The following is a 72,089-nucleotide window of genomic DNA, read 5'->3' on the forward strand; positions in this document are numbered from 1 at the left end:
GCTCAGGTGTACTGGCACCACAATAATAAACTTCACTATTCCTCAGTCAGGTGGCATCACTCCAAATCAATGAAGTAATGGTGTAAAGGGACCTTCAGTAAATATATTCTCAGGCCCAATGGCAGAGGCTTCAGGACCTGAACTCAGGTTTCACCCTTCTTCTCCCTGATGAATAGCAACAGCCAAGAAACCTTGTTCTCCTCCTGAAGGACAAAGTCTCGCTGCCTGCCTATGTGCATTATTCGCAAGTATGTTGTACCTTTCGTAGCCCTAAGGAAATACTAGATATACATTCCTGAGCTTTCCTTCCTGCCCCTTCAGTAATCCTTGTACCCAGGTGTTTTTTTCATGATATTTAATTTACCATTTGACCGAAAGACAAGCTTAAATTCAAATTAAATGTTAAACGCTTGCAAACAAAGTATACATAACTGAGGTTATGGAGCGAACTCACTCTTGCCTTAGTTTTGCTGAGGATTGTTCTAAATGTTATTACTACAAGTAGGAATCTCTGAATCTATTTTCCCAAGAGTAGCAGCAGCCAAAGCTCCATGAGAACCCACGGTGAAGGACTCAATGCTCCCAGCTCACATATTAATTTCCCTCCTGTTTTCATCATAGAAACATTGACCATTAGTCCAAAGCTAATGTGAAGGTCAGACTGCCAAGCTTTGTCTTTGCAGATGCGAGTAACAAGATATGCTTGGAAAGAATACCATGGTAGATACCACGGAAAGACAGTTTATCATGGCGTGTCTATGAACTCTAAGTTATCTCAGTCCTGATTGTGTGAAATTAGTCACAAATTCTTCTCTAAAAGTAGAGTTTCAACGTGACGGAGCAAGGTATGTCTCCAAAGTTGTGACCGTTAGCAAGAGCAAATTATCAGGAGACTGAATACATGATTGGAGAAAAGATTAATTATTTCAGTTATGATTGAGGAACTATTTTAATTTCATTTTAAATTTTAATTATTCTTTTAATATATAACTACAATGTAAAATAAAAAAAATAAACAGCAGAAAACCAGCAAACAAGATATTTTGAAAATGAAATCTCTATTTCACATAGGAAGTCAGTTGAAATCACGAGGTGATTTGAAGTTGTCAACATTCATGACCTCAGAAATGTTTATTTTTCGATTGATCAATACGCATTCTAAAATATGCTTATTTGTCAAACTGACATTCCAAAAGAAACATGTGATAGCACAGTCCTTTATAAAAGAGAACCTGGCATGTTCACCTTTACTTTATCCCCATCATGAGGGGCTTGATATTAGCCCTGGTTTTAACCTTGGTGGGTAAGTAACTTATCTGCTTTGAAGAATTTAAAATAATAGAATCAGGAAAAGGTTTCAGAATCTAAATACAGTTCGCTTATAAACATGAGCTTCAACATTTTATAGAAAAAATTATTTAATGACAATTTTTTTGTTGTTTAGGGGAAAAGGGCTTTTGGCTATGTACTGAACTAGAAGTAAAGTTAATTAGAAAGAGTTATGCCATATGTACAAGATGAGATATAGCTTTTCATACCAAAATACATTAACATTTGTTTGCTTTTTTTTTTTTTTTTTTTTTTGCTTTGTCATTTCATTACTCTTTTTTTTTCCTTCTCTTTCAGGGAGCCAGCATCTTAATTACCGTAAGTAATTTTCCTATCAGCTAATATAATTATAACGAGTGAAATTCAAAATAGAATCTGAAAAGTATATCAATGTTTAATATAATTTTACAACAGCTAATTTTGTTCAGGTGCAATACAAAAATTAACAAATTCAACTTTTTTTGTTACATACATTCTAATACAGGTACTTTAATATGTTCTGTACAGTCTGTACAATGTTTTATGGGAACCATTTCTTTGCAGAACCTGATTTCAGTGAAAACAAGGTTTATACATTTGATTATGAAAGCACGCTTCTCAGTGGACTTCCAGAGAAAGGACTTAAAAGAGCCGGAATAAGAATAAAAAGTAAAGTGGAAATTAGTGGTATTGGGCCAAAACTTTGTCTTATTAGGGTAAGAAAATGTATTCAGTTTGAAAGGTAAAATTCTCTTCATACTTAACTTCTTTTTTAAGCTTTTGGGAATAATTAAGTTTCATCATGTGTTGTGCTTACTCAGGGAGAATGTAACTAACACTACTGTTTTTTATGCAGCACCCTAAATTCTATTTGCACTTTGCCAGATAATTCTCAGCTCAAGCCAGCCTTGGGCTTGAAGGATTTCTTCTGCTTTGTGGTCAGGGAGACAATGGAATGTAATTTGAAATGCACAATAATTTATTACTGGATCAATCCAATTGTTCCAAACTGTACAACCTAGGATTATTTAATCAACTGATTTCGTAACCAGCAAATGAAATGCAATAAAATGTGCAACAGTAGCTGGCTGTGATTCAATATTTAGCATAATTAATGTCATCTGGTGGCTTCTTTTTCTGCAGAGTCCCAAATGACATTCTTTGTCATCCTCAATTGTATATTTTTACTGCATGCTGAGTAATTACTAAGAGTTCTGATTATGTGGAAAACACTTTCGGCTTTAACAGAAGCTTATACATGCTTCTAATGAATGTGTTGAAACGCACCCCTCAATTGCTTTACACAAACTCCACTTAGTCTTCTGTATATATGGAAGAAAAATGATCTTTTTAAAAGCTTTTATTTCACAAATTGAAAACTGCAGATTAAAAAGACTGGTGACTGTCTGATAAATGCTTGTAAATGCTGTAGCCTCCCAGCCCGAATGAGCCTTCTGTTACTAGGTATTTTTCTAAGTTCAAATTATAATAGATCCAGACAGGAAATACTGCTTTTCCATGACCTTTGCAAATGGCTGGACTTTTTTTTGCAAAAAACAAGGAAATAAGACCCACACGTCTGCACTGGTGAGTAGAAGGCTTCCCTGGCAGAGAGGAGGCGGAAACAGTCTTGTCTTCGCCCCACAACCTCCCCCATTCCTGCTCAAACAGCTCTCAGTGTGCCAGTGTGAGTCTTCGTCTAAAATTGACTACTGTTCCCTAAAACCTTCCAACCCCGTTTCACCTGCTCTCATGCATTTGAGGAAAAGTTTCATTTTCAAAATTAAGTACAGAAAGAATTTCAGGCAAGAAAAATGAGAGAAAATAATAATAAAAAATCATAATATTTGGGGGCAAGTTCTAAGCAAAAGGTAACGATACATTTATTCCCTTCTGCTCTGGGTAAAGTTTATTTTGCTGCTGTTATATTTAAATTAGGCAGTTTGGAGGGATTGTTCAGGGAATTATCTTTCTTCTGTAGCCTACTAGTTCGCATTCAGCCCAAGCAAATAGCTGTGTTCCCTGGGCGGTTTCCAGCTGACAATTTTTTCATCGCAAACCCACAAGTAAGAATTGCCAGCTGTGTTCAAAACCCAGCACACAGCCAAAGTCCTGCCTGGGCCCTGAGGGCTGGGGAAAACTACCTCATCCTGACCCTGCAGAGCAGTCCCAAACCTGCCCATATGCGATATGCCAGAAGCATGTCCAAGAGGCAGCATGAGGGATTTGCTCTCTTAACAGCCTCCTCTGTAAGCTTCAGTTACTGGGGTTGGCAGTGATCTCCATCAACACAAATAAATATGAAAGTGCAGTCTCCAGCGATTTGCTGTATGAGGTTTTAGTTTGTGTGGCTTTCTGAGACATTAATCCGCATCTTGCATCCCATCGCCAGCCTGAGGTGTCGGAGAAAAGTCTCTTTAAATTGTCAAAACATATAGAAGGGAAGGGTCCTCTGAGAAACTAAGCTAAACATGCCCTGTTCCCATGGGGTAGAAACCATCCGAGTTATGCAGAGTTTAGCACAACTTTCTACTTGCTTGGATGTGGCCCAGGTTGAGGCTGGAGTGCGAAGCGCAGAGTGGGGCTGGGGGCAGCGCCCAAGCCTTCAGCTCCGCAGCAAAATGTGGTGGGAAGGACAATATTTCTAATCCGCTCTCCACTGCTCAAACTAATTATGACTCTCCGGCTGGCCCAGCAGCCACGTTGTTATTAGTTTCTGACTGCTGTCTGTGCTCTGCGGCCCCAGCGAGGGAGACAACAGAGTTCACAACAGGAGTTAACGATGCTTTATGCAACATTAACTTTCTCTGGCAATTTCCTGCAGATCTTCCATACTACGTTTGTGTAGCAACCTGCTTCATGCGGCTCTTCTCTGGCTCATTTCTCCATACAAGTCAACCTTTGGCAATACAGATTATTTACAAAACAGAACAAAGGGCAGTGACTGTGGAAATATCAGCATCATTTGCATTACTCTCTTTCCTTTTCTATATGGAAATATGTTTATCAATACTAGCTATGTTAAACGACAACTTTAAAGTTTTCCCTTTGTAAAGGCTTTTTGTTATTTAAACATGTATTTTTGATGTGAGTAAAGCTCTAGATCAAACTCATTTTCACCGGGGACCACATCAGCCTCACGGTAGCCTTCAAAGGGCTTAACGTAATTTTAGGACTGTATAAATGCAGGGGTAGTTACATTTGGCCCTTTGAAGGCAACTATGAGGCTGATGTGGCCTGTGGTGAAAATGAGTTTGACACCCCTGCTCTAGATGCTTAGATGCATTGAAAAAAAGTTACCTGAAAAAATAAAAGAGGAATTATAACCCTTCTTTGTTCTAGATTCACTCTATCGAAGCAGCGGAGTATAATGGTGTCTGGCCTACAAGCTCATTCTCTCGATCACTCAAACTGACTCAGGTACTAACTGGGCAACTGAGTAATCCCATCAAGTTTGAGTACAGCAATGGCCATGTTGGAAACCTTATGGCTCCTGAGTCTGTCTCGGATGACAGTCTGAACATCTACAGAGGGATTCTGAATGTGCTGGAGCTAAGTATAAAGAAGATGCAGCATTCATACAGCTTGCAGGAGGTGAGCTTTTTTGTTTTGGCCATCGTGGTCACTTTGTAAATAAATAAGCCTTCTCTTCAGATTCTTCTACTGTATTTTCTGAATTTTTTCTTGACATAGACTTCACTAAAAAGGAACACTTAAGCTTGGGAAATCATTATTAAGTTGTTCTCATGGGACAACATTTGATGGAGCTGTAGCTAAACAGGACAATAGAACAGCAGGTTTTTAATCTGGCTGATCAAAATATTTCAGAAAATGCATTTGCAGGATTAGACCCTTAGAAAATCTGGCTTGTGATTCTAGAGAAAGTAAACTCCTGTGAAAGCTGGAGCCTACATAAAATTTGAATACTCTATTAAAAAAGCTTAAACATACAGCACAAGATTAAAGGTAAAATAACAGTAATTTGACTTTTTTTTACCAACCATTTATACTTTAATCTCTTTTAACTCCTCTTCTAGGAGAAAAACCGTATATATGCCATGACATTACTGTAATAGCTTTGACAGTTGCAGTTGATGCTCTATTGGAATTTCCACTGTTTTTCAGGTTTTAATATCTTAGTCAAGGTAAATCATCTGATATTACTATTCACCACAGAAATTGCAATGTGTTTAGTTTTTGCAAAACCATATTTACATTGATTAGACTGCATTTGATTCAGAGACCAGCAAAAACTTTGAAATTATTATACTTTCATATTATTTTATTGAAAATGCAGACCAGAGTAACTTTAATTTAAAAAAAAAAATATTTTTATGTAAGTAGAGCTGTTTCTGGGAAAGGAATTACAGGATTTAATATTTTCACACTGTTTGTTGCACATAAAAACCTGGGTGGTGGTGTCACATATTCTGCAGCTCTATTTTCTCATATCTTGTTTTACATCTTCTTTCTAATTCAGTTAGCAATATGTCCTACTCTCACTGCTGAGCAACATAAGTGACTTCACCTCCTAGAATAATTTCCTAGATTTCTTTGCTTTTCTCAGACAACAGCTGATTAATGACAATCTCAAGTCACTCTGTAAAGGAATATAAACATGACTAGTCCCCAAATCTGAGCTGCAGGGAGGTTTAAAGGACTAACCTGGGAAAGTCTACATCATATGATGCAGGGTGTCGGGTAAGGGTGTCTGACCCAGCCATGGACTGCACACAGCTGGGAAGTCCAGCTAGGCAGGAGGCTACTTCATCCCACCGAGCCCAGTGGGCTGGACATTCCCATCAAAAGTCTAAATATGTCCACCACACCCTGCAGTCTGCGGAGGAGTCCCACACCTGTGTTTGCAGAGTATGAGGCTTTCAGAAAGCTTGAGCAATTCCTTTTTCTAGCCATTACCACAGTGTCTTCAGGAACACTGTTAAGCTAAAGATGAAGTGGGTATGTCTTGCCTCCCAACCACCACATGACCATTTTGCTGTTCTGACATAGCCCAGAGCTGCTCTCTGGAGTGGCTATGCTATCAATAACAATAATAAAATCATGAAAATAACCCTTCCTCCTAAAATGCAATCAAATATTTTCCTCTCCAAAAATCTCCTCACTGACTGAGGAGATTTAAGAGCTCTTATAAATATATATGCTTGAAATATTATTGAAGATCTGAGCTAAAACTGCAAACTCAAGAAAACCCACAATCAAAACTCTGCTATCCTGATATTCTTTTTAATTATTGCTATTCACATTGTGACAGATCATCTGATACTGCAAGGCCTGTTCTGTAGGCATTTATAAGCTGTCTATAAAAGCAAATTTTAAGGGCAGAATGTCACCTCCTACCTTAAAATACTTCTCCTGATCAAATTATTTTGGCACTTTTTATTACTATTCCTCAAATCATATTTCATAATCGACAGCTCTAACTGGGAATTGTTACTCACCTTTTCTGAGGCTCCAAATATTATCTCAGTGAAACTCTTGAGAATTCTAGTTCTCTCAGTGAGACACTGATTTGCCTTTCTGAAAACCTCTACATTTAAAAAGTGATGAAAGTAACAGTCAACCCATTTATTTTTTTTTTCCTGGAGATTATCATAAATTAAAAATAATTTCTATCAGGAATTTTGAATTAAAGAATTAAAGTGGAAAGCTTATGTGGGGAACTGGTGAAACTTTGTGTAAGGGTGAACTTCTGTGATCACATTCTCATTTTTGACAGGCTGGGATCGGAGGTATTTGTAACACAACATATGCAATCCAGGAAAACAGGAGAGCAAACTTAGTCTATGTGACCAAATCCAAGGACCTGAACAGTTGTGAAGAGAAAGTTCAAATGGTAACAGGTTCAGCATACACTCAACCATGCCAGATCTGCCAGCAAGTAAGTTGGAGTGATATTATGTATACATATTTTATATTCATATACAAGGAGTCATTTGGCATCCACGTTACCTATTGCTTTGTTACATTTTAAATGAGAGAAAAGTTGGATCTTCTGTAACTAGTTATCAGCATTCTCCTTCTGTATGAAAATCAGATCCACAGAGTCACAGAGGTCTGTGTTGCAGACTCTCATGTGCTGCAGACACACTCCAACTAGCTTAAACTAGTTGGCTTGGAAACTATTAATTATCAACATGAGTTAATTTACCTACTCTATTGAGGAAAAAGATAATCACAATGTCCAGTTACTGCAATTTGAGGTAGGTACTGCTGCATCTTATTATAATCCTGTCTTTGAAATAAGAAATCGTGTGGCTTATACTGCTGCTCTCCTCAGAAAAATATATCTCCTTCTCGAGGGAATAACCAATTACTTATATTTGGGAAAGGGAAAAAACAGCTAACACTTCTTAGCAGTAAAAGTAGCGGAGCCAGGCAGCATGCATGACCTCTCCTGTGGAAGTGTGCACACAGAATTCACATAAAGTGCTCATATGGACAATGAACAAAACAGCTTTGGAAAATAAGTGGGTTGAATTCGGTGATGTAATAGTTTCTAGTCACAAAATTTAGAAGTTCAATGACTTTCTGTTTCCTTTCTTGCTTTGCTTTTCTGTATCACACAGAGAAACAAGAACGCCCAGGCAACTGCTACTTACAGTTACAAAATTAAATATGCACGTGATGAAGCTGTAATTACACAAGCTCATGTTGAGGAAATCCACCAGTTTGCACCCTTCCATGAGATAAGAGGAGGAAATGCAATCGTAGAAGCAAGGTAGTGTACATATGCCTTTAATTCAGCAACTAACTCAGCATCTCAGTAATCTGGTCAAACTTCATAACTGAAAGAAATCCTTTACTTCCACAGCCTATTGTTTGCCAGTATTTAATTACACAAAATCCCAAACAGTTCATAAAAACAACCTTCACTGTTAGTTGTAAATCTGAAACATGCACATCACTATCCAAATTTTGTTAGCTCAACTTGGCAGGGTTTGACTATTATATTTCTCAGGGATATTTGATTTATGTTATAAAAGCCAAAACAAATGTAATTCCATCTGAAAAAATGTAAACTAATATATCTGCAGTACAATACTTTGAAAGACAGTTACTCACTGAGAGAGAGTTCCCTGGAAAATAATAATGCAGTAAGAAACCCTGGAGACTAGTTCACACGAAACCTAGATAGGACTTTGGATTCTGATACACTTCCTAAGTACAGTGGGCTGCTTGCACATCTCTCATCCAAACAGTTTCTTGGTAGGAAATTGGGTTTTATTGCAAAAAGATTGGGCTCAAAGCATATAAAATGTGTTTGTTTTTCCCCAGAAAATTTTGCATATTTCTTAAACAAGTTTGGGGCAAAATGAGAATATGGTTGTGTAAGAAATGAAATCCCTGCTTATTTTTAGCTCAAGCCCCCAAACCTTCAGTGACTGAAATTTTTTTTATATGCTTCAGAATCACCTATTGAAAAATTTTCAGTTACCTGCTTTAGTGACAGACTCTATAGACAGGGGTGCCCTACTGAAGAGAGAGGCTTTCTGCATAAATGCCATTGTACAGAAGATATACCTGAGTCCCACTCCAGCTGCTGTAATCTCGCATTGCTCCATTACCTTCTGCAAGAATCTATTGGTATAATACACAGTTTTGGAAACTGCAACATCAGAAAGTTCATGTCAATAAATCACTGATTAACTTCATTAATATGATGAACATGTTCAGTCTGTATAAAAAAAAAAAAAAATATTAAAGGTGAAAGTGGCTTTACTATCTCATGCAACCAAGGTGTTGTGAGTGACCATTAGTCTGAAGCCAATGGAATTTTCTGATTTAACCTCTCTTCTTGCAAGCATGAGTAAGCTGTCTTCCTTACTGTTCTTCCTCAGGTATTGTGCTCCCAGTGCCTTTACTTTTCCCCATTTTCTCTTGCATTGCCCAGCAGATGGGGTCAAATATAAGACAGCTGATAAGATCTCAATATGTCACCCAAGTCTTCAGAAGTTATTTCTACAATGCACTTTCTGTGAGAAAAGAAGGGAAAAAAAAATTAACATCAAGGATTTAAAATATTTGGAGCTGAGTTTTCAGACCTGTTCAGCATAAGCCTCTTGCAGCACCTTTCAAATCCAAGAGAGGTTTTACTATTGTTTTGCCATTTTAATCCTATCTTTAGTATTCATTTGCTCTTCTCTTCAGAGTATAACATTTTCCCATCTATTCTAGCCAGATATATCTCTTCCCAGAATGATGGAGATGAAGACATAATAGATTCATCGTGTTCTGGAAGGGGGAGTTAAATCTGTCCACGTGTACCTGATGTTATACTTTCTGACCCAAATGCCCTTTCAATAATATTGTATAAAATTTCAAGAGCGAAAAAAATCTCTTGCTGATTCTGTAGCGATTTCTATTCAGCTTCCAGTGACATGTCTGCAAAGCAGTTACATGCTGTTTTCCACAGCAGTTCTCTGCAATCCATATGGAAGGAGTGGATAGAAATGATACAGAAGATCATCATAGAGATTCCAAAATAAACACATCAATTTTCTACAGAGATTTCAGGATACTGTGCAGTACAACAATATTGCTTTTGTAATGTTTTTAGTTGTTCAGTACAAATGCCTAATTTTATTATAGTGTCCTAAACAGACCTATTTTAAACATAATTGATGGAACAGGATGAAAATGTAACAAAGATAGAAAATATTTACAAAGAGAGTCTCTCTTTGGAATTATTCTTAGTAACAAGGATGAAGGTTTGGTACTCCTTGAAAAGTTTCAAAAAACTTGAGTATTTTTCCAAAGACTAATCCTGAATTTATCTGGCCCTTTTTGTTTGGGAAATACAATTTGAAACTTCATGAGGATCTTTTATCTCTGCACTACCCAGGACATTCATCTTGCCGGGCAAAATGGGGAAAGCATTGTAATAGAGCAAGTAAAAAGATTGTAGCATTTCCTATTGTATCTAACAATTTTCAATTCCTTTTGAAGCTTCCAGGAGGCACAGACGTGTAAGAGCTTTTATGAACTTCTTAAAAGTTTTAAATTAAGTGATAAATTCTGAAAAAAAGTTTCCCATTGGTTATTTTTCTCTAATCCTTAAATTACTCCTTAAGACACAACACACAGTTCCTTTGATCTTCGGGCCACAGCCTCTCACCTCCCACTTCTTCCCTCAATTCTCAAGCCATGCTATTCCCAAAGGAAAGCACAGGCTGGCTCTGATCTGAGCCTTGCTGTGTAAGCACACATCTTCTCACAGTACAGTTCTGAGCATCATGTCCAAATGTATCTCATTGCAAACACCTTTGTCCCTCAATAACAAAACCCTTTGGAAACAATTGAAGTCACATTGTGATGGAGGGAGGCAGAAACACTGCTCTCTGTTCGGTTTGTACCCTGCATCTTGTGATGTTATCTTCCTGGATTCCTCCATTCCAGGCAGAAACTTGCTTTGACTGATGTGCAAAAGGACATGGCAGAGGTCCCACCAAAAGAATTCCAGAATCGTGGGTCACTTCAGTACCAGTTTGGCAGTGAATTGCTTCAGCTTCCTGTCCACTTATTCAGAATAAAAAATGTGGAAAGCCAGGTAAACCAGCCACTGGACAGACTTGGAGGCTGGAATTCATTGCGTGTGGAAAAATAATGTGTGTGAGCTTTGTACATTCTAATCTTCCTGTAGATAGAGGAAAGCCTGCAAGACCTAGTAGAGACCTCAACTGAACAGCTCCCCAGTGATGCACCAGCAAAAGTCCTCAAGCTTTTGCACCTCTTCCGTGCAGCAAATGAGGAGAATTATGAGTCAGTGTGGAAGCAGTTCTCCAGTCGGCCAGTGTACAGGTACAAGCAATACAAGTGGTGATTCTTCTGCTGATAAACTCTGTTGGAGACCATCTGGAATGACTATGTTCAAATGCGTATCTGGAAAATGGTCTTTGCCTTTCCCATTACAGGCGCTACATTTTGGATATCATTCCTGCAGTTGCCAGTCACCGTGCACTCAGGTTCCTGAGACATAAAATGGAAAGACAAGAAATCACCAACTGGGAAGCGGCTCAGACGGTGCTGGTGGCTCTGCACTCAAGCACACCAACTCGGGACGTGATGGAGCAAGCAACGGTAGGATTCTGTAAACACTCTAAAATTGCTCTTTACTAATTTTAACATCTGTCATATTTATTCCTTTGACAAGATTGCAAAGGCTTTGAAAATGCAAAGGTTTTATATCCCCTAGTGAGGCTGAAAAGAGTTTATTTCCTGACTGTCTTAAGGAGAGGAGAATGCAAATCAAAAGGGCAAAAATGAATACAGAATGAAACAGGAAAGACTAAACTACCTCTCAGTGACAGAGGTTATTGCCGCAAACAGTGGTTTCTAGTCTCCCTTTGTCTAAATGTACTTTACAGTTACATCAGATTAGATCTCTGAGTGTCTACAAAGACTAGGCAGTAAGAAATACATATTTGTTATATCCTGTGTTCGTGACCTAGCAGGATGGATATAAATCAGAGCAAATCTATCAAAATCAAGGGAATTATGTCAGTGTGGAGCCCACGCAGGAGAAGGTCTGCTGGTTTTTCAGTTTTTTTCCTCTTCTGCAGGGTCTAATTCAAGCCTCAGATGCAGGAACTGCCTACCCTAGGTAGAGACCACAAATGTCAGACTAGAGTTTTGCCCTTTCTAAAAGCCGTGACAGTCCAGCTGTTACTGTTCAGCAATGCTCTGCTTCCCACTCAAGGAAGCAGTGGGCTGGTGCCTCCTCTCAGCTCCTACATTTATACAAAATATTCCTCTCTGCCCAAAGTACTAAGGTCTTTTCACAATGTACCTCGAGTTTTTGTACCTATAGGTGAGGGAATTATAAAACAATGACGAATGTTTCTTGACTAAAGTGTGTTTTTCCATTCCATAACTGGGTGATTTCCTCCCTTTGGATTATAGACGATGCCAAACTTAAATCTGAAACACTATAAAAGCAACAGATCTGCCTTCCAGATGTTACCTGGAATTACTTTAAGGTTGCATTGTCAAATACAGTCATATCCACTGATTAACTATAGATCTATGGATACAAAAATATCAAAAGCCTGGTTTTGCCTTGCATTTGGCAGAAACATATTTTTTAATGTTGTTGCTCTTCATTAATGGTGGTTATGAATAACTGCTTTCTTCCCAGCTCATCGTGAAAAAACATTGCCCACGTTCAAGTTCCATACTTGGGAAGGTTTGCCACCTCAGCTACGCGTCACTGTGCCACAAACAGTGCTCTTCATCAGACTCCTGCTCTGAATGTCTCCAGGTAACCACATTGTTATTTATTGTTTAAAAGAAAAATTAAGCCTTGAGTTCTTTCCTCATTATTCAGAAACCTGTATTTCACTTCACTACAGTGTTTCCTTTGGGGAAAGGAACCCCAGTTGGTTAAATATAGCGTTTTTCTCTTTAGATTAATGCACAAAAGAGAATGAGAGGAAGAAGAATATAATTCATAGCACTTTCTATCTGAGTATCTCTGAGTGTTTTATTGCCAATTATTAATGAAGCCGCAAGGCACTACTCTGAAACACTTTAAATATAGATACTTATATACAGTTATAAATAAACTAAGTGACACAAAAGCCCAGGTTTTTGCCCAAAGTCATGTAGTCCAACCATTTCTCAGCTAGAAGCAGAGCCCAGTCATCTACATAGACTATTAGCTCTTAATAATGGTAATATCCTTCCTGTTTTGCATTGCTTTTAATCAGCAGGCCTGAAAACTAAATAGGCGGTAAATAACATTTCCCCATTCTACAGGTGTATGTCATGATTTATAGAGGTTGACCACTCAGCCAGTAATAGAGGGAAAGAGAAATAGATGTTTTCAGTCTTTGACACTGGTCAGTCCACCATCCCCAGTAAAAGCAGAATGTTCCCAATACATTGTGTACCTGCTGTAGTTGTTTTCCTGTAGTACATGGGCATGGCCAACATTCCTACATTGTGTCTCCTGTATTATAATCACCACCAATGTGCTTAAGCTCGTTAAATCTGAGAAGGCCAGTGCCAGGGAATGGGAATTCTTTCCCAAAGCAAATGATTGTATTGGCTTATTCAATACATTTCAAATATCCATTCATTCAATTAGCAATATCAAATGGACTGTTTTTACAACATCAATGGATCTCAAATGTGGTATTTTAAAGCATGGGAACTTTATTGAAAATATTCTATAACATCTCAGGGTTTCTTTTTCAGAACCATTATGTAGCATTGAAAGCATTTTTCCATCAGGATTTAGTTCTCATAGTCAGCCTTCAGACCACTATTTCTAATCTTGCTACGTAAATGTTAAGTGTGATCCAGTTGCTTATGATGAAGGCTGTAAAATGACCTGATGATTGCATTGCCAGCTGTTAATCCACACTGAAAGGAGGCTGACACAGCTGAAGTTAAGGGCACCCCCACTAGTCATAGAATTGTAGAATCACAGAATAGTTTGGGTTGGAAGGGACCTTCAAAGGTCACCTAGTCCAACTCCCCTGCAATGCGCAGGGACATTACAGTCATATCTTAAGGAATCTTATTTAAGGGTCTGAAGAATTTAGCAGTATCTGCATTTTCGCCCCGTCTTCAAATATTAGACAGAGATACTCAGATAGCATTATTGCAGGGTTCTCAGCTCACCCTGAAAGGCAATGGAAACTAGCTCCTAGCCATTACTTTTTCCTTTAGAAATCTTACTTGATAACTTTAAGGCATAGCGCTGAGGAAGCTGTTCATTGCAGCTTTCTTGGCTATGCTTGTTCTATGAATAAAATGTCCTATTCATGAGGTCAAAAATAATTTGAAAATATTTAAAATAAGTGATTTGAACAAACTGAAATTATCAAAGTCAAGCTTCAGAATAGGTTGGGGGATGGCATAGAGATAAGAGCTGGAATTGAACTCAACAGAAGATTTGTTTTCTATTTTCAGCTACTTCATGGCTTTGCAGGAGAGGCATTGAGCAAGTCTAACACAGAAGAAATTTGCCTGGCTTTGAAAGCTCTTGGGAATGTAGGACATCCAGCCAGCATCAAGCACATCAAGAAATGTTTGCCAGGATACACAGCCAGTGCCTCAGATCTGCCACTCAATGTCCAAGCAACTGCTGTAATGGCCCTGAAAAACATAGGCATGAAAGACCCCAAAACGGTAAGGAAACAAAGCTGCCTCCTTTGCACTGATGATAACCCAACACAAGTCTGCTAATCGATGATGCATGATGAGGGGGAAGCATACCTTTATTTTTTTTTTTTTATTTTCAAATATAGCCGTAATATGGTTTGGTTTGGTTTTTAAATACTTAACCGTTCCTTAGTTGGCATGTCTTATTCCTTTTGACATTAATCTCTAGTATTTCCAACTGCAACAAAAATCCCATTAAAAGGATGCAGTCATTACCCTGTTGTTGTAAACAAATCAGTATTTCCTTTGCAAACATTTATTTTCCAAGGACATTAGACAGAAAGCTAAATTATTGACCAAAATGTGTTTAGTGCTACTTCAGCTTTGGTATGTGAGAGAACCAGAAAACAAGGTTTTTAGAGAATTGACATTTAATACTGAGTGTCACATCTAATCGTAATTCAGGACCAGATCTTATTGTAGAAAGATACTAGAGGTTTGCATCCTAATTACAAATTTACAGACATTGTGTGGGTTTAAGTCATAAACAGAACATTTACTAAATGTAACTTTTGCCCCTGAACAAGATAATTATTAAATATCACACACAATGGTTACACAGGCATACTCTCATCCACCGCAGACATCACTTTACAATCATTTTCACCTTAAAGCAATCTGCTTCTAAAAGGAAACCTTGCATTTTCAAGATTTTTTTTTTTTCCTGATGTGGATATTTTTGTTTTATATAAGACTTAATATAAAAAGTAGAATAAAAGCTTTCATTAACTGTTTTTCTACTAATCTGTATCAGTTTTTCTGTTACACTCATTTTTTTGCATGAGTCCCAGTTAGAGTGCACATATTCATCCACAGAAAACAGTGTGCCAGGGTAGACTTTTAAGCAAAAGAATAAAGAAACAATTTACTAGAGTGCAGGAGCTAGATGGGGAAAAGCAGAGTGGGAGGAAAGAACAGCAAGGAGTCAGGGTATTTTCCATGGAAGAAAAAAGCCAATTTGGTATTTGACAACAATGCTGTGTCTCTGATTGCCCTTTGGCCTGGCTTTCCATATGTGACCCAAGACCACCCGTTTTGTATGCATTTCTTTTGGAGAAAATCTGGACCGAGTTAATTATTTTGGCCGGATTTTTCATTGTTCAAAATCCAGTTTCATGCCTGGTTTGCAGCTAGCTACAAACCCGTATTTGCATTAAACGGACTTAATACATGGTCAGTCTTTTTTATTGTTTAATTTGAAAAGGTAGTTACATTTAGAAAGTGGCTACTGCATCCTTGTCACCACTTTTACCTAGGTATTTGATAACCAACATATGCAAAACCAATATACAAAAAGCATCTAAACATATAAAACCAATCTGCATATTTCCAAAGTTTGTTGAAGTTTTCTGGATGAGACTTTTACTTAGCAAGTGAGGACACATGCTGTCCCAGGCAGCACAGGGTTGTGCGGGAGGGGGGCTGCCAGAACAGTGTTCTACCATCCACTTCCATTTTTAAGTTTGAAACAAAGGCTTTGGTGCAGCTCATGGAAACTGGAAAGGTTCCAGTATAAAATTAGTCTGGATACTGAATATTACCAGGGTCAAACACATTGGTCACAAGAAGTACCATGGAGATTACGTTTGTTGCATAAACATTCAGTTTTAAACTGCCTACATGACATAGAGATTTTTGGGATAAAACTAGTTTTTATTCTAACAGAAAGAGCTCCAGGAGATCAAGTGATTAGAAATAAGGCATGCCTTTATGGGCAGGGATAAGTGATCACTGGAATCACTTCTCAGGTCTGTGATGGATCCATGAGATCTCTTTTACCTGGAGTGGTTATGCTACAGATATATTTTTTGCTATAGCTCAAAAAGAGATAATATATTTGATGTAGAAGTTATTGAACAAAGTTCCTTGGCTTTGATTGTGTGGGAAGCCAGACTACATTGTTGCCATAATAAATAAATAATACAATTTTTTTTACTGCGTTAGTGGTGAAGAGATCATTCACCAGTGATGAATGGTCATGACCAAAATGTTCAAACATACTATAAATTTGAATGTATCAATTATTTCCAGGTCCAGGCTATCACCCTTGAGATTTTCTTGAATCACAAAATCCATCCTCGAGTCCGGATGTTAGCTGCCATGGTTTTGCTTGAAACCAAGCCAGGTCTTCCAATACTGATGACATTAGTTGATGCTGTGCTGAAGGAGCCTAGCATGCAAGTGGCAAGTTTCACCTACTCTCACCTGAGGGCCCTGGGTAGGAGTATGGCTCCAGATCTTCAAGTGACGTAAGGAAAATCCAGATCCCTTCCTTGGATTAAAAATTTTTTTGCAAACTAATTGAGGTGTTAATGTGCCCATTGAATTTTTTTCAGGGCTTCTGCCTGCAGAATGGCTGTCAGAGCATTAAGTCCCAAGTTTGACAGATCTGGATATCAGTTCAGCAAGGTTTTCCGCTTCAGTATGTTTAAAGGTAAGACTGGGAAGATTTTGTAAAGAAATATATACAGGTCAATGTCTGAAAAAAAACGTGCAGTGTAAGAACCCAATTCTCCTAGCCAGCTGGTTAGCTGTATGTTGTTCCTCCATATTCTCATATGTTCGGTGAAAAAAATAATCTCAGGCTCACCATTTGGAGAGTGTGTAGATCCCTGTGTGTTTTGCATTGTACATTGCCAGCATGAAATTACCAGAGGGCTTGTGGGGCTCTAACCCTCCATTTTCATTATCCGGTGAGGCACATGCTCCTGTATCAAATGCTGTAGTCTCAGTGGTGCTTAACAATTTCATACCATTGTTCAACACCAAACAAACAGAAGGGTCCTAAATTACTGCTGGAGTGGATTAATTTCTGGTGGTGCTGAACACCTGCATCTCTTTCTGAATTGCAATGTGATGCTAAATACTCTTCACCCCAACAGTAGTGCCTAATGAGACAGTAAACCCTGAAAACTTTCAAATGTGACAATTCGTTGCACCCATGAACAGCTAACTTAGGCTTAAGGTCTAAAGACTTTTCTCGTACCTTCCTATCAGGATCCCTTACTGCTGGAGGCTGACCAGCTACTTCAGTGGTTGTTGCACATAAAAATGTAGTCAGAGTGGGGAGGACCAGATTAGAGGACAGCTCTTGCTGGGCCAAATTCTATCTATTTCCATTTTCCATGTATGTATTTTTCTCAGTAGAGACTTTTTTAAGCAGCTCCCCTGTGTAAATAACCATGACAGCCTCAGTGATTTGGCATATGTAGCTGGCAGACTGAGATTATATCCACAAACACAGTCTCCTCACACATGTTGTTTATCTAGGAGGACTTGGATGTTTTTAGCACTTCTGGTAGATGCAAAAATTGCTTTCAAAGTAATCAATAGAAAGAGAGACTCTGAAACATCTGAAATCCACAGTGCTAAGTGTACTATACTTTTGGCTTGGTTTTGGATGGAGGGAGTGGTTTGAAAGACTTTTGTAGATCTTATTGTTGCCCTGCCCATTCAATGATTTTTACATGACTATTTAATCTGTTCTATAATAAAAGTAAATATAACACATACCACAACAAACACAGCAATAGATGATACACATGCTTGCTGCCTCAGAGATGGAGAATGCCCGAAGAAATACAGTCACTACTATGCACTGTGTGAACTTTTGTACCATTCAAAATGCATTCAAGGAGAGATACATTTTCCAGTAATACATAGATATGTGTTTTGAGTTTTAGGTACTCATTTTCTCTTATTATTTTCTGTTTCAAAATGAAGCTATCTGAATTTTCACACAGTGAGAACACAGGGTTCAGCATGTATGAGGGTAGCTGGCAGAGAGTTATGTGAAATGGATTACTTTGTTCTGGCTGAATCCTGGAGATGCAGCACATGAGTGAGTCACTGTTACTTCTTGGTGAAGACCAGTGTCATAAATTTGGTTGCCATGCATATGTAGTATTTAAACCTCTCATCCTGAAGAATAAGGAATAAGATCCTTCCTCACACATGCTAATCTTAGACTTGAATAACTTGGCTAGCTAAATGAAGTACTACACTGGTGTGGGAAAAGGTTCCATCTCCCAGCTTTCTGAGCTGATTTGTCACCTCTAGCCACAGGTGAACTGTTTCAGTGAGCCCATTCGGGAAGAGTTACCATAGTGACGGCTATAATGCAGTACCTATTTCCTTCCTAAAAACAAAAATGTGCCCTCAGCATTACAGATCCTTGTGGTGCTAGATGCTGAATTTTTAATGACAGGCAATAATGTCAGCTGAATCTGTCTCTAATCTGGATTCTGTCACACATGGCCACCACAAATAGTCCTTCATGCTCTACACACTGCTACTGAAATCAGAAGGGTGACCTCAGCTCTGCTCAATGTAAAGACTGAGAGAATCTGATTTTCAATATGTACAGATTCTTATAATTATTTGTACTAATGTTCATAGGTACCAAAGATTACTTTCTTTGACCACTAATTTTTCTTTCCCTCTTACTTGGGGCAAGACATTTAGTTAGATACATGCAGGTGCCCTCACACTCTCACAATGAAGTGGCTACTGTGCCTCATCTGACTGTCAGCAGGATTCTTCATTGGTAAATATTTTTGTAGAGCCTTAGCACTATGTAATGCCTTAGGTATGGAAAATATCTCTGCTCTCTTCAAGTCAGCAAATTCTGTATAATGATTTAATCATTTATGAGCAACATTTCTTATTAAGTACCAGTAAGTACCATGATGTCTACATATCATGTCAGCCTTCTTTCTCTTGAAACCTGAGGAAACTTTGAAAAGCTGTGGAATTACTTCAACTGAGAAAACAGGACTGTATAGACCTGTGCCAGGATCGGGGGGGACACATAATTGTGATCTGCACTGATTATCTGTATCTAAGAACATTACAGATGATACATCTAAAGCAGAGAAAATAGACTCAAATTGTGTTTGCTCAAAGTTCACTCAGTAGTTAACAAGTACGTAACAATTAGTGCATTTCACGTTAGGAGTTACATCATTTGGAACCAAATGTACTAAATTGCATCTGAGTCATTTGAGGCAAATCTACACCTCACCATCTGTCCTTATAGGACATCTATATAACTTCCCCTAAACAATTAGTAAAGAATGGCAGATCTGTTTTCAAGTTGCCCTCAATGATGCCTCACAAAAACATTCGATAAAATGATGTTACAGTATGTGACTAGATGTAAATGATACAGCATAAGCAATTGGAAAAATAGCATAACCACAATGCAATGAGCAGGGGCTTGTAATTTTACCCATTAATAGTTCAAAAATGCAGAATATTCTTTTTATTACTGGTTTATAACATCAGTTTTATAGCTGAATTTTCTGGCCTTTCTCATATCATGCTGTATCAGTTGAATTATGCAATTGGTAAATTGATACAATCTGCACACTGTGGCTTTAAAAAACTACCTGTGTTTTACTGCCTATTTCTCTCCAGAGTTCCTTATGAGCGGACTGGCAGCTAAATATTTGGTATTGAATAATGCAGGCAGCTTAATTCCAGCAATGGCAATGTCCCAGCTGCAGACACGTTTCCTTGGAAGAGTGGCTGATCCCTTGGAGGTAATTGGGTCTACCTGCAGTTTGTCCTCTCATCCCTTCTTACAACCATCATCCAACTGGCATTTACACTTTACTGCTTCCCATAGGTGGGAATAACTGTTGAAGGACTGCAGGAGATGTTTGCTAAAGGTTACTCTCCTGATGAGGACTGGGAGGCTGGCTACAACTTCAAGGAAATCCTGAAAACGGTAAACTCTTGGGGAAAGAAAATCTCTGAAGTACTGCTTCCCTAAATGTTATGGAGAATCAGGCTTTCTTCATCTTCTCGTGCAGCTCTCCGACTGGAAGTCATTCTCCAGTGACAAACCTTTTGCATCGGCTTACTTGAAGATGTTTGGCCAAGAGGTGTTCTTTGGTGGACTGGACAAAATTGCCATCCAAAATGCACTGCAGGTATCATTTCAAAACACAACGCCCCAAGCTTCAAAAGCTTTATAGTACTGTTTTTTTCACACATCCTCTCCTCTTTTTTAATTCATTAATTCAAGAGAGATTTTGTCCTTAGTATTAATCAAGGCAAATAAAGTCAAACTTTGATCAGGATTAGCTATAATAATTGCTGGCAAACTTTCCCCTGAGGCACAGAACATGATATTCAAGTTCTGCTTATTTAGACAAGTTGAACTCTGTATTTGCAGGCATGGTACGGACCTGATGAAAAAAGCCCTTCGATAAGGAGAATAATCAGTAACCTTCAAAGTGGTGTAGGGAGGCAATGGACCAAGGCTTTACTGTCCTCTGAGATCCGTCGTATCGTGCCCACCTGCACTGGGTTCCCAACAGAGACCAGCTTCTATTATTCTTCTGTCACAAAAGTGGCAGGAAACGGTAATGTATTTCAGGACTTGAGCAATACAAGCATACTTGTCAGGATTGGGAGGGATTTTTAATACTTTTTTTGCTTTCTTTGTAATAGTTCAAGCACAGATTACACCTTCTCCAAAGTCTGATTTCAAATTGACTGAGTTGCTAAATGCCAACATTAGGTTGCGATCCAAAATGAGTCTAAGGTAAATATTTAGTATAAAATAAAAATATTTCCAAGTGATAAAGGCCATCAAAATTAAACAGCTCTTTGCTGTCTCAATGTATTTTTACCCTCCTTCTATGTTTTCAGCATGGCTAAGGAGATGACCTTTGTAATGGGGATCAACACACAGATGGTCCAGGCAGGACTGGAAGCACACACCAAAATGAATGTTCATGTACCTGTGAATGTTGTTGCTACTGTCCATATGAAGGAAAAAAATATCAAAATTGAAATTCCACCGTGTAAAGATGAGACTAACATATTTAGTGTAAGGTAAGACATGGCGCTTATCATCTTCCTATGTAGCAATGCAGAGTCTTCCCACATAAAATAGAGTGTTTGCTTAGGGATCTTGTCTTTCACTGACAGCTTGGGTAACTGGCAATGATTGATGCAGTTTATTTATTTGAAACTAAGTGTCATGTACCAAAGGTTTGCTTGAAAATATGTGTTACTTTCTGTGGTCTTCACCTGAAAATCCTCTTTAGGACCACTTCTCACTTCTTGAGATCCATAGGCTATCTAAAACACACATGGCATAAAATTTCAATCCCAATGCATATATTTCAACTGGAGACACTAGGTAAGATATAAGCCCCTGAATTCTATCACTTATAACAGATAACGCACATATATTTGCATTTGATGCCTTGAAGCATAGAGGATTTGGTGTTTCTTGTATTTTTACCTTGTTTCCCTGTGGCTGCCATTTGGTTTTCTTGACTCTTAGATCTATTTGATTTATTATCAATGCATTCAATTACAATATACTGTGGAAAACTGTTGTAGCCAGATGCCAAACAAAAGAAAACAGATGGAAATACAAGTACAAAAAGAGGGAAGAAATAGAAAGAGTATGTCCAAGGAATCAAAGCACTAGACCAAAGCTTAGAAAACATTCATGCACACACACATGAAAAAATACTGAGAAAGACAAGCTGAAAATTCGTCACAAAGGAAAAAGCGTCACTGACAACAGAAATCAGCTATCATACAATGCACAGGAATGTTAACAAGTTTCTGGTCTAGGAATACAGCCGTAACAAAAGAGCTCAGTTGCTTGATCCAGCTGCAATTAGCATTCATGGCTGCAGGCCCAGAGAAGCTCTGCAGGTCTCCTCAGTTTAGCCACCAGTTAGGCTAATCATTATTCTACTTTGCCCTTCAACGGTCACAGACCATCCTAGTAGGCATTTGACATCACAACCTCCTCCTTAAGACAATTCCTCCACTTCATCAAATGTTACTGTAATCAGGTTCTCCATGCAGAAGGAGGGTTTTTGGCAGTTCATAGAGCATCGGCGAGCTGTATGTGAGCTGCTGGGGCACCACAACCCAAAGGTTTTATTCAGTTTCTTGTGAAGAGCAGGGCAATCTGCTACCAAGGTCATCAGGGACAGTAGGCACCTGCTCTCACAAGCTCTCACAGTTGAAGAGGGTGAGGCAGGTGTTAATGAATACAATAAGGATGATGAACTGAAATGAAAATATGGGACGCTGATATGGAGTTCAGAGCCCCAGGCAGAGCTGGAAATGTTAGCAGAAGGGTCCTCCCTGCAAAGCAAAACAAAAAATATTTTCCTCCTTTGACTTAGAGGGAAATAAAATCAAACACGAAAAGGGTTAAATGCATTGCCAGAGAGCATAAAGCAAGTCGGTATCAGAGGCAGGGGATTATAGTAGAAGAGTCCATGAGTTCCAGTCCAAGCCCTGCTCTACACCCTGCAGCATTATCATTTATAAAGTGAAGTAGTCCGTTGGAAATAGCTCTATAATGCCAAGTGTATGAGAAAGCTAATACTCACTAGCTAACTTTTAGCACCATCAATTTTTCTCCAAAAAGCATTTCCATTCACTGTTACAAAACAAATGGTTAGTGGAAACCACACAGAGCAATGAAATAGCAATGAGTGCAAGTGAAGGCAAAGCAATAACTAGAGAATGTAACATTGAACGACATCACTGAGGAGGTCAAAGACCAAGCAAAGTACAAAGAGAAACAAGCAGGCATGATAGAGAAATAATACATATATTCTATATAGAATGAGTTAAAAATTTTTGTTTAAAATAGATTATCCCTTACTTTTGCATAGATCCACCAAAGAATAAAGAACCAATTGAATTCAGTATTTTAGAGAAATTCTGAGTCCTTTCCTTGTTAGCTTTAAATTGCCCATTTAAAGAAATGGTTCTAGAAAGCTTTGCTCTTTCACTTGTTTGTGAGCTCTGTTCAAAACATTTTAGTATTAGGTACTTTGTTGTGATGGTCAGTGGGTTACTTTCTATAGTACCTGTCATTAAAGCTAGTCAGGATGTGATATTATTTTCCCCTTCATATTTCACACACAGACTCAAGAAGCAAACAGTTTTCAATAACATTAAGTTCAGTTATATCCTACACACTATACAGGTTATAACCTGTCACAGCTGTGGGATTTATATAAATTTTCAGGAGCCAAAAAGAAACTCAGGTGAGCAATTGCAGACTCTAAAGAAAAAAATAATGAAATCTTTCTTGATAGAAAGAATGCATTCCCAAGACAAATCAGCACAGTGCACACTTGGCTTTCTTTATAGCAAAAATCAGAGCAAAATAATTAACCATACCACGGAGAGAATATATAGCATGTGTCTCAATTCAATCCTATCAAAGTTTAATTTAATTAAAAATAATAGTTATTTTTAAAGCTCTTTTAACACAATTATTTGCTATACTACAGATGGCTATTAAACATACTTTTAAACAAAATTTAAAGGAAGAAGTAAAAATCAAATAAATTTCAGAGAAAAATTAGAGCCCTGTGATTAAAGCATAAACATGGAGAGCTGCCAGAGAATGCACTTTGCAAATATATATCACATATTAATAATGACAGCATACTGAAGTATATGCATAATCTTGAATAGAGCTTCTGTCATAGGGCTTTTTTGCCTGTTTTAACTGTAGGATAAGCAGAAATTGCTTGACATGGGCATCTTATTTATAAGATCAATTATAAAATTACGACACTGTATACAACATGTATACAGCAAGTGTAGCAGAAAATGCAGAAGAGCCAGTGTATACTGTGAGCTCGCAAGGCAGCGCGGGGTGTTTGCGAACAGAGAAGGGACATGACTGGCACTCCAAGTCTGTTTTTATAACACCTTTGCACCAAGGTCAGAAGGATGATACGTAAGAAAGGCAAAATTTTTCATTTCACCACAGTGGAAAGAGAGGTAAGATCTGGTTTGAGGATTGTCTCTTGCTTCTCATTTATTTAGATACAATGTCATGCTGTGCTTTGAAACCTGGGAAAATAGTTTTTCGTTGATTTTTCTTTGTTTTAAACAGACATTGAGCTCTTCTGTCCCCGTGTTAGGGATGTATGTAAGGCCACACTCACTGAAATATCAGTGGACCCAACACAGCTGAATTGCTTGTCCCTTACCCCTGCAGAGAATTTGGCTTACACTATAGCACAGCTTCTTCTCTCATCCAAAAAATACACTAATACATATTGGAAAATCTCCCTTTTATTTTTTCTCCCTTGTGTGGGATCAGAGAGAACAGATTCTTTCATACCATAGCTTTAGGCCTTCTTTGTGACTGTTTTTCTTGTTAAAGCACCAGAGCTGGCTCTTGTAGCCTATTTTTACTGTGTCGTGTGATTCTGCAGACATTGACATGTGTCACCTGTGATGCAGCTACATTTGTCGGCTCTCTGTGCTCAACAGGAAGAAATCGATCCTCCGCTTTCATTAGGTGGCAGGAGTAGACTATTGGCATAAAAAATACGGAAAAGAAACCCTAGGGCTTTCTGCTTGGAGACCCAGCCTGCAGTTCAGTGGTCATTTGAATTATTGAATAGGATTAAAATAAAAAACTATTTCCCTTTTTGTCCCTTTACCCAGATGAGCCATCTGAAATGCAAGTTGATTTGTATTTTCTTTTATCTCTTCAGCTTGTTAGGGAGAATATTTTATTTCAGATTTCATTCTTCGAGGTTCTCCTATCACCCAGCATGGAGCGTTGCTGTCATGTCCTTATCTAAAAAAAAAAAAAAAAAGAAAAAGAAAGAAAAAGAGAGAGATGGAAAAAGAAAACAAAGCCCACAGGTGACACACGTTTTATTGAGGTGTTCCACATGAAGTGCAATTGTGTGCTTTACAGTTCACACAGCGCAGTAGGAGCCTTCAAGAGGAAGAGAGGACTATCAAATGAATACAAATTCATCTTTCAAATAGATTGGAATTGCTCAGGCTAGTACAGTGTGGACCATATTAGAACAGAGACCATTTTTCAGATGATCTTTCCATTCATTGTCACAAAGGCCACCTCCATTGGCAGACCACAAAAGCCCCAGGGCAAGCAGATCAGCTTCGTACTTGAGAAACAGCACATGGGGAATTTTGAGCTGGATGTTAGCGCTGATAAATGGCTAATAAGGACAGCACAATGCTAATAGCTGAGGGAAACAGATTTTCAACTGTCAAAAGTATTCAGTATTCAAGATGTTTCTCTGACGCAAGACAAAACTCAAAGTTATCACAGCCCTGTAACAACTTCTATGAAGAAGGTGGGTACAGAGCCAGGGGATCAGGACATTTAGTTGTGAGAATATCCGTCATGTGCTGCACCTTATAGCACTCATCCTGGATCCTAACTAATATGCTTAGAGTCCACGATGCTGGAAACAATTTACTGAACACATTTATGCAAATAGGCTCTTAAGCTTCCTACACATCTCTCTGTGATGTCTTGCCAAGCCGTGAGTACCAGTCAATTTAGATCAAGCTGGACACACTTACTTTGGTGATTTCAGGCTCCATTCTTTAATTCTACTTTAACAAACATTGCACAAGAAACAGCATTCCGTAGCCACCAGTGCCCAGGTTAGTTTTTTGAAGTTATGATGGTATTTTTCCAAATATAATGTCAAAGGAAATTATAATTAAGTTTAGTGGTAAAGACACAAAAGATGAGTTTAAAAATTTAAAAGTTCGGAAGATCAAAATAGGAGACTCACACAATTAATAATATAATCCACAATGAGTTTTCTAAGTAAGCAGGCTATTCTTCAAGGTATTAGGCATACAGAGACACCATCAACTGCAATGCTTTTAACGTTTATGTGTGATTCTAAAAGCCCAGCTGAGCTATCTGCCCCTGATACTAGTCCATGTCTTTATTCGCTCTTAGCAATCCTTGAAAATACAACTAAGAGGAAAGATGCTGTAAATAACTATAAAGCAATTTGCAAGGTATGATACCTGTTGCTGAGTACGTGCTACAAGGCATTATTCAGGTATTTTCTTCAACAGTGCTTTATTGATACAGATTTACTCTAATGCTTATTCTACAGGTCTAAGACATTTGCTGTTACACGAAATATTGGAGATTTGGCTTCTAGTAAGATGACTCCAGTCCTTCTACCTGAAGCAGTTCCTGACATAATGAAGATGTCCTTCGATTCAGATTCTGCATCAGGGGAGACTGACAATATCAGGGTAAATGATGTAGTGTCTGACTATTCTTTTTTGGGCTTTTAGTCAGTGGGAGACCATTTATTTTCTCCTTAGAAAAATGAACAATACATCTCTGACCAATGCTGCTTCACTCAAAATAAGTCAGGTTCAATCTAATAACACAAATAGCCCTATAGTAACATTATTTTAAAATCTGGAGTGTAATTCATCAGACTTGCAACACTTTCAAAAGCAAAAGCATTTTCTTTAGTAATTAATTTTACAGTGCCATCTACAGGATAGCCCCATGATCTTTAGAGTACTTTACAACCGTTATGCAAGCATCACATTCCTGGGGTAGCCACAAGTGTTCCATGAGACACTCCATTGCTCAACTTGTAGAGCCAAATTTAATGCCTATAAGCATCCCAATTCAAAGTTGGATGGCAGTTTGTGTGTCAAGTCAAATGACTTCCTGAGCTACAGTTTTCCGTAAAGGCCAGTAGGGACTCTCTGTGATGGGCAGAGTTGTGAACGCATCACTGTGACAATTAATTCCGTGAACGACTGACAGAGGTGAGGAATACACTATTCTGTCCTGGTTTCATTGTTGTTCTGTGACTCCAACAGGTTTTCAGGTAAGAGGCAAACAGAGGGTGAGTACTGTACTTACCTGTGGAAAAGTCAATAGGCAAATGTACTGTCGGCGAGAACAGTTTTTAATATCCTGGAACAAGCAAAGTTCTTCTGCTTCTGCCTCTGCACTTCCCATCCTAAAAACCTGGTACCCTTTAGTTAGTCTTAAATAAACAGCAACTGAAAAATGTCACTAACTGGAGAATTTCCCAGTATCGTTAGAATTTCCTTTGGAAAAAAATAATAGCACTAAAATTCCAGTTTTTCAGTGGGGTTCATACAAGTCTGTAATCTTGTGAAACATGATAAACTGAGTAAAAAGTTAATTTCAAACCTGTATTACAGGTGAAATGAAAGCTTATGATTATGTGCCTTTAGCTATTTGCTTCATTGCTCCAGGAAATCATAGTTTTCATTTCATGGATTTGATTCTAATTTTAATTAATTTTAATTTGTTCTTCTGCGAGCATTGGTTAGCACATGTAAATTACATAGTTTTGAGTGGAAATTTCTAACATCTGATATACTTTGAGCACCTAGTTGATGAAGTCTCTCATTCATGTCAGACCTCAACTGAGACAGAATTTTCATGGATGTAGATAAGGTTCTTTGATTCAATCGTAAACCAAAGAAAAGGATTCCAGTCAGTCTAGAGCACACTCAGATTTATCAAGAACCTGATAACATTGTCTAATACCCCAGGAAAACAAAATTAAATATTTATAATTAATTTGTGATATAATTTTCCATGCTTATAGCCTGAAGCTCTTTTTATACTAGATAGTCAGATCAAGCCATTCAGTTGTTAATTTTGTCCAACTGAAAACCAAGTTGTCCTATGTCAGGGCCTTGCTATCTCAAGTAAATGGGTTAATTCTTCCTGCAGAACACATGTAACTATTACCGAAACAGGACTCATAACATACAATTATTCCTCTTACTGTTGTCTAGTTTAACTTTACATTTGTATTATCTAATAGGACAGACAGCCCGCAGAAGATGTTTCCTCAGGAAACTCCTTTCCCTTTGGACACTCTCCTTCCCAGAAAGTGCCATTTGTTCAGTCCATGTGCTTCAATGCAAGTACATTTGGCGTTCAAGTGTGCATTGAGAGGAAAAGCGTACATGCAGCATTTATCAAAAATGTGCCTTTATATTACCTAGTTGGAGAGCATGCCCTCAGAATGAGCTTCAAGCCAGGTAAATACAACTGTGCACAAAAAAGAAAATAACGGGTGGGTAGGGGTGTGCATATATATACCTACATATTTGTATATGTGCATATAGGTCTTTTGTATCTTAACTACTACTAAAACTACCATTAGACCTCCCAGCCCTGCCAGTATTGTCAACAGACTACATCTGTGGCAGGAATCCATTTCTCCCCCACTCATCTGAGCAGGGGTTTCCCAGCTCTCCCAGCAATGCCACTCAGCATGGCCAGCGTCAAGCAGAGCTGATCTGTGCCTGCGGAGCGTGTCTGATGCATCCTGAATCATTGGATTTGGGATGCAAGCACAGAGCAATTGGACATGGGCAACAGATCTGATGCAGTGTCCTGTAGCTACACTCTAAAAACCCGGACTCTTAAAGGGAATTATGGATTAACCCTGCCAGGATCTGGTCCTTAATGTCTTAATCCATGATCATAAGGAGTAAAAGCACAGCAGGCTATTGAATCTAGGTCTCCTAAGTATCAAACTAATGGCCTAACCATTGGACCATTCTTTACAATTCAAACATTGAGCCTCAATTATTCTCTGATGTCTAATTCTCTAATTCCCATTGAGTTATCTAGTTAAGCAATCACATTCACTTGACTTAAACCTGCTGATCAGTCTGTTTATTACTTGAAACTAATCTAGTATGATGCTAATATTTTAATATTTCATTATTGTTAGTGTGTGCTTTAGTTATTACAGAATTTTTTTTACGAAGTTGCTCAATGCCAAAAATGATCAATGAGCATTTAGACTTTCATTTGGAGAAGAATGGATAAATAAATTGCAGCAAAAAAATGGCTTATTCTATTATTCAGTTGCTAATACTAACATTCATACTACTTGTCATGCAATTTCAGTAGACACAGAGGCACCAATTGAAAAAATACAAATCACAATTCAAGCAGGAGACCAAGCTCCTACTAAAATGGTACGTTTAGTAACATTTGAAGATCCAGCAGCACAAGTGTCTTCCACCAAAGAAATGATTAAAAGGGTGAAGAAAATCCTTGATGATACTGATAATCAGGTACTTCCGTAAAAATCTGCTTCTAGATTTGCAGGAGATATTACATTAAACTTAGTTATATTTCTTTTACTAAGTAACCTATTTTGATTAGATAGTATGTAAAAATTGGAAAATAAGGACAAGCTTTTGGGTACATAGGTTCTTCTGTAGGTCTTCTATTTGCATTTGTCTCTTTTGCAAGTGAAGGATGTTAGAAAAAGTGGGCTGGTTTTGTAAGTTTTTCTGTAAATTTCTTTAAGACATAAAATCAGTTTTGTGTGCCCAAAACGTGATCTGTTCTTTCCAGCTGCTGCAACTGTAGCAAAAAGATCTGACACCTCCCTACACAACTTGCTCTGAGTCACAGCTGCAGCACTGTCATTACCAACATTAGTTATGTGTAATTGTATGATCAACAATTTCTATACATGTTCATTATGACAAAAAGATTTAGGGTATTGTTCTGCTTATGTGTGCTTTTATCACATTATTATGAATTTGCCTTATTGTAATGTATTGCAAGAGTGCTGTCAAGCATACATTTTGTCTTCTAAGGCAGCAGAGAGATTCACAGCTCTCTGTATCTGATTTTGCTTAAAGCCATCTGCAGGAATACAGAAAAATAATTTTGTTTTTCCAATGACACCATTGACTAGGGGACAAGGAAATCCAGAAGCTCATCATCCAGTGCCAGCAGCGCCAGTAGAAGTGCCGAGAGTGCAACGAGCAGCCCCTCCAGCAGCAACTCCAACAACCGGGCATCACAGGGAAGAAGTCAGATAAATCTGAAAACAAGACAGTCCAAAGCCAAAGAAAAGAAATTCTACCCCTTTGGGGACAGCAGTAGTAGCAGCAGTAGTAGTGATAGTAGTAGCAGCAGCAAAAGCAGCAAAAGCAGCAGCAGCAGTAGTAGTAGCAGCAGCAAAAGTAGCAGCAGTAGTAGTAGCAGCAGCAAAAGCAGCAGTAGTAGTAGCAGCAGCAAAAGCAGCAGCAGTAGTAGTAGCAGCAGCAAAAGCAGCAGTAGTAGTAGCAGCAGCAAAAGCAGCAGTAGTAGCAGCAGTAGCAAAAGAAGTAGCAGCAGTAGCAAAAGCAGTAGCAGCAGCAGCAAGGGCAGCAGCAGTAGTAGCAGCAAAAGCAAGAGTAGCAGCAGCAGTAGCAAAGCATCTGGTCTAAAGCATAAGGCTAAGAAGCAGTCCAAGACCACATCATTGCCACATGCCAGAGCTGCTGAAGGAGAGAGAAGCATCCGTGAGCAGAAGCATAAAACACAGAATAGCAGCAGCAGAAGTACCAGCAGTAGCACCAGCAGCAGCAGCGGAAGCGTTAGTGTTTTGCTTCGCCAGAGCAAATACGAAAGAAAAGCTGAGCAGAAACATGTCAAGTCCCAGTTTAACAGTCGAAGTAGTAATGACGTTTCTACAGAATGGGTAAATTTTTCTAATGCTTTGACTTCTGCTAAGAGATGATCCTTACTGAGCTATATGTAATAACTTCTTTTGGAATTTTGTAGGATCACCTTCCAAAAGTATACCAGCTCCGTTTCAGGTCTACTCACGTCCATTGGGTAGGTCATTAATTCATTGCACATTCCTGTGGTGGCTACAGTTGATATAATCAAACATACTACTGAAGGGCTTGGTTTGGTTTATTTCACTTGAGCATTCCATAATGTCCAATATCAGCATTGATGATGGCCAAAATAAGCATATTTATTACTAAAATACCAACTATTGTGCTACAGCCTTCTGTTGCAGCACTTGCAATCCTCAAATTTTAGTCAGGACACCTTTGGGCTAGAGGCTGTACAATGCAGCCAAAGCTAAGATAACAAAGACCATGGGGGAATTATAAATAAATAAACAGGAATAGCTGTGTCCACAGTTTTTGCGCAATCATGGTAAAATCATCATGTATGTGGACTGTATCAGAAACCAATTCAGTATGCTTTATGGCACAAAGGTATTTTAAGTGAATGTTAGAAGGATGATAATGTGGTGGCTTTTGTAGGCGTGTTTACAGTGTTTTAAGTTGTAATCTCTTTTTTCATTTCTAAACAATATGGATGTGTTTGACCATTTATTGTCAGTTTTTATTTTCTGTAACATTAGAGGAGGACAATGTGATGTTGCCATTTACAATCACTATCTACACAGCTTTCCTATCAGTGGAGAAGTCCAGCTGCATTCAAAGCACAACATATTTAATGCTTGCATTATGATAATAAAAATAACACCATAGATATCTCTAAACCTATTACCTCTAGAGGGAGGCTGACAGCTCTGATTTTGCTGTCCACACTGTAAAACTAGAGACCAAGCCATAGCTTTGTAAACTGTTTATGTTTCACAGCATCCAGATCGGAAGATAACAAGCAGTTCATCGTCGTCTTCCTCAGAGTCGCAAAGCAGCCACAGCAGCAGCAGGAGCAGCAGCCACCACCACAGAGAAAACACTGGTCACAACTCAAGGAAAAGCCACGTCAGCGTCCACCACAGCCATGGCTCCAGCCTGGCCCGCGAGGTACCGGCGGTGTGGGACACACGAGCCACGTTCTGCTGGCTGCAGAGCAGGGACTGTAGCTCTGGGGGCATCTCACCAGCTGAGGGGTGGGATTAGGCTCAGGAAGGACCTTGCAAGTCAAGTTTGTAAATGGAAAGTCAAAAATCCGTTGAGATGTTTTTGCCCCATGAAAAGATCTTTTTCCAAATTCCCTTGGCTTCGGGGTTTTGTTTGCTGGTTTCTTGGGTATAGTTTCATCATTTCTAAAGTTGTTTGCAGTTTATGAAAGCCTTGATTTGGAAATTATAAAAACTGCAGGCATTTTTTTTTTAACTTATGTCCGCCTAATTATTTTTAGGTGTGGACGGAGGTCATGAGTGCATGCAGAGTATAACTAAAATCAGAGTCTCTGTGGTCATTACTGATTGATAAATGTAGAGTCCCATTAGGCACAGATCATTTTTATCTTTATTACACACTTAATATTCTGTAATTGTACTAAGGTATCTACATAATAATAGAACAAAGAGCTCTGCAAATGCACACAATGTCTATGGAAACTCAGCTACTGAGAAGGGTTTCAAAATAATCAATTGGATTGAAAGAGCTGCAGTCTGCTAAAATATATTGTCAATGTGTACACTGCTGTGAAGATATCTAGTACATATTGTAGGCAGCTATTTGAAATATTAAAATAATGCACAAAATCTTACCAAGTGCATAAAGATAGTTTAGAAGAATCTTCATCAAAACAATCACATCTTGGAAAATTCCTGGTGGTAATGAAATAGCCAAGATTCCAACCGAACTTATTCTCAGATATTTGGTATATAGAAATACATATCACAAACTAAACTGATGAAGGATGAGGGCTGCTTCCTGCTATCAGTGCATATAAACTGGACTGTGGGGTCTCCAGTGAATACGCAGAAATACTTAAGCACAGATGGTTGGGGGTTGTTTTGCAGCACAACTTCCTGGGAGACATAATTCCACCTGGCATTACGATTGTGGCGCAGGCAGTAAGAAGTGACAACAGAAATCAAGGTTATCAAGCTACAGCATATGTTCGTTCTAATGCTGCCAAAGTTGATGTGCAACTAGTTGTGGTTCAGCTGGCTGAAACCAATTGGAAAGCATGTGGTGATGCTGTAATACTGCCTCTGAAAGCACAGGTAAGCACACAGGCAGCATTGCCAAGAGAGACAGCTAGAAAGCCCAGTTTTTAAAATAAGCACAGAGCACCTGCTTATTAGGAGAACCAAACAGGAAAAGCATACATATTTTGACATGTTTCAGAAAGTTTGAGAAATTTCTGTAAGTGCTTGCATCTTTCACCATTCTTTTGAATTAAAAAAGAAAAAAAAAAATCAGCCACGTCAAAATCTGGCAAAAGGAGATATTGACTTTCAAGATGCATCAAAATATGACCAGTAGAAGTAGCATAAATATTTGAGAAATTGACTGCTTCATTACTAGCTATTTATTATTTGTTCCACTATGAGTTTGCTTGCCTGGGAATCTAGCTGTTTTTCTCTGTATAATTCATTTCAGAAGACTTATAACTCAAATGCATTTGAAATGTTGTATTTCTTAGGATTTATATGAAAAGCTGCAAAAAAGTAAAGTTGGGTAATGGGTTGATGCCTGACAGAGCATCATAAACAAAGGAACAGGTCTTTACTTATCTTTTTTTGTGTCTCCTGCTGCTGCGCTTCCTATGTCCCTTTTAATTCAAGAGGTCTTTGCATAACAATTTATAGACCTTTGCTTTTTGCTGCTGCAATTAACAAATTCAACCTGGTATTTCACTATTCTTTATAGAAAATGAATTGATTATGAATCCCAAGGTGTGCGAACATAAAAAAAAATCAACATGAAGTTGCAGGAAAGAAGAAAAACTGGCATTTTGGAGTGGTTAAGTGGGTTCTGTGGTTCTTTTCTGTTACTGGGGTGACTGTTTCTGTTTTTAAAGGCCAGATTGAGATGGGGCAAGGAGTGTCAGGACTACAGGATAGCAGCTGTGGCTACCACAGGCCAACTGGCAAAGAAGCCAGCCGTGCAGCTGAAGGTCCAGTGGGGAAACCTTCCATCCTGGATAAAAAAGACAAGCACAAAGTATGTAACTTGTTCTTTCCTAAGTTATGTTTCATTGCTTCCACTAGTTTGATTCAGTTCCTTCAGTGTTTTTATAAAGCAAAGTTAAATGGCACAAAAGTATCTAGCGAATGTGTTCCACTTCCTTTACGTGTTTATTGGTAAAAGATATCCCCTAAATGTTTAAAAACCTGACAAGTTTGATTTTATTTTCCATATTAAATTATTTGATATTTCAGTTCAAAATGCTTTTTAATTTTTTTTAATGCTCTTTGATTCAGTCTTTAAAAACACCCAGGTAAAATGAGCAAAATAAAACCAATGCATTTCCTCTGGATAAAATCAACAATTTAATTCAATACAAAGTATTATTTCCTTGACTTTTCAGTTTTTCTGTTGTCACCCTGATTTTTTCAGAACTTCCGATCGTAGTCCTCCTCCTATATCTCCTTTTGCTCATGGACTTGATTTTGTCACATCTTGTTTATCTCTAGATTCATGCAATACGTTCCTGGTGCAGCACTTGTGTTGGGCTTCTCAGAAGCACATCAGAGAAATCCATCTCATGAATTTATAGTAAGGGCAGTTGCAACATCTCCACGAACAATTGATACAGTAATTAAAGCTCCTGGGGTACGTGTCAATTTTTATTTTCCTTACCTTGGATGGATTTTCAACTAATAACATTTTGATACTTAAAAAAAAAAAATAAATAAAAACATTCCCTTTTAGAGAAGCTGCTATATACATGAGTACATTACATGGGTCTTGAAATACATACAAGAGTGTTCTTGATTTTGTGCTGCTTTGGTGCAATGTAACAATAAGCTGAAATATCAGACTCTCTAGTCAAATAACTTATTTCCATTCTGAGGACAGCTGTTAGGCCAAGATTGCCTCAAGTATGACTGCTCTGCACTCGCATCTTTATTCATTTTGCCTAGTGTGACTAGTTCCATGGGATGTATAGGGGTCTCAGAGCAGATAATGGAGGCCCTGAGAAGACTTTGCAGTCCATTGCAAGCACATACAGCATCTGTCTGTGTTGGCACTCAAATGCCACATGTGCAGCGACCACACTTGACGAGACAGGTCCGAGAAAGTTATGACAGCCACAAAGACAACTGGGCCTTAACCAAACCAGGACACATAGTTACATTCTCAGAGTAGCTCTCACAGGCTGAATCTGCAGAATCCCACTGATTAATTGGTCCTTGTACATCAAACTCCTATGCACGGCTTTGAAAAATTTTCCCTATAAATCTCTGGCAAATTAATAACAGCTAGCTATTCATATACAGTTAAACTAGTGTGTCTTTAACCTTCCATAGTGCTTCAGTACTGCAGTATCTTTAATATATCTGAAAAAGTAGGCAAACTAGGCATTAATTTGATTCTCTTTGTAAGTATAATTTTAGCTACATTGAAGGATCTTACCCCAAAGCTCATCATGCCAGTGTGCTGTTCACTTTTCCAGACATATCCATCAATTTATTCAGTTACTTAACATGTTGCCTTATTTTTTAAGAAGTTGTTACTTAATTACCACTTAAAATTCATCTATATCAGTTACTTTCCAATGTCCTCAACAATTTCTCAAGAAGTCAAGAAATGTGACTATAAAACAATGATTCCTCAAAAAAGCTTAACGTTTGAGTGAATCCTGGGGTGACTAACACAACAACTGCTGTAGTATAAATACATCTTCAAGGTTTCTTTTCACTAGAGTCTTTTTTTTGGTTTGCAGTCATGTATTGAGCAATGTTGTTTAATTTATCTTAACGTATCTTAATTTTTGCTTTTTCAGGTAACACTTTACTGTCAGGCACTCCGAATGCCTTTCACTCTGCCTTTAGGCCCAACTCCGCCTTATGAGATTCAAGATATCACTGCCTGGAATTTATTTCCCCAAATAGCTTCACAAATAGCACAAGAAGATCAATGTAAATATTACTTATATGCCTGATTCATGAATAAGCAATGTTTGGAGATCCATCCACTGCCATGACTGGGCCTTTTCTTTCCTTGTAGTTGTCTTCTAGGGAAGCAGAGCATCTCTAACCCTGCCTTCTCAGCAGCTTGTTCTTTCACTTAAAAGAATGTTTGTTGGCAGGTGAACGAAGATATTCAAACTGCTGTAAATATTCTGAATTCAGGAACCACTCCTGACTGCAAAGAGTAGAGGTTGTCTTTTGCTTCATCTAAGAATGTGCCTTCTCTGCATTGAGAGGCATCAGGTGATGGGCACAAGACAGATAGTGTATTTTCTGCCCTGTTTATTTTCTTCAAAAAGGAGTTGTGAGCTTTAGCTGGTTGGTGCATAGCACTTCTGTGGGATATGTGAACTAATTTTTATAATGTTCTTGAGAACTTGGTACATTTTAGTCCTTGTTAGCTTGAGTTTTGTGTTTAGCATGTGATCAAAATCAATACCAGTGTAGTCTATAAGTGGTAGTTGTTCTGTGGTGCCATCCTGTCCTTACAGACTGACAGCATTGAAAGCATCTGCCAAGGAAATGTTGAAGTTTCTTTCCTGTTTGCTGGGTAGTTCAGTCTTACAGAGGTGACCTTCTATACTTCACAGGAGCTTGCATGCCATTGTCACATCTGCCATTTCCTTTCTGGTTTTGTTTTGCAGCCACATGTGAAGTCAGTGAGGGAGATTTCAAAACATTCGATCATGTGAGCCATACATATTTTTTCAATAAAAGCTGCAACCTGATAGTGGCCCAAGACTGTACTGAACACCCAAAATTCATCATTACTACACGAAAGGTTGATCCTCGGTCTTTCTCAAGAGAGGTTCACATAAGCACAACCTCAGCGTAAGTGTGGTTTATCCTGAGGGCTCAGGAGTTAGGTATAAAATTTCAGGGAGTTAGTCTAGGGAGGGCAGATGTCTAGCTCGTAGGTGAAACTAGTTTGCAATCAGATATTTGGGGAAAGACAGGGTTTCAGATGGAATCCTCATCCGAGACTCATTGGTTTAGCTGCTCTTGTCTTCCATTTCACAGCCACCATTATCTGATAACCTCAATAAGCCCCCACCCTGTTTTTTCTTTAAAGATTTAATCTCCAAGACCGAAGTCCAAATTAATTTTGCATTTTGGAAAGAAAGCAGCTCATTCATTCATTCAAAATCCAGATGTTCAAATTGGCTCTCTGCTAGCTTTGATCACAATATCTCCACTTTTCATATTTTTAATTAACCACTAGATTCTTCTTTCTTTTTTTTTTTTGTTTATTTCTTTGCTTTTCCCTGAAGGAACATCAAAATCCGTCCTGTGGCAAATTCATCTCTCCTTGTAGCATGCAATGAAGAACCAGTATTATCAGACAGTGGAGTTTCTGAGTATGAGAAAGGTAAGCTGTGACACCCACTTTTCCAGGACTGACCTGAAAATTAAATAAATTCAAGACTCTCTTTTTATAAATTTCTCAGAGACATTTCAGTGTAAAGAAAACACAAGCAAGATTAATTCATAGAAAAAACAGACACTCTATTTTCTTAGTGTTTGGATTGACTTGTGTTCTTGTGTTTTCTATAGTATATACACTCATACTTTCCCTCAGCACAACTGACAAGTAGATAAAGCCCTTTCATATATGTGTGTATACATATGTATATGTTATGTCCAAGTTGGTGATTGTTCAGGAACAAAGGGCTTCTTGCAGTCACAATTACATGCTTTGGGTTCGGTATTTAACTGAAGTACCATCGATGACATTTTTATTTCAAGATTTAGAAGACTGGATACAAAAGTCAATTCCAACTATATGGAACAGCAGTAGAATATTTTTATAAATAGATAATTTATTCTGATTTTGCTTTCTCTCTCCACAAAAAAAAAACAAATCCAATTGTAGCAGCGAAGTGTTCCTTCCGAAGAAAAAATGCGTTATGGTTTATTCTGTGCTACTTAATTTCTCCACTAATTTGAAATCAAGCAGATCGCCTTATGATTCACTGTCTTTTTACAGACAATGTTAGAATTTATAAAAATGCAACAACAGTTATTGTGGAAGCTCCAACGCATGGGCTGAAGAATGTGACTTTTGATGGTGTGATCCTTAAGGTATTGGGCTTACTTTCAAGGTTACTCCTTTTTCTGTTTAGTGCCTTTGCAATGTAACAGACCAACCCTTGAGCATTCACTACAAAGGTGTGCTATTTTACAGGTTACCGTGGCTTCATGGATGAGAGGAAAGACCTGTGGAGTTTGTGGAAATAATGACAGAGAAACACACAATGAACTCCTAATGCCAAATCATAAACTGGCACACAGCTCTTCTGCTTTTGTTCATTCATGGGTATTGCTAGAAGAAACCTGTTCTGGTGGTGAGTAGATCTGAAAACAATTTATGCTTGGGGAGAATACAACTTCACTTCTTCTCTGCCCGTAGCTAGAAAATATTTTTCTTAAAAGCAGCAGAAATCTTTTACTTAGAAAAGACAATAGCAATATAGATCCATTTTAATTTCATTAACCACTGTTTAAAACATTGCCTGTGAACACAGAGAATATACGCTAGAGCAAAGTCTTTATCTCATGTGTAGCTCAGTGTTAAATAGTTGATTCTACTGTAATTTTTTACATTGAGTAGCTTTTTTCTTGGAGAGGGAAATCATGCCTAATCTTCCTCTCACCAAAGTAAGTGTGATTTTTACTACTGAATCAAAGCATTTTCAGTTGTTATCTGCAGACTTATTTTAATTAAACAAGTTGCAGGCTATAAATTCTGTGTCAGATCTTAAGTTTATGTAAATTTTCAGAGTGCACAAAACTTCGTTTTTGTTCTGCACCATCTGAGGTTTCAATCTCAGGGAAATATTTACAAATATTCCTAAAGCAAAAGAGCTTCCTCTCTCATGTAGCTGCAAAAATAATTAATGGTCTCCCATAACATCAGTACAGTTTTGTTCTGTAGGTCTCCATTTACCTTGGACCTGAGATAACTTTATTGAAGTTAATGGTTGTTTTCTCCTTGACTTCAGTGGCAGTAGAATTGTACTTATCTGCGTGTCAGGAAACAGAGCCATAGCTGAGATCCTGTTAAGTTACATTATACCTTTCTAGTGAGATAATTGGAGCACTATAAAAATCATCCAATACAAAAATTATCCTTGATGTTATTATATAAATGCTGCCTTTTTTTTTTTTTTAATTCATTCACTACAGTTGACATTTTTCCTAATGCAATGAAGTAGCCATTGTGCTTGTACTATCTAATCTTAATAGCTTTCAGACATGAGAGGTTATTTTCTGTGTATTATGTAGTTCAAAAAAAAAAACTGGGTATACATGATTCCATTTGGGTTATATTGTGCAATTAGATTTTAAAAATAGGTCCCTTTTCAGACTCTTTCCTCTATCACCCAACTTATTATCATTCTATCTTGATAACCTTGCTACTCTGAAGATGGTTTGTCAGGCACCTGTGTTTTAATAAAAGCTGTAGAGGAAATATGGACCTTTATTATTGCAGGGATCGATTGGGATTTATTTCTAAAATTTTAACTACCTTTCCTTTTCCTCTTAGGGTGCAAGTTGCAGCGCAGTTATGTGAAGCTGAATCGAAATCCTACTATTGATGGAGAGGAATCTACATGCTACTCTGTTGACCCAGTACTGAAATGTATGAAAGACTGTACTCCAATAGAAAAAACTTCAGTTAAGGTTGGCTTCCACTGTTTCCCAAAAGGTACGATATTTTTCTCTCCCTGTGTCACGTACCGCAGGAGCTCTGTCAGAGCACTCAAAAGAACAAAACACAGCACAGCCACGCACAGACCCGTATTGCTCTGGCTCCTCTCTGAGCTGCTGCTTTTAATCCCAGTAGTATTTGCTATAACCACTGACAGTACTGGCCAGCTAAAAGCTAGTTTGGATGATGGCAGGTAGCATCATCTGAGAAAAACATTTGAGGTGGTAAAAGGGGCAGCACCGATCGATAAAATGTTTTTCACATTTTCAGGATCTCCATGAAGTTGAGATAAGCAACAATGAGTCCTTTTATGCACATTACAGCCTGCAATTTTGTGTAGACCAGGGTAAGCAAGGCGATTGAAAGTCAGTCAAGTAGTGTGACATGACTGCTGTGATTAGGCTGCCATGCTATGCCACTGTGCAATACATCAGCAAAAAACACATTGCTGAAATGTTCTCTAGATTGTTCCAAAAAAAAATAGTTTGTATTTGAAGGTATTTTATACGCATACCCTTGTGTCCCAGATTTTTAAAAATACAGGGCCTTTTTCTCCTTTCACTTATACCAATTTGTCACAGACACAATGCATTGTCTAACACAGGTTCACACTAAAGTTATATAAGCATGAGAGGAGAATCTAACCTGGAGCCTACAGAAATTTCTGGTGCAGTACATATATACCTTAGAGGGAAACCTACCATTAGGAAGTATCTACTGAAGTGGCCTGTTCTCTGTGTTAAGCATTGTTGGCCAAATCCATTGTAAACTGGGATAATCCAGTGTAGTTTCACTGAAGCAAACGGATCCCTGTGTTGAGTAATACTGGAGAGAAACAAGAGTACTTTATGGCTGGTTTTAAACAACATCTGTGTAGAACTTTGTACTTTGCTCATGTTATTAATGTGCTGAATCAGCCCATAAAAGCAATGGGCGTCTTTCTATAACAGTCAACCATCTACAACAGCCTATTCAACAAGCAGCACAGTGAGAGTGCTAATAGTGTTCTGATGGCTCCCTGAGATGTGAATAGATGCATCCTTTTATGAAAAGAAAAACCCACCCTCAACAAAAAAAGCCTTCCAAAATCTTGTCATATCCATGTTTCACAGATTTCTTTTGTGTGTCCAAGTCTGTATTTCTGAAATGTCATCACCTCGGGCCACTCACTGCCTCAGAATATTAGGCTATAACAAAGCTGTCTCATTCTCTCACAAAAATGTGTGAGAAAAGAGGAAAATCAGAAAAAAAAGATATGGTAGTTGTCGCAGGCAGTGATGCTTTTACAGGAACTGCAGGCTTCTCTGGTTCATTTACTGAACCAGAGACTGGGAAGTCTGCTAGCAGTACTCCTAATCAAGGGGTTTTTATTTATTTATCCTGAGGAGGGAAGGGGCGGGGGGCGAGGGGGGAAGAGGAAGAGGAGGAGAAGGATGAAGGGAAAAGATGCCAATTGTGGTTTTTTAGCAAGATGATTCGTTTTCTCGGGCTAAGGATTAATAGAAATACAAGTCCAGCCCTTAAAAATTGTTCTTGTTCTTCTTTTTTCTTTGTTTGATGGCTTGGAGAAGCAGCATAAACAAAAGCCACATCTTTCTCAAGCTGAGAACATTTATTTGCATACACTGGACAAAGTACCTTTTCTCAGCTCTTTATTCAAGAGCTTCAATATAATAGTCTGCCATTTCAAAAGAGAGGGACTCCATCACTGTCACCAGTAGTGCAAAGATAAATGAAGTACAAGGATGCAGAATTTCCCCTGTTATCCTCAAATCGGTGAGCCTGTAGTCTTAGGATCTTGACTGAGGCAGACATCACTCCAAGTCTAAGTCCACATATCGGTTTACGTCTCAAACATGCCACAAACCCTACCTATAGGGATCATAGTTACTCAGCCATGATCCATTTTGCCAAGGCAACTGCTTCCTATATGGATACGGATGTGATCAGACCCACAGCATGCCCAAGAGCAAGAGATATAACAAGAATTAATGTATATGAAAAACAGAAACCAGACATTTTATACCATTTCTCATTTCATAGCTTGAAAATATTACGTATTTTTAAAAAGCATCTCCAGCACCTTTCTGGGAAATATTTATTACCCAGTTTACTATGCAAAACCTGTGCTTTAAATTGGACAGTAATTTAGCCAAGGAAAGTGTTACCATTTCAGGAGAGAAGTGACTGATGCAACCTGAACCCACACAGCAGTCTCCAGATTTCCCTGTGATGAGAGATGGCATGTTATAAATATATTGTCCAACTGAGGGATAAAACAAATGGAAGTAAAATTATGAAATCTTTACCCATTCTCATTATACAAACTTAATCTAAATGGATGTCCTAATATTCTTCCTGATGCAATGATAAACCTCCAACTAGCTAAGAATATTTATTGGGAGGATGAATATCATTATTCCATTTAGATTATTTCAGCATTAAGGGATACGGCTTATTCAAGCTGCTGTTGATAAAGCAGTGTGGTAAGGTTAATACTGCAACTGACAATGCTCTGTCAGATTTCACAATATATGGGAAACTTTAATTAGAAGTTTATGAACCTCTGAAAATTCTCCAAAGGGCTTATCCTTCAGAATGAACTTCGACAAATAGTCTGCTGAAATACAGCACTAACATAAAAAGAGATTGCTGATGTGTACTGGTATGTGGTGGTCTTACTTTGAAGGTGGCTACCTCCAGCACTTTTACAGGCTCCTGCTTGTTGTCTTTGTGCTTCACGAAATGTTATTCATTTTGTTTTTAGGGAAGTATTATAGTAATTATATCATGGATGAAAATCCTGCTCCAAGTCAATGAGCCAGTTAGATGTCAGTTGTGGGGGCAGGATTTCGTTCTTTACTTGATGAGGGAGCTGGCAGCCATCAAAACAGTATTTCCTTGAAATGTGTTAATTTGCTTGATGTTAGTTAACAATGGCTTTGCCTTTCTGACAGATACTGCTGTAAGCCTGCTGGAATGGCAGAGAAGCAGCGATAAGAAATCTGCATCTGAGGATGTTGTTCAGAGTGTGGATGCTGACATTGATTGTACCTGCACTGGTGACTGTAGTTAAGCTAAACGCTTTAGTGTTGTGCTATAGACATACTATATAAATAACTGAATAGCTGGACAGATAAGAAAGGAAGGTAATAGCTGTAGTAAAATATTAAGAAACGTGCTTGAAGAAAATAAGTCTACTGCACTGTACCTGAAGTCAAACGCATTATGTACAGTCTGTACTGCTTAATAAATAAGTTGTTCATTAAATAAGTGTTCATGTGGTCTGTCTCTTTATTTTGCCCTATCAACAAAACAATCAGACCAACTATCATATTATCCAGAAGTTCTGCTTCCTTTTATCTGAAATATAATTACAGCAGTCCTCTCTGAAAATTATGTTCACTGGGTGATGAAAGGAAAACATGATTATGGCTACTGCTAACATTCCATTGTGCAAAGAATTTCATATTTAGCATACTAAAGACACAGTAAGCATTTGTTTTCTTTTATGTTTTCCGGTAAAGAGAAAAGTCTGTTCTTGGAACCGTTCTGCAAAAAAATACATTTTACTCCCAGCAAGACCATTAGCCTTAGTACATTCTACAAAGGAATGAATTGGGCTGCTAGACTCCCACTGTAGCTTTCCAGAGAGCTATAGTGTGTGACACAGTCCCCATTTTCATTTAAATTTCAATGGATGTGCTGTTACTTCATGAGCTAAAAGTATGAACGGGAACTCTCTTTTTTGTTACCCTCTCCTATTGTATATCTATGAAAATGATGCCTTTAAAAACTTCAGGGAACAATAATACATTAGGTAGCATTCCAAATACTCCCAAAAAAAGTAATATATAGAAAAATATCTAAGATCAATAGCATCATAAAGCTAAAATAAAGTACAAGCAGGACAGTTAGACTGTATTTAACCAGTGAGGTGTCAATCTGCTAGCTTGCACCTAGGCCTATGCAGAAAGGCAATTCCCTCCCACTCCAGGGGACCGGGAATAGGTGGCACCTTCAAATGCTGAGCAACAGCACAATATCTCTTCACCTTGTACACGAGTCAGCTGTGCAGTGAGCTGTGATACATTTTCCGTAACAGGCAATAGCAGCAGCCAGCATGTTCTTCCAAGAGAAGCCTTAGCATGGGCAAGGTACTACTGAACCCAAATGCTGCCAGGAAACTGTCATTAAGGAAAATACTTTTCATTCTAACCCAAAACTGAGCTATCAGAAAGACTATGGAAGACTAAATAGCTGAATGATTACAGAATAACATTTCTCAGTGCTTTTCTTTCAAGAGCAGAAACATGAGCAATGCATAGTACTCCTCTCACTCTCTTCCAAGTTGCAGCTTGCAACCAACTTGAAAAGACTCAGTTTTGTCTTGGTGTACTGCAATTACTTCATTACCTCCAAAAGAATGCAAGCCCTTATGACTTTGTTCAAATCAGGGCTCAGTGGGCCGAGCCCTGATGCCTCGTGCATAACCTGTGGTAAGTATGTTTGCCTCTGCCCCAAGCCCCTCTCCTGAGGACAACATACAGAGGGTAAAAAGGGGTTTTTTGGAGATTGAAATGTCAGCCTTTAGGATTTAGATGTTAGCCTTTAGGTTACCTGCTTCTTTCCCTTACCCCAGCTTGAACTTAGTCTGTGTGTTGTATTTGAGAACCTTCATCTGCCAGTGCTCCATTTAATAGCTTTTTTTCATGCAAGTATGTTCAAACTAACACCTGTACAAAAGCCGTGTTTTGCTAACTCATCAGAAGTGCTGCACTGCAAAAAAGGGTAGCCTCAAACAAGAGGGGAAATGAAGAACATCGCATTCCTCTTTGCCTTAAAATCACACTAATATTACACCTGGAGAGCCCTTTTCTTCACGGTATTGTTTTCACTGTGGCTTATGAGAGATCTGCCATTGATTTTCATAGGATCAGACTGTCATCTTTAATCCAACACCTTTCTTTTTAATCTGCTTGTTTACAAAAGAGAAACTTTTGCCAGTCAACCACTTCAGATAAGACAAAGGTAGTGAGGAGATGTAGTGGCAAAAGAAAAATGAACTTTCATGCTCAACTACCAAAACAGGAATTTAGCAACAGCAAAGAGCCATTAGGAAGTGCAGTTATTCTGCTCGCAGTAAAACAGAGTCATCTACACAGATGCAAGACACTAATTAACAATGATCAAGCTGGGATGTACAGTACAAAAAATACAAGCAGCTCATAAAGGCAAATGCCTTCTCCCAGAAACCATTTACAGATTGTTGAAGTCATTGGAAAAAACTTCAAGGGAGAGAATGATCAGCAATCCTAAAATAATTTATTCTACAATGACAATATATAAAAATAATATGTACTGTGCAGCATCAAAAAACCAATAAAAGTGCCAGGTTAGGCCTATCCCTGCTGAAGCCCCACTTTGGATCCTGCACCAACAAGAAGACATCTGCAGTGCCCCAGTTAAAGGGAGCCACCACAACAGCTACAGTCTCCTTCTGATAAATTGTCATGCCTGGAAAAAGGTATCCTGCCCACGCTAAAACCACATACATGTGCCTTTCCTCCTACAGAAGCTTCCTTGTCAGCACTTTCCACTGGCTGTGGTGTTCATCGGCAATAAATCTCCCAACAGCAAGATGATGCATGCAACAGCTTGAACCCAAATGTCCCAAGGAAATTCCCAGCTCATGCACTGTCCTGGACCCAAGGAAAGAAAAGCAAAACTACCCCATGGCCAGGGAATCCACTCACCATCATCTGACCAACAGTGCAGCCCAGACCCGGCTGCAGGCTCAGCCAGAGGGGACAGCAGAACCCAGGCATGGTCCTTTCACTGGTCCGTGCAGGGCACAGGTGAGACACAGCTCTTGTTATTGCCATTTTGAAGAGGCAGCTTTCCTTTCTGTCCAGTTCCTGGTCATTGGTGCCCTCTTGCTGAGACAGCTCAATGCCTTTGACTGCCTGAAAGGCTCCATTGATGTTGCAGCTGTAAAATCCAAATATAATGAAAGTTAGTAAAGCCTGAGGTTGGCAGTGGGCATGGCAAAACAAAACACTTAGAACCAGCTCATTTTGCCAAAGGAATTAAGAGCATTAGCAGTACAAGTGTGAAAAAGCCCTTCTGGAGTTTCTAATGCACAACACAGACATTTCCAACCCATCTGGGAGGATATCTGCAGTCCAGACTTAAACCTCATTTAGAAATCATGCCTGTCCTATCTTGTAAAGCAAACCAAAGTTATATAGCCTACCGAGTATTAAAATGTGTACTTCACAGTCGGAGCTTTTATGCACTCTACTTTTCATTCCTAGCTCTTCTCAATGATATGAATTAATGAACTCTGGACTTCACTGAAGTAATCAAGGAATATGACCTTGCAATTATAGCACTCCAGTATTGTCTAAAAAAAAAAATGACTGTCAGAAAAAAAGATGCAGGTCTAAACATATGCCAGGCTTGAGTCCTAATCCTGCATTTGCAGCTTCATGACATGGTTTTGCATGAGGCTGGGGATTTTTGTGTTTCATTTTCTGCATCAGAAGGATATGACTACTTACCTACTTGATGGAGTCAGAAATGCTTATGAATTTATAGTCCCATATGTCTTTTGCAAGTTCTTCAGTGATTCTAGAGATGAAAAGTAAATTTTTCCACTAGATCTCCTAACCACATGAGTATATTTTATTGCTAAGTTGAAGGTTTTCATTTTCAGATTCATCCAACTGTAAAATAACTACACATTTGGAAAAAATCAAAACAATGTACTTAATTTGTTCACGGTCAGCTCTGGTTAAACCTTAGTGGATTATTCATAAAACCTAGAATTGGATCCTGCTATTATAGGGCGATAGGCAAAAGGCTGTTGGAGACACAGTCTTTTGTATCCCAGACAAAGACAACAAACCTTTTGTCCATCAGGCCTGGCTCTTTTGATTCACTAATTTTAAATGACACAGTGACTTTCCGGAAAGCATGGTCATTCTGCTCCAGAGAAAGGATCTGCAATGTGATAGGAAAGGACAAAACCGTTAATATCGGACCCCTCCTGGAAATGAAATGCCTGCTCCACAGCATGAACATTAAAAAAAAAATGTGTTCAATTCTAACCCCACTGAAGTCAATGGTTAAACTCAACAGAGCTAGGCTTTTACTCAGCATGTTTGAATGAGTTATTAAACGAACTTTAGTTGTCCCTAAAAATAAATGTACTGTGTGGATCTAAGTGCAGCTGATGAATAAGAAACCTTGGGAATCTATCAAATACAGTAGTTAGGGCTAAAACCAGAGATAGCACAGAAGGTTGCAAAACAGAATAGCTATTAGCGGCCATATGAGCTTTACATTGAATCTCAAGGTCTCTCGTGCCATCTACTGGCTTTTTGTTTATTAACAATAGTCAAAATCTTTTTCCTCCAGGTTTATTTATAGGTTTGAAAAATTCCAGGCAGTTTCCTAAAAATTCTAATCAGTGTTTGGGGTGGGTTTTTTTTCCCCTTTAACCTCCACACTTGATTACTATGCGGGGGTTTTTTCCTGTAAGTACATTACAATTCTGTAGCTTTCTGAACACCATTCCATATTGTCTCCAGAGGAAACAGACATTGCCTAAGACATTCTCATTTCTGTTACTGCTGGATAGGCAGTAATTACATCGCAAGCAGGGCTGAGAGAACAGTTTACTAAGAAAATCCAAAGCTGTTTGAAAATAGTACTTACAGTTCTTCCCCAACTGACGTGAGAAGGTTGTTATTTTGGTATCTGAAAATGCTTTAATGTACAAAAAAATACCTATTTTTCCTCCACTTTTCCCTTGCAGTTCGCTTAACTGTAATGCACAGTGAACCCTTATATAGCCTAATATTATTAAGTTTACTTTCAGACGGGTTTTTGTGGGCAAGAATTACACACGAGCAGAAGTAGGTCTGATCACAGTACTTCTCTTCATTATCTCTACCTTGTTTCTTCCCAACTTCCTCTCTCCTCTTCCCTGTTTATGTGTCCACTGGCCTGTTCAGCAGCTCTCAGCAGGACAAACATGGGCACCTCAACACACCTTCACCCACCTCCTGGGGGAGCAGGCTACCCTACAGCTGGCCACTATGCCCCATCTAGAAGCTATTCAGGCAGCTTCAAAATTTACATTGCACCCTATTTTAAACCATCAGCCTGCTGAAGCTTTTGGAGCTTTATGAACTTGTGTTCTGCTTTCCTTCTGCAGTCTTTCACTCATCTGTGATTACAAACATTATAGTAGGCAAGGTTGGAGTTCAGGGCCCAGAAGGAGTCTGAACATTCAAGACCAGTACAGATTATCCTAGAGTACTCCAATTGTCATCTGCATAATAGAGGCAAAAATCAAATCAAAATCTTTACAGGAGCAGCTAACTGTTAGTACAAGTAAACTCGGGTCCTGTTATTAGATACCCACTTTCTCCATCATCTTCTGTGCATTTTGCTTTCATGTAAAAAGTGAATGCTTTGGAGAAAGAATACTAGCTGGAGACTTGCACCATCAAACCCCACAAACCCTTGCACAAATTCTGCAAGGGTCACTGTAACAAATATGGTGCTAAACTAGGGTGCTGAAATTACAGTCCTCAGGCTTTTGCTGCATCTCTGTTTTGTCTCACTGGGGAAATCAGTCATAGTCTCTTTTTGTTCTGAGGCTTCAGGGCACTTTCATGTTTCTCAAAATCTTCTTGGTAATTAAATTAATTTCAAAACATACTAAGTAGTGACAAATGTGTGAAATGTTGTGACTAGCTTGCCTTAAACCTATCTCCATTATTTTTTTTTACATTATTTCCTCCATGTAACATCTTAACCTTTGCAAGTAGAAGTAACTCAACATTCATTATAAACATTATATGAAAAAATATTTAAGTGCCTTATTAAATAATGGTCATATCTGTGTCTCATGCAGTTGAGAATTTACTCTTGCTAGAGCTGCTTTGATGCTGTTTCCTTGCCAGCTGATAAAAAGATAATTATATCCAAAGAAATAGAGCCAAGAATTTGTGCTGAATAAGCTAACTTACAAGAATTCTACTTCTGTTCCTGCTTATGTGGTCAAAACAAAACTACTAATATTCAAGATCCATTCACAAGCACGAGACTTGGCAAATGACGTACAGATTAGATTCACTATGGGCATAAGAGACTGATGCAGGTTTAGGCTGGGGTTAGAACTGACAGTCAAAATTTTATCTCACTGTGACACTAACCTGTCTACATTTCTTCAGACTCAATGCAGATATGCTGCTATTTGAATGGTGTTTCACCCTTGTGAAATGCAGTTCTATCACTTCCATTTGATACTAACTTGGACATCTCCACACCATAAGTCACCCAATTGGTCCTGATATTGTGATTGCATGACAAGACTTGACTTCCACGTGTCTGAAGCCAGAGTGCAATCTTCTCCCTGGAATGTTGGACTAATTTCCATATATTAAGGAAAGTTATGTACCTTAGGTGGGATCTGAAGTATTTTCCCTCTCCATCCTAATAGTTCCCTACACTAGTCAACAGAAAATGCGGAAAAGGTCATCATACACATTCCATTTCCCAGGGCCCCAGGCTCCCTGGGTATGAATTTCCATACTTGAAATCATCTTCCATATTCTGGTAGCTACCTTGCTCCTTCTGAAACACAATGGGGTGGGGGGGCCAGGAAATTTTCATATCTCAGGTGACTGTTCAACACCTCAAATCATTGTATGAAACCAAGTGGGAATCACAGTTGTATCATTGAAGGAGCATAACCATAGACACTGTGCTTTTGTGGGGCTCACTGATATAAATTAAGGGGTGCAAAGGGAAAAACATCTTTTTTGGGGTTTTTCATCTGTCTGAGGTGGGAGAAGGGACTGAGCTCCGGGGCTTTTCCAGCAATTCTGAGTAGAGGCAAGGCTGCTCTTCAGGATGCTGAAGAGCTGCACAGAGTGTAAAACTTAGGCACCTATAGAATTTGCTATTTACATTCATAGAAGGGGGCATTCAGGATTTCAATCTTGAGTATAAGCACCTACACCGCATCTGTCTTTTACTTTCCTTTGTGAAGCTGGGCATCAGCCTCTACAATTCTACAGCCTCACTTTGGAAAAATCCTGATGCAACCAAACTGAAATACTCTGGAAGAATTAATTGGTGACCTTGCCTGACAGACCAAAATAAATCTGGCAGGCAGTTTGCCCCATTTGCCAAGTCCTCAGGTCCCCAGCTGCAGCCCTATGGATTACACAGCTCCCTGGGCTGAGTAAGGTTGCCAGCTCCACATCCAGCATCCAGCCAGGTCCCCTGCGCTGCCTCCTGCCTTCAGCTTGGCTCGGCAGGCTCCTGAGCATGCCCAGGGCCAGCTGGTTAGCACCAGGCAGACAGGGAACCTGGCATTCCCCCCACCTTTTGGCCAGCTGGTGGATCGACAAAATGGATTGCTCCACTCATAAGAAATGCTGGGATGCCGGCACCTCCCTCCTGTGCAGAGTGAGACGCAACGTGACAGCCCAAAACTCCCCTGGGACACAGTTCCCTTTTACAGCGAGTACGGGCTGCTCTCTGCCTCACTTTTTTTATTCACACAGTGGATGGATGAGCCTTTCAGGTGTGGTGTGATGGGGCTAGTTCATTTGTATTTTTCAAACAATCTGAAGACCAAAGCACTAAATTTCTGTACATCATTCAGAATCACATTCCAGCTTTCTCTTGATGGGTAGGCACAGACTAGCTGAATTAAAGGTCAGGGTTCAGGTTAGTGGCACAGGAAAATTCCTGCACTGTATGTGCTACTCAGTCCTACCAAATCTGCAGCTTTACATGAACACACACCTACAGAGAGTATCCTGGTATCCTGGCCTGGCCAAAGCAGAATCCTAGCTCAGACTACAATATTGATTTATATCATGTTAATAGAAATATAAATATCATTAAGAAGGATTTACCATTTCTTTCAAAGCTTCTATCATTTGAATGTCACCTTCACTTACCTCCTGCACATTTTTGGCATGGCATTGAAGAGTGGTTGAAATTTCTAAGGTCTTGCTCCTCTTGAACTCTTGCCCTATCATTAACATCCTTTTGAACAACACTTCTTCCTTAAAAATGTCAATTTAAAGTTGTTTGGTGTTGTTTCTTTTTTTCAACAATTTATATATAGGACTGATCTGTTTTGAGATTAGGTGATCAGGACTGTATGCCTGAACTGCCCTATTTAAAATGGCAATATAAATCTTTTCTGCAATTGTGTCCACCTATTCACCATTGTTCCAGTCATCAAGTCCCCTTTTAACTGCAGCTCCATATTGAGCACAAGAGATAAGCATTGCACTGCCATGACAGCTTACGTTTGCATAATCTCCGATAACCTCTATGCTGCAGACAATGTGAGATTTTCGCCACTGCTAGCTGTAATGTATTTGTTTGGCCACGCTGCCAAAACTCATATTTTAGCTTGGGAAGTGCTTCATCCAATAAGGCTCTCATTACACTTCCACTGTTTTACAAGCACTCCATCCTAAGGCAATCAATATGGTAAAAAATAGTACTTTTCTAAAACCAGCAAGCTTGAGTTAGTGGGTGTTAGGAATACAGATGAAGTGGGATCACCCAGGGTCAGCCCTCTCAGGAAGATACCTGATAATTTCCACATTACATCATCCTTGAATTTCAATCATTTCCTCAATAGTTGTGCTAACAGCACTGAAATAATTGAACCTCACAATTTTCATCCACATCAATGTGAACTGCTACAAAAATGTTGGTACGTCTTTTAAAACAGTGTATGAGAAATAAAATATGTGGTATAGTCTGCCATACTATTCCAATGACTCAAGCCTGAAAACTGCAATAATTTTTCTGAATGAGAGACTGAGAGGTTGTTTACTTGGTTATCACACAGCAATTTCACAGCTACTGGATTTCCTTACCCACTTCTCCCCTCCCCCAAAAGATTTCCTACATATGAAAAGACCTTTCCTACTTCAGGTTCTTCTCTTTGCCTGAATTCTTCATTACTATCTGTAGAGCTTATTTTTCCCTTGTTAGGCAGAAAGCAGGGTTGTAATGAAAGCACTACGTAATCAAGTGTGTCTCAGACAGTTTCCTACAGAAAAACCCCAGGAAACCCAACTGCAGTCCCCTCAGCTCCTTCTGGGTAAGAGACCTGGTGGTGTCCTCTGTGGCCATGCTGGTGAGGGAATGGAGCAGTGGGAAAGCAGGCTTACTGACTCTCCACCCTGACCTCCAGGTGAGAAGATGCCTTCCCTATATGCTCACAGTAGAGGCTGATAAATAGATGGAACCATAAATGAAAAAACAAGGGTTAAGTAAAATCCATTAGGAACCACGTTTGCTGTAGAGAGCCCTTCTTTCCAGGCTCCTTGGGATCCCTTACTTGCAAAGCCACTGCCACCAGAGGGCAAAAGCGAGCAAGTCATGTAACAAAAGAAATCTCTCTCCGTTAGTATCTAATCAATTTAAATTATGGCTTATTGTCTGAGAAGAAGACTCTTTTTCTAACTGTACCTTCAGAAAATATACCGTAATGGTATCTTTTACCACACACCCTAAAAGTATTCACAGTCGCAACTGTGCCAAAACATATAGCCACTTCATTGCACATGGCCTTAGATTTACGTAAAGGCGTAGAGTCAAACACTCTTCTCAAATAATCAAGTAAAAATCTGGTGTACATTCCAATATGATTCAAACTAATACAAGTGAAAACAAACATTACACCTTGTGAAAAATAATTATTTTGAAAAAAATAGTTTCACGGTAACCACTTGGAAAGTTTCCTGAAAACTGGTGGGAAGCTGCTCTAGGAACCTCCTACTGCAGAAGTGGGTGATACAATGAAACACCTAGACTGACTCCCTCCCACTTGGCCTGCCTGTCATCTCATTCTGAAGGAGCACCTTGGCAGTTCAACTCTCTTTCAACAGCTCTTTATAATGGCTTCAGGGTCTGTTTCTGGAGCTAGTCATTATCACATAATACGGGCATTTAGCTATTCAACATTAGGATATAGAAGGTAGTTTCTAGTGTAACATGGTGAAAGGAAGAAAGTAAAGAACACACAATGAGTAGAGAATAACTCAAGATGTAATTTAAACTACGAGGAGGAAGGGGTTTTTTAATATAATTTTGTAAAACGTTTGTGCAGGTGATTTTCCTAATGGAAAGAAATTATATGTTTGGAAAGATCCTGCAGTTGTACAAGCCTGCAGAATTGGTATAAAAGCTCAGAAGCTGGCAAGTATCTGTATCTGCCTCTGGCAGCAGCAAGTGTGACCCCCCCATCCACCAACCCTCCCGCACCAGTATTTTATAAAGATTAGCCCAGCAAGCACACAAAATATCGAAAGCTACAGGAAATTTTCAGCATTTTCCTTCAGTTCTTCAGAAGGGAAGTTGTCAAAGTAGCTGTCTGCTAAACATATCATCTGCCTTACCATAGAAAGAAGGATGTCAACACTGCATGTCAAATCCAACCCTGAGATATATATTTTTAATGGGCAGGATCTGACTTAGACAGATCCCAAATCTCTCTGCAATTACCTGCATCTGTAGGAAAGCACAAAAGGATTTATCTTAAAAAGCTCTCAAACTATTTTCTAGCCTTGCTTTTTGTCACAGAAGAAAAGTAAAAATCTCAGGAAAATATTTTCAAAGGCATTGTTTGAGAGATGGTAAGTTTTAGTTGTTCCCATGCCTTCACACCAGCAATAGGACCACTGGGATGCAGTTTGGCCAGTGACAGTTTGCTCTCAGTCACCACTTCTCCTGGGGGTCTGGTGACACTTCCTCATGAGCTCCAGCCCTCTGTCAGCACCCAGACACCATGACACACAACAGCTTTCAGGAAAGAGACTACTCAGAAGCAGGCCAACACCACCAGAACTATTGGTCTTCTACTGCAGCCTATTTCCTTCAGAAAAAGTGTTTGGGATGATGCAGAGTTGAAATATCTGCCTATTGAAATAGACTGTGTCTGTCTCCACATGGTTCCTTAGCCAGGCACCCTTCAAACTTAGGCAGGGAGGGCACAGAAATACAAGCACATTAAGAGAAAGCTGGACACTTTCAAGATGTTTCAGCTTAACCAGTGCGATGTATCAAGTATGCTGGCAGTCCCCTGGCACAGCCACCAAGGGACATGCCATGGCAGTGGGAACGGACACTGCTTCCTGAAGCCAATGTTCACACGGGTGCAAGAAGCAAATTAATTCATTCCTGCCAACGAGGATTGTGATCTTTTCCCTGCTAGTCTTTATTAGTGCTCAAAGCATGCTTCAAACACAAGCAGTGATGTGACCTAAAGCCTAAGCTCTGCCACAAGAGTTCAAGCTTCCAGCATCCCCTCCCACAGGCAAAGGGAAGCCATGTCATCCAGATGTGGGAGTCACCACATTTCATAACTGGTTTCTCAGTTTCATTTTTCACATCACACTGCAGACTATCACTTCAGAGATGTATCCAGCCAATATAACCAAATAATTATTATGTATTAGAGGTCTGCAGATGCAAATCACTAATGATGGCACTTTAGGATTATGACAGCTGATCCTTCACATCTTTCTTTTTTGTGTCATTTTTATACCTACACAAGGTATGTACAGAGCCCCAAAGTGTCTTTTTACAAAAACTTTGTGTGTTCATAGATGGGAAAAAAAGGAGAACCGAGTCTTTATGGTTAAAGGAATTTTTTTTGCCTTTGTAACTAACCTTTATTCTCTCCTGAGCTGGATTTACCGAGCATATAAAAATGTGCTTTCGCAGGCCAGGGAAGCAAATCTCTGGACAGGTTTTGTAAGTGCCCCTATGGATTCTCAAGTGAAGCACTGAGGAACTGTTCACAGTCAAGCCAGAAAAGTGCAAGCATTAGGGGATGAGACAACACACTGGCTGCTTAGCCAACACACCTCAGTTCCTTCCTTTCTCTACTTAGACATGAGAATAAAAATAATTGATAAATAAATAAACAAATAAATAAACAAATAAATAAATATTTTTAAAAGAGTGGCTGCTATAGAAGGTGATTGTCTGAAAGACAATACCCCTCCAGGGTATTCTAAGCCGGGCGGGTGAACTGTTGCCATTCTGGATTGAGCTGGAAGCAACAAGTCATCCTAGTCCTTCCTTTCCCTAAGTTTCTTGTATCTTCCTCCACTATCATCCTCCAATTTGTTCTTTAAGGGATGTGTATAATTTCAGCATGTTTTAAATTTTTAGAAGGGGAATAAAGACTTTGAAGTGTCACATGAGTTATGTTTTCAGAATATGGTCATCCCTAATGGGACAACAGCATGGCAGAAATGGAGTACCACCACATTCTGCTTCTCAGCTGATGTGCCTGTGTACGTGGGATGAGCACCTTCCTCAAAAGAAGGAAATGTTTTCTTCATTCTAGAGGATGGGAAGCTCCAGTGCCAAACAAATGGCAGCCTTCTAGGAACTACTCCCCAAACAGCATCTCTGCAATTGCTTCTGGTTGAAGACAGCACAAGAATTCAGTTTTTCACAGAGGCATTAGGTAGAAAAGCTTTAATTATTAAAAGAGTGTGAATTAAGTGGATACTGTGCTGCACCTACAGTGACTTGGTGAGAAGGCACTCTGTAAACAGAATTATTATTTCATCAACACAGTAGACTCCTCACTTAATGGCTCACTAACTGGGCCAGAGATGAGATTCGATGTGAAGAAATCAATGACTCAAAGCAAGAGATGCAGCAAATATGAAACACCTAGTGTTTAGCTCTTAGGATTGCAGATTGTCTCCTGTGGAAGTGACTCGTATCATGCAGGGAGAAAATAACACTCCTGCTGCTGTGTCCAACTGTATCCATAGGAGATAAGACTGAACTGGGGCTTGCTAACACTAGACTCCCATACTTTAAGGGGTTTTTATTTGCTTTTTGGTGTTCTCCTTCTGTGCTATAGCTGCTAAATAAATAGGCATTGCTACTTCATATTTCCAAAATGGTCTTAGTACCTTTTTTTAATTCATGACATAAAAGTCAGTATTTCTTAGTAGCAGTAGCCTTATTTTGGTGTAAACCAGATGTAAACATCAATCAGGATAATTCTCCTGTATCACAGAGCAGAAGCACCGAAGGGCATCCTGCAAAATTAAATGGTGAGAATAATGAAGTCCTTCACAATTCCTCTCTGTTCTAACCATTATAACAACTTGAGAGAGCAGAGAAGATATTTTCAACATGTGGCTATAGGTGCATGACTCTTCTTCAGACAGCTGGCTAGAGGGTAAATGGCAAGAGCAATAAGTATCCATCTCTCCTCCCCGGGAGCGAGCATGATTCATGGATGAAGAATACTTTACTTTCCTACTCACCAGCATACTGAGGCTTTACTGTGAAATTGCTTCTCAAGTTTTCCCCTTCTTTTCAGTGCTAATTTAGGGATATAAAACTCACCACACTGGCTCACTTTTCACTGAAGCGATTTCAGCTTCTCTTCCAGATTCTTGGGGAAAATCTCGGCTTTACATTCATCAGCTCCTAATGCAAAACAGCAAATCTGACTCTGCAGAGAAAGGTTCCTGGTGTAGTCGGGATTATCTGTGCAAAGGGGGAGAGGCGAGTTAAATTGCAGAAGAAATCCTTCATTAATAGTGCCAAAGGACTGTACAAAACCTAACTAATTCTCTGAAAGAAGGAAGGATTAATATCCCAATTTGCAGGGAGGAAAGTGAGATAACAGAGCAAACACCCAGGAAAATTAACAGCCAGGATCACCGTGGCTTCAGTTCTACATCTCTTCCCACGGATGGAGAGCCAAAATTGGGCAGAATCTCTTCTGTTTGTGTGGTAGGTTGTTTATTCGTTGCTATAGATGGAACAGCCCAGCAAAATTTTTCTCTAGCGATTTTTTTCAGAATATCCTGTCACTTCTTATTTGGATTTTTTCCTATCAACATGCATCTTTACCAAATAGGACAGTTAATAGTTAACATGACAGAAAACAATTACAAATTACACAGAATGGTGTTGAAACAAGACTGCCACCTTTCATGGTCTTTTGGAGGTAATCTGTCTTCCTGATATACCTTTCTGTCTGCTTTTTGTCGGGGGGAATAACACAGCACAGAAATACACTGTTGAAAAATGGCAGCTTCCAATGCCTTCCTCAAAAAAGCAATAACCTTTTTCTACATGTAATTGCACTAAATTCACCAAGAGCACACAATGGACAGGAATACAAAATGAATCACAGCATTTCTATACAAAACAGCTGTTCCATGAACTGTCCATGATGATTTTTGACTCTATGACTGCATCTGTAGTTTGGAAACAATTAGCCAGAAGCAATTATTTATCTTGAGTTGTCACACTTGTTTTATCGGCTCTTTAGGGGGTTCTCATGTAATCATAGAACTTGCAGAGCTGAAAAAGCAGGATTTTCCTGTTCCAGTTGGACCAAGAAATAAAATGCAAATCAACAACAGGGTGTTTAAATAAAATTTGTATGATCCGATTTCATCCATCATTTTCTTCATTTCCTTGTTAAGACAAAAATATTATATGCTCTCAAAGACTCAGGAGAACTCAAAATATATTTAGTAGTCACACCAGCATACTGGAATCAGGAGAACGCAAAGAAATCCTTCATTGCCTCATACTTTCCACTCTTCTAATTTGCAGTGGTAAATTTGAAATCTGAATAGTCTCACTTTTCAGAAAGCACTGAGCACTCCCCAGTGCTTTTTGCAGCCACTGGGACATGCAGCTGTGACATTCAACACCTATGCAAATCTGGGCTGAGTTATCTGCTGCGACACAACTAATGCAGCTGAGGTAAAGAGTTGCTTTGCCATCTCACAAGGGAATAAAATCTCCGAAGTGAGCTGCGGGCTCTGTTAGAGGTAACTCAACAACATTACAATAATGTAAGCCACCTTAGGAATAAGCTAAAAGTCATTGGGAGGTTGGTTTTCAGAGTATATCAGGAGACGATATATGGCACCATCATGCATTCAGGAAATCATATTCAGGTTTTACAAACCACAAATGCAAATAAGGCCTGGCAAGCTGTGAATACATAGACTTAGCATACATAAGCCATTTTGTAGCACAACTGGAGAATTAATATTGTCCAGGAAAAGATATGCCAGTGTAGTAAGAAGTTTCTGAGTAGTATGAGGTGACCCAAGACAGTCATGTCAAGCTTTCTAATTTCACATTTCTGAAACAAGAACCAAGACATAAGTGTCTCACCTGTGTTGTTGACACTAGACATCATTTTCCAGGACAACTTGAGTGGTTACCCAAGAGCAGCATAGCTGCACAAAAGCAATTGCTATTGCTTGTTATTAAGTTATCTGACTGCTTAGGTATGAGTCAAAGCCTCTGGACAGTCACTCTGAGCACTCAGTTTGCAAGCAATAAGCATCACTTTTCAAGAAACCAGTAAGGTTCAGACATTAACTACTCAAGTATGTATTAAAAGGCTGTTTCCTTTCAGGGCTGCATTCAAACCACCCATTTGTGCTCATATGATTATCTGAAAATTAACTTCTTTATTTTATCTACAACCTTTTTTTCTGCTTCTATTTCAGAAGCAGCTTTTGAACATGCAGGCAGATGAGGGACCTCTTTGTGCTTTCCCTCTTGAAACATTCACCAGACTCCTGTGCTGAATCCCGATTCACTGGGTCCTGCACGCTGCTGGGCTTTTGTCCTCAAACAGCCCTAGCACAGCTCCTGCTCTCACTCTGCTCCTGCTTTCTGGGCACAAAACCTCTTACAGATAAGGTGTTCTGGGTGCACAGGTGCTGCAGGCGCACAGGACTCGCAAAGAGCTGAAATACACCTCATCCTGAATGCCAAACACAAATACTCTGCCTTATAGCTCAGGGCGTAATGAAAACCGAAGACACAAAGGGATTTTGCACTAGATTTCGGAAAAATCCAAGCTGAGCTGACAATATAAACACTTCTCTGTCAACAAAGGCTGTTTGGGATTTACAAACTAGCTGTCCCTCCTGAAGAGTCTGATTTATTTGGTATGCTTTGAGCAGTCTTAATGCATGCCAAGTTTTTATTCACAGCCATGGCATTTTGCATAATACCCCAATAGAGTATTTGCTTAGAAAAGGGTAGGCCTGGATTCCAGGCTTTTCCCTGCTGAGGAGGGCTGAAACTATGGCTTCCACCTCCTGCGGGAAAATGCGGGAGGGACTGGGCCAGGCAGAGCCTACAAAGAAGCACAAACATGGGTCCGAGTGGAAGAGATGTGGGACCCAGCTTCTGCTCCCTGGGATGTTCAAACATTCAAACATTAGATGGCATCTGGACTGAAAAACAAATACAAGCCAGAAATAATCAAGGACATAGAGACTGGGACCAAGAATACATCACTCTTGGCCAAGCTCCATAATCACTAGGTTAGATAATGATGCCAGTTCTCTTGGCAGACCTTATTTGCAACGTGCTGATGCAACTATATTATTTCAGCTCTGCAGGAGCTTGAATGCCCCGAGGTATGTGTCTCTGTGCTGCCCCTCCATGGCACAGCACAAACATACTGTCGTCTCTTTTATTGAAGCAGTTTGGTACAAACTACCTTACCACTCCCTGAGTCAGAGAGACGGTATACACAGTAGCCAGTAACATTAATATAACTACAACTGCTTCACTATTATTATGCATTTCTAAATTAAGACTGTATGTATCCTCGGTATCCATGATACTGCCTGCACCTGGAGCAAGAATCCTTCCCATGTAATTTCAAATACGTTCCATGATTATAGCAGTCATCCATTTACTTGGGACATCATCACCCTTTTTCAAGTAATGTTTAATCAGATTGAAGAAAAAGGAAAGTAAAATTGGGAATCGCCTGCCCAGAAATCAATACCCCAAAAGATTTTAGAATAAATATCCTCGAGAATTTCAGAGTAAAGATTATTTGACAAAGCATAGTAAGATGTTATAATTAATCTGTCCTTGTCTTTATTAGCACATCTCACCCTCGCTACAATGGGGATGAGATTTGCTGGACATCTGCATTTCCAGGTCAGCACCCTAAGACCAGGAAGCATGTGAAAGGCACTGCCTCATTCCTCCTCCCTGGATGGAGCCTTTGGTGTACAAAGCCTTCTGCCTACAGCCAGAGTCAAGCGTCTATCAATGGATAGGACATTTCCCCCTGGTCTCTTGAAGTGATTCTGAGCATAGAAGCTTTCATGAATCCCATTCCTGAACCCTACTTGATCCTACGGGCTATCAGAGCACCAAAGAGTTAGATACCTCGACTTCAAGCATAAAATATCTTGTATCTCCTTAGAGAATTAGCCCTCAGTTTTACTCTATAAAATTTCCTATCTAACTGAAGCAGTTTGAGCATAGGTGCATTCAAACCTGTAAGGCACTTGGATTCCATGGGGATGGAGAAGTACCTAAGAGTCAAGACAACTAGATGACCTCCTAGAAGAACATGAGTCTAGTTTAGCTCCCTCTCAAGATAAGCCCATTGCTCCACAATGAGTAGTTGTTGCAAGGGTTAACAATCTGTTGCAGTTTGTTTCAGTAGAAATGTCAGACACTTGCAAATAACTAGGAGATATAGTGGTGCAACATTAAAAGTAGGTCACCACGGTTTCCACAATAAACACATCTCTTTTTGACATTAACCTGCCTTTGACTCACAGTCCACAAAAGTTAGATCATTTCCAAGGAAGTCTGCCACATTGAATGTGCAGTTTTTACAATTTGATGTTATGGCTGTGCTATTATTGTGCAGCATGTGTTGCTTGCACAGCAAGATTAGAGATCCATTTCCAAAATTAGGGTCAAATTTATAAACCTGCACACAGTGCATTGTGTCTTATTGCAATAGGATTTTTTCCTCCGTGCTCTTTCCTGTTTAATGCAAAGTGAAATTCCATTTCATCTTTAGTAAACCTTTCAGCTGAAATATAATTTTGACTAATAAAACCTTGATAAACACAATCAATTCTATTATGTATGACTGCAACAGTCAGACCTTGATAATAACAGTTGGTATGACTGGCAGCAGCAAGGTAACCATGGACACTGCTCTTATAAAGAAGAGATAAAAAATTACATTCCAGTAATTTGGAGAGATTTATTTTCTCTTGAAAGGGAAAGTGAAAAAAAAATATTTAGAGATATATTCCCTTGTCAGATGCCATGCCTATTACTGGCAACATTAATATTGTTACAGTTTTAACTGTGATGCTTGGAACCACCAGCCTGAGGTCAGGGCTACTGAGGTAACAGAACTACCCAAACAGAAATGTGGGTCCTTGTCTTCAAGGCCCATAGGGGGAACAGACAAGACAAACAAGCGCAGAAGAAAATGGTTTTTATCTGCATTTTTCAGATAAAGGGAAAGAAGCACAGGAAGACAAATCTTTAACTGGTATAAATCAGTACAGACTCATGGACTTTGCCATGTTTGGAGTGACTGTTTATCTGTATAGAGGATAGTAAAGGCCATTAAAAAACATTGGACTAGTTGGTCCTGCACAAGCAAAACTATATCCATGTCCTCTCTTATCTTTTGCATTACCTATAAAATTTTTATAGACATATTTTAAATAACACTTCACATAAAGACTGATCATAGAGCAGACAGTTTTGGTGACATTTTTATGGTCTACAAAAACCTCTCAAGTTCTGGTATTCCAGCAAATTGCAACCCTTAAAGAGCACAGCAATTTTATCTGTGTATTTTCCTAGCGATTTTGCCTTCTTCTCTTTTTGCATGGGTGTCATAAACTGGTATTTGGACTGACCCAACTCAAACCAGCTGTTGGTTTTCTTGTTCAAATTATTTTTCTGTTGCACCCTGTCGATGCTCTTTGCCTTTCTCCGTACTGACAGCTTTGCCAGAATAAATCTTTGCTGTTCAGCCAGATGTGAAAACAGCGTGCAAACAAGGTTACTGTCCTTTTTTGGTTAGGTATGCCTAGCCCAGACTGCAAAGTCCTGACTAGTGTCTCAGACTGTTTTCACCCTTCTTAATCTTATTCCCAAAAGGTATCTTTGAATCATTAGGTCATCTACCTGTGGATAAGCCAAAATTTTGATAATGATTCTAAAAAATAAATATTCATCTGGCACCATGCATCTACTTTACATCAAATATGTACAATATTATCACTTTTCAGTCCCAGATGATTTAAAATAATCTTTCCAAGATTTCCTGGGTAATCTGGATCCAGGCACATTAAAAATGATACAAAACATAAAAGCCAATAAACCTGTAGTTCACCATAGCCCATGGAGTGCTCCCTAACACTTGTTTTGAAATCACTTCTGTTGCAGTGGTGAGTTAACGTGCACTTTCACCTGCAAAAAAAGACTGAATTATTGCATTTCGCTGTAGTTGAGGGCATGTTTTAATTTCTTGCACTACCGCCACTTGAAAGTTCGGCACCTAGCCTGCAGATGGAGAGAGAGGGCTGTGGTTAACATCTCACTGGAGTTCCCCACAGAGTTATGTGCATGAACTTCATCTGAAGCTCAGCACCGAGTTCTCACAGACAAAGCAGGATGGGGGTTCCTAGCGTGGCATGTGCAGAACCGAACAAGCATTTCCAAAGGCACATTCTAGTCTCAGCCATATAGTTGTAACTTGGGAAAACGTTCTGGAATTTCTGTATATACAGACTAGACGAGCGTCAGACCAGGAATTTCTTACCTGATAGGAAACTCTGAGTATTGCTGCCATGGAATGAAGAAATTCAGAAAATTTATTTTCTGCTGGTTAGTGGCTGATTTCACCTCACTGTTTTTACAGCACTGAAAGTCTGCTCAGTATCTCTGACACTTCTGTCATTTCTAAAGCCTGAGGCAGGTGGCTGAGACATGCATGTTAAAAAGAGTACCTAATTTTACTTTCCATTTTCTGATCGCTTATAATTTTGAACACAAATATTGACCCAACAAAGCTATCATTGGAAGAAAGAAAAGAGATTTTGGGCACAGAATTAGAAAGGATTTATACGATAAACCTTCAAATGATTTTTTTCCAAACAATTAAGTGAAAAAAATTTAGGAAGACAGATAGTAAGCTATAAGTATCGGCATATGTATTCTTATCTCAAAAGCACTTTTACACAGAATGATTATTCTGTGAGAAAGAGAAAAAAATGAACTCAATGCATTTGCAGGGAAATCCAATAGATAAATAACATGCCCTGCTTGTTGAAGTTTCCTTTATGTTAGACTCAAAAAAAAAAATAAATGGAAAGCATTGCTATGAACTGAGGACATAGACTCCCACTGAAGTTAACACAAGTTCCTCTGGGAGCAGAAATTAATCCTGCAAGCAGCAAGGTGACTGCATCTTCACTCAGCCCCTTAGTCTTGTTGCCACTAACCACTCCTCAGTGCCTTTGACGTGACACTAAAATGCTCAATTAGCGATGTATTTTGAGTCTGATTGCCTTAGCTTGAGTAACTTCCTGAGCAATTTTATAACATTTTCCCACCTTGCTGAGATTTTAATGAAAGAAATGAAAATATTAACATCATAGGGATGCTTTGACACAGCCACCAAACCACGATCACTGGTACAGTCCTGCCCTGTGCTTAACAAGAGGGACCCACAAGTTTCTTTGGACACAGCACTGTCTGAAATTGGGACATTATAAACCGTTCCCTGAAAAGCCAAATAAATTATTTTCAAAGTTCTTTAGGCATGTCTGTCATTCAGTCCTTCTCGCTAAACTGATTTATACAAACTTTTAGTTATCTCACTCTAAAGGATCAGTAAAACCAAAAACACTAGGAAAACAAAATCACAGAAAATAATAGTTTCTCATAACCAGCTGCAGTGGAGAATGAGCAGCTTTCTGTATACTTATGCATTTGGTAGTACTGCTACAATCCTATAGAAACAGAAATACTTTGAATTAAGAAAAGGGCAGTAACTCTGCTCAGAATAAAATTTATCAAGCTCATCATAGGTGCTGTAAATACCTCTACAAACACATTTTCATAAATACAAACATTGGATTCAACTGTACAATGACAGACCTCACTGTGTGTTTCTTGAAAAATATTCCTTTTAAGGGGTATTTATTTGGAAAATTATGTTTCTTCATGCAAATTTCCATTTAGAGAAGTGTATTTTTCCTCTCTGAGCAAAATGGGAGATTAAAAAAATCAGCTTCATTATGTCCCATCCCTTCTTAAAATTATCACTGGAGAAATGACAGTATTTCAGTAAGACTTTAACTGATCAGAGAATGGGATGTAGAAAAACTCTCCCTGAGATGGCTGAAAGGGTCGAGCAGTAATGTTAAAGATCCAATCACCAATTCTATGCATATATACACAATGAAACATCTAAGTAGATTTTGAACCAATGAACTCTAGGGTTCAGAGCCCATTCTTATGCACTTATAACAGGATTTAACCAGTATGAAATTCAAACTCAAACCTTTGCATATCTACATAGCATCTGTACAGCTATGGCTCATCCTTTCTGGTTTTAGGGACATCAGGTTTGCTAGGATGCTCTTTAGCTTTCCTCTGACACATAACTTACAGTCCATATTTCATTTAGTGTATCCTCTTCAGAAAGACTTTGGTGTTTATCCGACACCACTTGATTTCTTCCACCTCTTTGTCAAGAAAAGGTACATATCTAAGGATGTTTCCTTCAGTGTGTTATATCCCAGACGGGTTTGCAGCTTTGGACTGTGAAGCAATCAGGGCTTTATATTTGTGCCAGAGGGTAGTTTTTCCACTGTGGGGCTTAGATTTCTTTAAACTCCAAATCCACAGTTTTATAGCACTTACCTGTACCTTTGAATGAGCAGAAGCGAGTTTGTGAGTGCTGGGGTCTGGCATGGACTTCCCAACGGTCTCTAAGTTTCCTTTCAATAGAGAAACAAAACCACCAGCAGCTAGAAGGGGCAGAAAATAAGAATAACAGATTCCCGAAATGAGATGGCTTTCACTACTGCCAGTTGCAAAGAAAGAACCAACATGCATTAAACTGGTTTGGCAGCCTGGTAGTAATAATGCGTTTGTTTACATAGAACCCAGTCCAGATGGGTAACATGATAAATGTTACAGAGAGCAACATCATCTTTGAGTAGCTCAAACTTAATGAGAGGGTGACTGAATGGTTGTACCAATTCTTTTACTGGCACAGTGCTACGACATATCTTAGGTCCTTTAAATAGAGATGAATGTTATTGGTCCACTCTTTTTATAATAAAACGTGTTCCATAGCAATTCTTCTGAGGTTGGATAAGAAAACATTAGATTACATCACTAAGAACACCTGTTATTAAGAAACATCTAGTTTCTTCTTAGCAATACTATTCAACACATATATAATGCATATATTTCCTTTACTTGTGAGGAGCTAATTACCAGCTAAGCACCTTTGTAAGCATAGGTTGCAAAGTACTAACACCTTACAAGTCAAGAGGCCCTAAGGAGGAGGGAGAGAGAAGCCCCATCCATTCAGGTCCCATCACTCCCAGACAAGGGGACAGAACCTGGACAACAGCAAATCAGCAAACTTAATATTGATATGACATTCAAACTATTCACAGCTCTTGACATTTTGCTACAGTTGTGTGCTCACCAACGAACACATCCTTGTCCTTGTCCACTTCCTGTGCTTTGTTCCCATAAAACTTCCCTTGTGCAATGGAGCTCGGGGAGCAGAGATCACACGCTTTTATCTTTCCAAATTAATGTTCAAAATGAGAAATAAGAGAGGAGTCAGAAATAAAATAAAAAAAAAATTAAAAAAAAATAAATAAATGAGAAAAACCCCATTTTATGCAAATGCAGTCTAGAATTTAATGCCACAGTACATCAACCACTGAAATACTGCAGATAGTTTCACTGCTTGCACAGTGCACAAGCAAAAGCTAATCAGAATTCATGCCATGCAAAGTAAAACCTCAAGGATGAGAAAATAACCTTATTTTATTTTCTGTACTGCAGTGATAGGTGCAGCACTCGGCCCAAGAAGGTTGCTTACCCAAAGGGCACTGCAGTGGTTACCTTCCAAAGGTGCTACCAGGTTAGTACTTTGAAGAGGCACATTAGTTCCTGCTGCTGTGATACAATGCTCTCCAAGGACACAGAATTTACATAAATTGTAAATTACAACTATCTGTTCCTAAAAATTTAGTTTCATTTCCACTGTGTCCCATTCAAGTATTTTCCCAGCACATTGATGATTACACTGCACATCTCTCATGCTTTATTTTTTTCGGAGCGTGCCTTTTACCCAAAATACATGAAAGTAACATTGCCATTAATAGATTATAAGTCAGTAATGCAACTATCAGTTTAAGCAGCAGCAAAAAAGAGAATCAATGTCTTTTTAAAGTTACACTAATCCACTCACACATACCGTTATAAATAATAACGTTGCTTCCTTCATCTTTCAATAAAATTACTTAGAACTTCACTTTTCTGACCATTCCTCATATAAAGAAAAAAAAAAACACAAACAGATTCATAATTGGAAAACTTATGATTTAAAGTTTCTTTATTGTCTTCAATGCCCTATAATTTTAATTTAGATAATGCTATTCTCCTAAACTTTAGATTGTGCTAATATTTTTCTCTCTACTCCCATATCTTTTTTTCTCAGGTATGAACAGTGCATTTCCCCCATTTCCCCTTTTCCTTCTACCTCAAGTTTGATTTTTCCTAGGGACAGCTTTGTTCAGCAGCAAACAGGCAGTCATTTTAGCTTCTTTATTCCCCTTACTCCCCATTCTTGGTTATATTCAGTATTTTGTGGAAATAAAGGATACACCTAAGGTGAGTCGGGATACTATTCATGAGATCTTTCCGCCCACCCCAATAACAATAAGCAGAGACAAGGTGTCCTTGTTCTTTCCTTGCTGCCAGAACATTCAGGATTGACAACTCTATACTGAGTTGCTCAGTTAATCATACATGTTCTGGTGGAAATTATTACCTTTATTACAAAGCTGTGTATAGATGGAACTAAATGCTCATCTTTGCAATAAAGAATGTGCTCTTGTGTAAAATAATTACTCCATTATCAGGTGTGCTTTAAGTATTGTGAAGTTGCTAGTCATTTTCCCTATTCTGTGAAGATTATAAAAAAGAACTTGAATTTCCAAAGTGCAGGATTTAAGACTATCAATTATTTCCTTCATGGGTCCCTCCCTTTCCAAAAGAAAATAATCTCCTCTGAAGAAGGTGTCATTCTTATGACAACAGAGGGAGTGCAATATCACACATTCAGTGAGAACGTTAGAACTGATTCAAAGTCCAAAAATCCGAAGTACATGGAAAATATCCAATTAACATCAGCGAGCTGTTCATCAGCTCCGCGGAACAAAAGCCTCCGCTCACTTAAGGTCCTGCCGATAGCTGTCAGGGCCTTGAAAGTTTTGACATCCTGTTTCCAGGTACGTCAGCTCCCAGAATAAGATTCATACAGCTTTTCTGCTCACCTTTACTGGTTAACTATATTCAAGTGTTCCTTTCTTGCTTCAGAAGCACATTTTATATAGCTTAACTTTTAGATATATACTTCAGCTTGTTAAAATGACAAGCACTACAGGTACCGTGCCAGCATTAACACCCAAACAAAGTCATATACCTTTTAAGATACATAGATTTTTGAAACCAAAGAGTTGCCCCAATGCCTTGTACTCCATGTGATACTAAAATTTTAAAGAAATGGCTGTTGTGTAATTATAATTTCCTGCAAAAGAAGCCAACTAAAACAACTTACAACTCCAAATGTTAGACGTAGCCAAACTCATTTACACCTTCAGAAACACCAGAAAGTTCTTTGACTTGATAAACACTCCTGAGAACCGATGGGCTAAACAAGGCTTCCCTACCAGGTGTCCTCTTTTATAAAATAAAGCATCACAGAAGCATGTCAAGAAAACAAAATTAAGACACTTATGAGCACCAGGTGTAGACAGAAGAGAGAGAAATAAATAACCTGGGACAAGAGCAAAAAGCAGGAAATCCAGCTAGGAAAAAGACAGTTAAGTAACAGACCTTACAAGTACAGCAGATAAAGAAAATAACGTATGTATGCTGTCAGGGAAGGCACTTTACAACCAGCCCCCACAATCCAACCAAACTACTTCCATTTTTTTGCATCCAGAATCATCATTGTGAAGGTTTTTGATTTAGAAATGGAAGCTAAACAGAAATTACAGCTGAAAACAGAACTGCACTGGAAAACATCCCAGTTCAACTGAGTACTGAATATTAGTCCCCTAGAGGAGGAAAAAGGCCTTAATCAAGACTAGTCCCAGAACCACAAACTTTCAATCCACTCTGCTCAAAGGCATCAAGCAGCAATAATTCAATCCACATGAACCAAAGATGAAATATTTTCTCTGCCTGTACCCAAAAAGAAGAATCACAGTGAGAGATATCCAGCATTATTCACTAGGGACTGACTTTTAGGTTACTGTTATCTGTAAGCAAGACTGCTGCAAATTTCCCCCACAACCCCGACACCACAGCAGCACCATGGAGATACAGCCAGAGTCAGGATAACACAGATAATGTCAGCCGAGCCCAGGAAAGCCAAACTGTAAAAGCAGCAACAGCCAGAGCATTCATCCCCCCCAAGCAGGCCTGTTGACCAGGGATTAGCCCACGTTGTCACAGTGGGACCACATCCAGCTCCCACCTTTCCTGGGGCTGCACAGAGGGACAATATCATGTGTTGGTATGACATTGCAGTCAGCAGGAAGCACTGCTGGGTTTTGGAGCAAGAGATCTTCCTAAATACATTGGTTATAGCATTTTCTGGAGAGTCACTCTTACTTTGAAAGGCACAATATTTTGATCCCAGAAGAATGCATTCTGCTCCTCTAGCTCATTAATGCCAGTCTCTTCTGCAATAAATAAGCTCAGTAGCTGGTCTTCACTGGCCTCTCCTGGATGATTTATGTTATCAGCTTGCAATAAGTCATGCTGAAGTTTCACTGCCCTAGATTCCCACCAACATTGTAACTAGTTTGGTGACTTCTTTCCAGCCTTTCAAATCCATTATTCAGCAAGCCAGTGCTGATGATGCACTTTCAGCCAGGTTGCTTTCATCTTTCATTTTATTAAATGCAAATTGGATTTGAAAATGAAGGCGGACAGTGCTGTAATCATACTGGCAGGTAACAGTGTTATTCAGCTGTCAACGGAATTCAGACTAAATAGATCATGGCATAAGAAAGAAATTGTATCAATGACTTTGCTTTGCTTGTATTTAAATATTACATCAAATCTATACTGTCACCAGGGACAAAAAGTGAGCGCAAGTTGCAGACATAGCATTCTTATTCTACATCCTTTCTCCATTCCCTTTCTCTTTCTCCTTAGTAAGTCCAAGGGGAGTTCTTACTGAGCAAAATTTGTGCATTGTTTGCCAAAAAGGTAACTAGATGATAATAAACCAGACGGCACCGGTGCCACAGGGTCCCATTTTATATTACTGCTTTAGATAAACTAATTAATTAAAATGTTAAGAGCATGCTTTACACATGAATAATCTTAAGTTCCAGAGAGTTAAATATATAGAAAACACTATGTACAAATGTATCTCATTGATACCAATTTGCTGGTCTGTGAGTTATTTCTAATAAATAACACGATGTTCTGCTTTTATCAAAACAACTATTAATAATTAATCAATTGTATTAACCATTTCTGAACTGTATGTGATCGCGTGCTTATATAGAATATGAGCCAGCTGTAACACAGTCAAAAACATGAATTAATATTAACCAAATTTTAACAATTACTTTTATGAGGCCTCGTATATGAACTAGAAAGTGTTCATTTTTCCTAACTTGGCTAATCTTTTAGTACTAAGAAACACATCAATACTCAACGTTCTTTGTTATTAATATGAAAATATGCTGATGCTTTAGTTAGAGAGGGTAGTAGATGGCTGGTTAACTGTGTTTTTTTTGCAAAGGGGAAATTATTTCCCACAAGGAGGAAGGCAACTCAGCTATGATCCCTCTGAAGAACAGACTAAACCCTCTGAAGTGTCTTGGAACAGGACACAGCATATAGCACAGTCATAGACGCAATAGTCTTGTTTTTTCTTTAAGTGGTAGCATTTTATTAACAAGTGGCAATGTGATAAGAAGGCAGAAAGGTTAAACATCTGGCCTAAAAAACTCTTAAATACAGTTTAATGCCATAACCCACTCAGCTCACAACTCCTTTACTGCATCAAGGATTTCTTTGCCCACAGTCATACTTTAGCGTTGAAGACTGACCTAACAAGCAATACCTACTTTCCCAACTGATGTACAGCAGACAGAGCTCTGCAGTGATTTAAATAATGAACCCGCAGCAGAGGGCACTATCAAAGCACTATTTGCTACAGTCCTGCACAAAAACAGCTGGAAAGGGAGAAGTGGCAAGGTGACAGCGGTTCCCCTCTAGGCAGGCAAACAGGAGGCAGCCTGGTTTATCACACTGTGCTCCTAACAACAAGGCTAACCAAGTCTTTAATGAAAAGCTGCTGTTGATAAGACCTCCGTCTAAGGGAAATCTCGTGGGCTGGTTTATAACTAGCACAGGCAGCCAGTCTCTCCAGACCCTGTAGCTGGTAACACTGCTGAGAAGGTGGATGAAGAGCTGCAAAACCAGGAGTTTGGGAGTCAGTACACAAATGATGTATGTCTGTACTACAGGCAACTGATGGATGTGCCTTGTCCATAAAGTCTGCTTGGAACTTTGATGGCTTAACTTTCAAAAGGCCCCTAGGAGAGACAATGCCATTAAAATATGGGGTTTATAATCAGTCATTTTCATTTGCTCTGCTTTTATATTCTGCACTATCAGATATTCCCAAACACCCTACAAAGCCTGCAGAGCTAAGATGGTGAATATTTACAAAAGTGCTCAGCAGCCAACATCTCTGAATCTATCAACAGCCCCTTGCAGAAAGAATCAACCCTGTCTTTCTCTCTCTGCACAAGTGCTTTAAAGAATAATTTAAGAAAGCAAATGAACCATTGCAGAGCCATTAAAAGAATTAAATAATCCATAAGTAGCAGTGGAATGGCACAATAAGGAACACTTAGTGTTTTAGAAAAGTCAGTTGTGTGTGGACTAAGGCTGGCTGACAAATGAGAAAAACATTTGTTCACTGTGACTGATCTACAGCAGACCTACAGCCAATGGTACCAGATGGTGGGGTTGTTTTTTCTGTAAACACACCTCTTCTAAAACCAAAAAAGCCTGGTTAATTGACCATGGATCATGGTCCTATAAACTAAGCAAAGCTGTGCCTGCCCAGGACTGTTGGCTGACAGTCCTAATTAGGGAAGCATTAAAGTTCTTGGGTTCATAAGGAGGCATCTGGATTCACTGGGAAGAACACAAAAAAAAAAAAGAGGGGAAATTGAGTCATTCTGATGGTGGATCAGATGATACGGAAAAGATCATATTCAACTTTCCACATCTGTGATGGAGAATACATTTCATTTAAACAAGCAGACTTCACTTTTAATTCAGTATTTTTTGTCTTTCACCCAGAACACAGGCATATAGAGCTAAAGAGCTGTGCAGCTGAGGAAACTATCTCAGTGGGTTTGTTAGATGATAACCATGAAAAGGATGTTGATTCTTGTTCTGAATCATTATTTGACATTAGCTAATAGTGTTCTTAACTCCATCACTGTGATGGTATTTAATCTATGGATTTCAAAGAGCTTTCCTACAATACAGAGGATAAAAGAAATTTCCAAAGCAAATAGCACAGCACCACAGCTAAACTTGCTGTCGATCACATGAGGATTAATGACCTAATTAATGACCAGCAGCAGAGCATCTCCATTCTGTACAATAGATCAGAGCCAATTTCTAACAATTACAATTGAGCTGACAGGGTCTTCGGGTACAGAATAAATTTCTAGGAATATTTTTTTTCCTACGCTCACAGAGAACAAACTTTGTCTGACCACAAGATGGCCCCCGTAGTATATTGTCTGTGCTATGGTATGCAACATCCTTGCTGGTTTATGATGCATAGGTTGTGACATTCTGGCTCCACTTTATTTTTTTTTTAATATAAATATAAAGCCTATGTCTTCCCTGTTACATTTTGTTAGCAGAAGGCAAAGCAAAAATCCTGAATCTATCAGATTAATTCACGGGCCCTGGGGGAGTCATGTTGCCCCAGTTTAAGTTTGTGGCTGCGTTGTCCTGGGACACAGGACCTCTCGCGCTGGTCCCAGCACAGCCACAGTGCACATGTTTTGCATCTCCTGCTTGTCATTGTTTTCTCAAGGATTCTTGATATTCCTTCTGCTGGCATGTTCGACCTGGCTTTGTTTCATTTCCTGTGTTTTCTCCCCAGCAGCAATCCAATTAGGCATAGTGACATCAAGCAAGGAAACTAAATTGTT

At 38.9% G+C, this 72,089-nt stretch overlaps 1 protein-coding gene across 1 annotated transcript; it reads left to right on the forward strand.

Moving 5' to 3' along the window:
• The first annotated feature begins 724 nt into the window (after window positions 1-724).
• Window positions 725-42,957, forward strand: LOC102084298 (vitellogenin-1). Its single transcript, XM_065072746.1, has 35 exons — window positions 725-1,303; window positions 1,627-1,647; window positions 1,873-2,024; window positions 4,651-4,902; window positions 7,046-7,207; window positions 7,896-8,047; window positions 10,726-10,876; window positions 10,970-11,127; window positions 11,241-11,406; window positions 12,464-12,586; window positions 14,245-14,463; window positions 16,528-16,745; window positions 16,833-16,930; window positions 19,915-20,039; window positions 20,126-20,227; window positions 20,313-20,432; window positions 20,678-20,867; window positions 20,956-21,049; window positions 21,157-21,342; window positions 26,415-26,559; window positions 28,134-28,353; window positions 29,234-29,403; window positions 30,039-30,809; window positions 30,893-30,946; window positions 31,732-31,902; window positions 32,850-33,056; window positions 33,857-33,999; window positions 34,473-34,611; window positions 35,786-35,921; window positions 36,617-36,803; window positions 37,244-37,341; window positions 37,960-38,054; window positions 38,158-38,317; window positions 39,520-39,681; window positions 42,642-42,957. Exons 1-35 carry the CDS (start codon window positions 1,264-1,266, stop codon window positions 42,758-42,760), a joined length of 5,706 nt encoding a protein of 1,901 aa, XP_064928818.1. The 5' UTR covers window positions 725-1,263; the 3' UTR covers window positions 42,761-42,957.
• The last annotated feature ends 29,132 nt before the right edge of the window (window positions 42,958-72,089 follow it).

The sequence above is a fragment of the Columba livia genome, chromosome 8, assembly GCF_036013475.1.
Source record: "Columba livia isolate bColLiv1 breed racing homer chromosome 8, bColLiv1.pat.W.v2, whole genome shotgun sequence".
Taxonomy (NCBI): domain Eukaryota; kingdom Metazoa; phylum Chordata; class Aves; order Columbiformes; family Columbidae; genus Columba; species Columba livia.

Bases quoted from the DNA above. Each gene is read 5' to 3' on its own strand.
- LOC102084298 (XM_065072746.1), top strand. From the start codon at position 1,264: ATGAGGGGCTTGATATTAGCCCTGGTTTTAACCTTGGTGG. The intron at 20,040-20,125 runs GTAATTGGGTCT...TGCTTCCCATAG, and splicing joins GAGTGGCTGATCCCTTGGAG to GTGGGAATAACTGTTGAAGG. The intron at 34,612-35,785 runs GTACGTGTCAAT...TTGCTTTTTCAG, and splicing joins CAGTAATTAAAGCTCCTGGG to GTAACACTTTACTGTCAGGC.